Source organism: Pyxicephalus adspersus, chromosome Z (genome assembly GCF_032062135.1).
Source record: "Pyxicephalus adspersus chromosome Z, UCB_Pads_2.0, whole genome shotgun sequence".
NCBI classification, from domain to species: domain Eukaryota; kingdom Metazoa; phylum Chordata; class Amphibia; order Anura; family Pyxicephalidae; genus Pyxicephalus; species Pyxicephalus adspersus.
This window is the reverse complement of record NC_092871.1, coordinates 85642234-85713472: the sequence shown is the minus strand read 5'-3', so window position 1 is coordinate 85713472 and position 71239 is coordinate 85642234. Positions and strand designations below refer to the sequence as shown.

General features: G+C 41.8%; 5 protein-coding genes across 5 annotated transcripts in view; 3 read left to right on the top strand and 2 right to left on the bottom strand.

The window, feature by feature from the left end:
- Positions 1–13976: 13976 nt before the first annotated feature.
- ARHGAP36 (Rho GTPase activating protein 36) lies at positions 13977–38269 on the bottom strand. Its single transcript, XM_072430845.1, has 12 exons — positions 38153–38269; positions 37903–38033; positions 36311–36358; positions 34749–34960; positions 21434–21629; positions 21283–21338; positions 20624–20774; positions 19587–19735; positions 18563–18727; positions 17848–17945; positions 15822–15946; positions 13977–14265 (listed from the first exon to the last, which is right to left on the bottom strand). The coding sequence occupies exons 1-12, from the start codon at positions 38173–38175 to the stop codon at positions 14117–14119; spliced, it is 1503 nt and encodes a 500-aa protein (XP_072286946.1). The 5' UTR covers positions 38176–38269; the 3' UTR covers positions 13977–14116.
- A 3999-nt stretch (positions 38270–42268) lies between these two features.
- RBMX2 (RNA binding motif protein X-linked 2) lies at positions 42269–46061 on the top strand. The gene is made up of 6 exons (XM_072430830.1): positions 42269–42412; positions 42735–42850; positions 43274–43325; positions 43602–43731; positions 44923–45091; positions 45535–46061. The coding sequence occupies exons 1-6, from the start codon at positions 42324–42326 to the stop codon at positions 45837–45839; spliced, it is 861 nt and encodes a 286-aa protein (XP_072286931.1). The 5' UTR covers positions 42269–42323; the 3' UTR covers positions 45840–46061.
- A 2484-nt stretch (positions 46062–48545) lies between these two features.
- Positions 48546–52288, bottom strand: MARS2 (methionyl-tRNA synthetase 2, mitochondrial). The gene is made up of 3 exons (XM_072429621.1): positions 51881–52288; positions 50883–51217; positions 48546–49797 (listed from the first exon to the last, which is right to left on the bottom strand). The coding sequence occupies exons 1-3, from the start codon at positions 52101–52103 to the stop codon at positions 48637–48639; spliced, it is 1719 nt and encodes a 572-aa protein (XP_072285722.1). The 5' UTR covers positions 52104–52288; the 3' UTR covers positions 48546–48636.
- A 3425-nt stretch (positions 52289–55713) lies between these two features.
- Positions 55714–64569, top strand: AIFM1 (apoptosis inducing factor mitochondria associated 1). Its single transcript, XM_072429622.1, has 13 exons — positions 55714–55832; positions 57009–57139; positions 57232–57322; positions 57940–58024; positions 59093–59169; positions 59257–59365; positions 59464–59571; positions 59734–59822; positions 61096–61236; positions 61324–61466; positions 61994–62118; positions 62515–62714; positions 64184–64569. Exons 2-13 carry the CDS (start codon positions 57045–57047, stop codon positions 64253–64255), a joined length of 1335 nt encoding a protein of 444 aa, XP_072285723.1. The 5' UTR covers positions 55714–55832; positions 57009–57044; the 3' UTR covers positions 64256–64569.
- A 2529-nt stretch (positions 64570–67098) lies between these two features.
- The window catches only part of F8 (coagulation factor VIII), a 35480-nt gene continuing 31339 nt past the window's right edge, over positions 67099–71239 (top strand). Inside the window, exon 1 of the mRNA XM_072429908.1 lies at positions 67099–67462. Coding sequence (XP_072286009.1) covers positions 67170–67462 — 293 coding nt within the window. The 5' untranslated portion in view covers positions 67099–67169. The remainder of the gene's footprint in view (positions 67463–71239) is intronic.

Genomic DNA, 71239 nt, shown 5'->3' with positions numbered 1-71239 from the left:
TTAAGTTAAATAAATTAAAACATATATATTTATTTTTTTTATTTAAACTTAATATTATAGTATGAGTATAATAATTTTTAATTTTTTTAAATTAAAAAATAATTTTTAAAAAAATGTATTTTATTTTATTTACCTTGTTAAAAAAAAATGTAAATTTTAAAAAAATTAAAAAAAAAAAAATAAATATTATACTAATACTATTTTATTATACTGTAAAATAAATGTTCATGAAATACAGTGTACTGCTTTTAAAAACATAAATCCAATGCATTGCATTCAATACAGTTATTTTGTATTGAATGCTATACAAATGTATTTCCAATTTCCCACCCATCGGCAACGTACACACGAGCAGAAGACACAGGAGGAAGAGAGAAGAAGACAGGGATCATGGAGATGGACGACGCGGGATGCCGGCAGATCAGGTAAGGCTGTATTTACTATTACTTCCCATAGGTTTACCTACCCCGAGTGTGACTCGGAGTTACCGCTTTCAGCAACTTTTTTATACCGCTAAGAAGGTTAAATAAACCAAAAATAAAGAGAGTGAGCTTTGCTCTAAGAGATCACTTGTATTGATCAGTTACACACAAAAATAACCAAAAAAACATAACACTCCCAGACCAAAAAAATTGACAAATTTAACATGTGGGGGAACTGAAATCTTACACATATGACTGTGGTTTGAAACATGATTATAAACAACTGCACAATATCAAACAAGATATACAATGAAGGTTCATCTTACCAGGAGGAAGACCAGTGTCATCTTCTATATGCGAATTGACATCCTCATTGCTCTGAGCATAGAGGGCAGGAGGGGACTGCTGCATCCCAGGGCGTACTGTTGACAAAAATTATAAATACATACTTTGTTAATGCAAGTCAAAAGAATGCAAACATACTTTCATTGTTGATGCAAGTCAAAAGAATGCAAAAATACACTCAACAGGTCATCTTACCAAAATGATCTTATATTTCACCCCAAACCAAACTAAGTAAAAACACAAGCCAATTTTGGCTCAAATGCTAATTACTAAACTTTTGCAATCCAAAAAAACTAGACAACAAAAAATAAACATTGGTAATTAGGTAATGTAAAAGGATTGAACTTACATGGTTGCCAAGCATCGGAGTCATCTCGGTAGTCCACCCCTACCACCGTTTCTGTCCCAGTGAATGGCAACGCCAATCTTTCGTACTCCCTGAGATGCTGCACAAGGTGTTGAGGATATGTCCCACTCCTTCCAGCCTCTGTGGCCAGGACCCTTTTGATGTGTCTGAAGATGTCACTCACACACTTTTGACACTGGCTGATGGTCCGTTGTGTACTGCCCACTGCATTAATCCTCCCGGCTTTTTCCTCCCAGAGTCTCTGCCTTACAGCATGGCAGGTCTGGGAGTGCAAGTCCCTACAGAGTCGTGGAAAATGTTCAATGTAGGACTCCATAAGGGCTGCATTTTGCTCAGGAGTGAAGATGGTTGCCTTGAAAGTGGAATCCCTGGGCTGGCTCAAACTGGCTGAGGTGCCAGGTTGAGGGCCCAGGGGCCTGCTTCTCTAGTTGCATGGCCTGCTTCTCTAGGCAACTTAGCTTGGCTGAGGGAGCTGCCTGCTGGTCTATGAACTGAAGAATGCTCTGGGGTTGTAGTGCCAGCAGTGGTGCTGGTGGTGGTGGTGGCAGCAATGGTGGTGGTGGTGCCAGCAGTGGTGCTGGTGCTGGTGGTGGCAGCAGTGGTGCTGGTGGTGGCAGCAATGGTGGTGGTGGTGCCAGCAGTGGTGCAGCAGTGGTGGTGGTGGCAGCAATGGTGCTGGTGGTGCCAGCAGTGGTGCTGGTGCTGGTGGTGGCAGCAATGGTGCTGGTGGTGCCAGCAGTGGTGCTGGTGCTGGTGGTGGCAGCAATGGTGCTGGTGGTGCCAGCAGTGGTGCTGGTGCTGGTGGTGGCAGCAGTGGTGCTGGTGGTGGTGACAGCAGTGGTGCTGGTGTTTGGCTTTAGGCCATACATGGTCCTAGAAGGAAAAAAGAAAAACAGTTATGGGACAACACACAAAACAAATTTGGGAGGAATAAAGGAAATGGTGAATTCTTACCTTAAGTATATTTTTTTGGATGTGTTTGACGCAAATCTCTTTTGGAGTTAAACAGCTTAGGAAATGTTGCAAGCAGAAGGGCTAAGACGTTCTGTGAAAATATATAGGCATGCAGTACATGCCCATGTGAACGCGCTGACCTAAATGTTACGCGCAAACAGCAATTTTAAGGGTGCTGTTGTACACGCTTACACGTCAGAAATATGCACCCAGGCAGTCGCAGATTGTGGGTTTGGTGATTATGGAAGACATGGATGAAATTATATTACTGGCTACTGCTGTTGTGGCAACAACTGCAACTATTTTGGTTGCTGCACAAGAGAAACAGCAACAACCTGAAAAGGTGCCTACAACTTTGCTATGGGTCCAGGAGCCACTGGTTTTTAAAGAGCGGAGCACTCTGGATTGCATGTGGGACCAGGATATCAAAAGGCGATTCCGCCTGTCCCATCATGTCATCCAGAACCTGTACAGTCTGCTGGAAAAAAAAATTGCTTCCAAAACAAGGAGAAGCCAGGCTGTGTCAGAAATGACGAGGCTCCTGGCCACTCTGTATTTATTAGGCCGGGGCTCGTTCCAAACAACCTCGGCCTTAATTTGTGGACCGAGCCAGCCTACAGTTTCCAGGGTGTTTATGAAGGACATAAATGTCATTGTGGACCTTGTCCAACTAAATATTCACTTCCCTCAAACAGCTCAGGAGTGGAGGAATGTAAAGATGGATTTCTTCAGGTGAGCGGGATTTCCTAATGTTTTGGGTGCCATCGATTGCACCCATGTGGCAAGTTGGCCCCCTAAATGACAGGAAATCTCATTTCGCAACTGGAAGCAGCATCATTTGCTGAATGTACAAGTAGTCTGTGATGCCAACACGAGAATCATGAGTGCACGCACAGGTTTCCCAGGATCATGCCATGATGCCTATATCCTGCGTCAGACAGCCTCTACCAGAAATTAGACTCTGGACAACTGCCTAAGGGCTAGTTAATAGGTAATGTATAATGTCATTACTATAATACAACTAACAGTAGTTAAATCATAAAGACACCTATTATGTTGCTGAGTAGTTGCAGTCGTACACCTCAAAGTTCCCTTGCATTGTCTGAATGAAAAGCTATTACCTAGATTGTATATAATGTAATAATTTGTGCTAATTTATAATTTAGAAAATTGTTTATAAATATTGTCCAAAATTGTGACCATGGGGAACCCTTGAACTAAGTTTCAGATATTCACGGAAGCCCTACTATGATTACTATGTCCACAGATCACAGTGTCAGTGTGGTAGTCAGTAGTAACAATCGCACCTAACAACCAAAAAGCACTAAACTGACCTGAGAGCACAATCCTTAGGAAACTTTGCAAGATTTTCTAGGGTTACACTGCATCCACAGAACACTTACTATAACAATAAGTAACTTTTTTTTTTTTTTTGCTCTTTTAACAGGTGACAAAGGATACGGGCAGCTTCCATGGCTTATGACACCTGTGCGTCACCCCCGGTCTGAAGCAGAGCATAATTACAACAAGGCTCTGTATAAAAGCCGGGGGATTGTGGAGCAAACCATCAGGTTGCTAAAAGCACGGTTTCTGTGCTTGGCGCAGCCCGGTGGTGAACTCCTCTACGCACCCTGGAAAGCTGCTCGAGTCATCATGACATGCTGTGTCCTCCATAACCTGTGCTTGTACCATGGTGATACCTGGGACATTTCAGAGGAACTCGAGCCAGAGGTGCACCAACATTCTGCCCCCAAACCACAGCGAAGGGACGTCGAGTCAAGGATAAACTGATTGCAAACGTCTTTGTGTGTTATTATTTACATATGTTTAACATGCATGCATTACATATTTCAACACCATGTTTGAATTACAATTAACCTGGGAGTTTAAGCAAGCACACTTTATTCTTTTGGGAAGTGAAACAGCAGGCATATTTGTGTAATAGCTGGACCTTTATGTGAAATTTTACAAAAACATTGCAATTTTGTGCAGATTTGGGCAAGCATTGCTTATGCAGCCGGAAAAGCATGAAAATTACAATCCAGCACCATGTAGTTGCCAAAAAAACATGATTAACCAGGCTGCTTAACACATCCTAATAATGTATTTTTTTTTTTTAACAGGACAATAACATCCCTCTGCTGTGCTGCCAAGTCTCTGGAATGTCACATCACAGACTACTGTACATTTGTGGATGATATTGCTTCTGGTTAAAGGAGAAATCCACTCCCAAGCCGATGTGAAGTGAATATATAGTGGGGCAAGGTCTAAAATGGCATTCAAACCTTCATAACCACCCTGGAAGGCTGTCAAAGCAGTTCAATATGTTTTGCACTAAGTAAATTTGTCCCTGGAAGTTTTCTATACTACTACTATTTGAATCATGTAAACACCTAAAAAAAAGCATACAGTGTGGTATTTAGGCGTGCTTGACCCTGCTTGTGAGCTTGGCAATCAATGTGGTTTAATGGTGTGATTGACAACCAGCCTTCCATTACCATCAGGTGTGTTAGAATGAGTATACAACTCAGCTGGACAACTAATTCACAACCAGTTTGGACAGCAAGTGGAAGTGTGTTTGTATACAATAGTGCTAAGATCAGGCAGCACAGCACAATGACAACAAACCGATAACACAACTACAAATCAACACAGGTGTGTGGGGACAAATCAATGTGAGTGCAAATGTCAGACTATTAAAAAAAACAAACAAAAAAAAGAAACTAAATCATGACAATTTATTCAGAAAAGGAATATGTACATAATACATTCAAATACCAATATGGGACAATGGGACAAAGGTAACGAGGGGGGTCAAGTAGGAGTTTGTGGAAACCATGCAGATATTTGTACTCAATACTTGTGGAAAAATTACAATACATTGCTGAAAAATTGCTAAACTACAGAAACTGGCATTACAAACCATTACACACGCACACACACCAGTTAAAATAGTACTAATGAAAATGCATATGTACTTGTGTACATTTAAATGTATTTTGACATACACACACAAATGAAATCACTAAATGTTCCTTAATACATGTATTATATAAAATATTAGTCAAACTGGAATTAAATTTTTATCAGGTCACAAATGATTGTTCACATATTTTTTTACACTCATACTATTGTGTAATGACATATTAGAAAGTGCCACATAGTATATATCCAGCTTGATAGAAATTAGTTTGCAGTGTTGCAACCAAAAGAAAAAGTAACAAGTGCAACATATGTTAGCAAGTTTGTGATTGAGTAGAATTAGTAGAATTTAACATAAAAAAGTCACACTTACACAAAAAAACCATCAAGCTTTAAAGATTCAAACTAACCTGTAAAATAGACTGGAGATGCGCAGAAAACAGGGCGCAGGTGTGCGCTAATCAATTGCTATGACCTCACCATTGAGGTTAACACCTCCTTCTGTATCATGCAGCTGAAAATTAATCGCCTTAATTGGCGTATTTGAGATCTTTGCAGGAAACCGGCAGGCGAGTTCACTAGAACTCGGGCCCGACTCGCACTAATAGAGGTTGCTGACCTTGCGCGTACGCGCATTTCATTGATGAAGCAGGCCAGTAGTGTTCATCCCCAATTTGTTAGCCCTATTGAATGTCAACATTACACAATCAATCACAAATGTTGATAATCCACACCCTTAATGTTAAGGGTCTTAATAGTCCTAACAAGCGCTTGCAATTTTTTTATATGCTCAACACAAAGTGAGAGTGAATATCATAATTCTACAGGAGGCCCACCAAGATGGGAATCCAACAAGATTCCCTCTCTCCGCAACCGCTATTACTCTACCTGGTGTAACAGCTCTAATCCTGAATCTCAACTAAAGGAGTTTCTATAGCATTCCATAAAACCCTGCCAGTACAGGTAATAGACTCCCGCTCTGAACCTCAGGGCAGATACCTGATTCTCAAAGTCTCTATATGGGACAAGAAATTTACGTTGGCCTCAATTTATGCACCCAATCATCAACCTACAACAGCCACATCCCAATATTTGGAGGTTCTGAAAGGGTTTGCGGAGGGGACTATCATTGTGGGAGGAGACCTGAATTGTGTAATGGACCCCTGCATTGATACCTCATCAGGGAAAACCCCAATCTCATACTCCAAACTAAATTCCCTATGCTCTAAATTGCATGGTCTTAGATTAATAGATATCTGGCGTACCTTTCACCCCACAACCAAAGACTATACTTTTTATTCAAACCCACATAATATGTTCTCTCGCAAAGATTATATCCTAGCGAGTCATTCTCTACTTGATTGGCATCCTGCCACTTCCATAGATCCTTGTCCCTGGTCCGACCATTCCTCAGTCTCCCTTTCACTTCAGATCCCTCAAGTGGGCCCTAGAGAATGGATATGGAAGTGTAATGACTCCCTGTTCAAAGATTCTCTTTGCGCAAAGGCAATTCTTTACACTATTACCAATTTTATTGGGGACCATGTTTCGGACGCCACTTCCCTTTCCTATGCAATGGGAAGCTATGAAAGCGGTTGTTCGGGGGGTCCTAATACAACAGGGAGCCAGGCTTAAAAAGATTAGATCACAAGATATTAAACTCACATCTAATAAAATCCATTCCTTGTAATATTTACATAAACAAAACATGGCCCCTGATGTATTTTTAGAACTGACAGCTACTAGAACCCATCTATTGAAGTTATATGATTTAGCACATCAATGCCACCAGGATCGCTTCCTCAAATTAATATACCAATATGGGGAAAAATGTGGTAGACTTTTGACACGAGGTCTGTACCCGCACACATCGACCACATATATACCTTCTATCCGAACCACTAATGGCGGGATGACATCCAGACCCTGAAGTGATATCGCAATTAGAATCTCCATTTTCTGAAGAAGAGGTCTCTGCTGCCATACTCACCACACGTACTAGGAAAAGTCCTGACCCAGATGGATTTACCCCACAGTTCTATAAATTACATGCCCTTACTCTTGTCCCTTTCCTGACTAAACTTTTTTCCCCCGTATCTATAGACACGCCATTTCCATCACAGAGCCTGGAAGCACATGTTACGATCCTCCCCAAACCAAGCAAAGACCATACAGTATGCTCTAATGACAGACCTATATCATTAATCAATGTGTATGCAAAAATATTCTCTAAGCTGATAGCTAATAGACTGTCCCCACACATGCCCTCGTTGATACATAAGGTTCAAACTGGGTTCATTTATGGAAGGGAAGCTAGAGACAACACCATTAAGACTATCCTGCTAACCCCATTTACCAAATCTACAGACACAATAGACGCCTCCTGTCAACAGACACTAAAAAAGCCTTTGACAGGGTTATCTGGCAGTTTATGTATTTAGCGCTACATCAGGTGTGCCTAGGCCCCAGTATGGTTTCTAGAATTGCAGCATTATCACCCATTGCCCGTGTGCGGTTTAACGGCCCGCTCTCTGATTTGACTCTTTTCAAATCAGGAATGGCATAAGACAGGGATGTCCTCTCTCCCCATTGCTATATGTTCTAATTATGGAACACTTGGCTGTGCCTTTGCGCCACAATCCAGATGTTAAGGGGGTCACGATAGGTGATACACAATCCAAACTCTCATTATATGCCGATGACCTGCTTATGTATATAACATCCCGTCATGTCACTATACCTTCAATACTAATGGAATTTGATGAATTTGGTCTATATAGTATTTCAAGGTAAATTACTTCATATCTAAAATTCTCAATGTTACCTTAGATTCTTCTCAAATGTCAGTCATAAATACTAATACTTCTGTTAGGATTTGCAATAAAGCTATTAAATACCTGGGTATAATGCTTACATCGGATTCTTCTAAATTGTTCACATTTAACTGTTTCCCACTGTATAGCAAACTTCAATTTGATCTTCAGAAATACGATTCTCTGCCTCTTTCCTGGTGTGCACGTATAAACACTCCTAAAATGGACATCCTCCCCAGATTATTATATGTATTTCAATCAGTTCCTATATCCCTGCCGGTTGACTATTTACATAAAATACATAGGTTATTTTGAAAATTTCTATGGCATATGAAGCCCCCCAGACTACCATTCAGGTCTCTGGTCAAGCCTAAACATAGAGGAGGAGCATGGGCCCCAGATATTATATCCTACTATAGGGCATCAGTTTTAGTGCGCCTAATAGACTGGTGTCACGGCCCCTTCCGTGACAGAAGTTTGAGGATCTGTCAGACAAGCTGCATGTGTGATTATCTGTCAGTCTCTTTGTTTTTACTTGTTTCTGTGTTGTTGTTTGTAATGAGCACACCCCGTGTATCAGCTGCAGCTGGTGGTCATTACTGCTCCTCCATTTAGTCTGGCCTCACACTTCATGCTGTGCGGTTGATATTCACTGCTGGGATATGAAGAGCTGGAGTGTTGTCCTATCCAGAGTTCCTGCTTATATATCTGCTATTAAGATAAGTTGAATTACTTTTGGTGTTTTGGTGTTTTGTTGTTCTTTTGTTGTTTACTAGGCCTCAGGGAGACACTGGGTCGTTCATAAGGGAAGGAACCAGTAGTCTCAAGCCAGTCACTACTCTTAGGGCTATGCAGGGCTAGTAGGGCCTAGGTTCCTGTGTATGAGTATTCCCACCATCAGGGGATATTCATATTGTTAGGAGTCAGGGCTAGGTTAGGGTGTCTGCAAGGGGTGATCATTACCTTTTCCCTAGCCATTGGAGGCCTAGTCCTGAGTATAACCTTTCTGTTTCCCTCCCCTCCCTGTTATCCGTGACAACTGGTTTCACAACAGAGAGTTGAAGGAATGGGTACTCTTGGAAGAATTTATTTCACCAATTAGGCTCCCAAAAATATACAGATATTTTATTCTGATAGCACTTGCTATCTATCAAAAAAGTCAGACAAATGTTTGTATTCCTCTAAAAAAAGACAGATATTTTATTGTGATAGCTCTTGCTATCAAAAAAGACAAAGAAATTTCTGTTTTTCACTGAAAAAACAAGGATATTTTGTTCTATTCCCACTTGCTACCAAAAAAGCCAAAAAAGATTCTTTATTTCTGTCAAAAAATACATATATTTTATTCTGATCCCACTTCCAATCAATGAAAAAAGCCAGAAAAATGTTTGTATTTCTCTCAAAAAAAATATTTTATTCTAATCGCACTTGCTATCTTTTAAAAAAGCTAGAAAAATGTCTGTATTTCTCTAAACAAATACAGATATTTTAATCTGATCGCACTTGCTATCTATCAAAAAATGCCAAAATTATTTCTGTATTTCTTTAAAAAAATACACATATTTTATTCTGAACGAGCTTTCTAAAAAAAAGACAGAAAACTTTCTGTAATTCCCCCAAAAAATACAGATATTTTATTCTGATTCCACTTGCTATCAAAAAAGCCGAAATAATTTCTGTATTTCTCTCAAAAAAAATAGCTATTTTATTCTGGTCCTACTTGCTGTCTATCAAAAAGCCAGTAAAATTTCTGTATTTATCTAAAAAAAATACAGATGTTTAATTCTGATTGCACTTGCTATCAAAAAAGCCAGAAAAATTTCTGTCTTTCTCTCAAAAAATACATATTTTTTTCTGGTCCCGCTTGCTATCATTCAAAAAAGCCAGAAATAAATCTGTATTTCTCTCAATAAATACAGATATTTTATTATCATAACTTTTGCTTTCAAAAAGCCAGTAATATTTCTGTATTTCTCTAAAAAAATACAGATATTTATTTCTGATTGCACTTGCTATAAAAAAAAGCCAGAAAAATTTCTGTTTTTCTCTCATAAAATACATATTTTATTTTGGTCCCACTTGCTATCGTTCAAAAAAGCCAGAAATAAATCTGTATTTCTCTCAATAATTACAGATATTTTATTATGGTCCCACTTGCTATCAAAAAAGTCAGAAAAATTTCTGTATTTCTCCTAAAAAAAAATACAGATATTTTAGTGTGCTCCCACTTGCTATCAAAAAAACCCAGAAAAAAGTCTGTATTTCTCTCAAAAATTACAGATAATTTATTCTGATAGCACTTGCTATCAATCATAAAAGCCAGAAAAAAATTCTGTATTTCTCCCAATAAAATACAGATATTTTATTCTGATTCCGCTTGCTATCAAAAAAGCCCCAAAAAATTCTTTATTTCACTCAAAAAAATGTTTTGTTTTTTTTTCTGATTCCACTTGCTATCAAAAAAGTAAACAAAAAGTCTGTATTTCTTTCAAAAAAATATATTTATTCTGGTCCCATTTGCTATCAAAAAAGCCAGAAAAATTTCTGTATTTCTCTGAAAAAAATACAGATATTTTATTCTGATAGCACTTGCTATCTATAAAAAAAAAACAGAAAAATGTTTGTATTTCTCTTAAAAAAATACAGATATTTTATTCTGGTCCCACTTGCTATCAAAAAAGACAGAAAAAATTCTGTATTTCTCCTAAAAAAAATACAGATAATTTATTCTGATAGCACTTCTATCGATCAGAAAAGCCAGAAAAATTTCTGTATTCCTCCCAATAAAATACAGATATTTTATTCTGATTCCACATCAAAAAAGCCAGAAACATGTCTGTATTTCTCCTAAAACAATACAGATATTTCATTCTAACACAACTTGCTATTTACTAAAGAAACCATTTGGTACGGGTGCATTTTTCCAGAATCAGTAAAAGATGTCCGGTAAACGTCAGGGCATGACGTTGGGCAACCTGCCGCCTCTGGCAGAGGGCATACTCCCCGGGAGTCCGCCTCTTAAGGACAACATTAGCAGCAAACCGTTTGAGGCAATAGCACAAGTTGTCAAACAGGTCTGAGATGTGTGCGGAGCACCAGTACGCTAGTAGATTTTTTGAGAGGGCGTACTACAATCATACAGCCACGTCAAGTTGAGAGTATTGTGGACGGGGTCCCAGGGGCCTCAAGTGCAGCAGGCTCTTCTTTTGCAGCAGCAGCAGCAACCAGCACAGCCGTGACAGGGGCAAAGACAGGGGCTAGCGTGGCTAATGTGCCTGTACTTCCCGATGACTCTCTCTTGTTGTTTGACGAACAGCCTGAGGATCTGTCAGTGCAAATTTCAGAGGCTTGAGACCCTTGGAGAGTGTGGTCAGCACTTGCTGGGCAAGGGTTCTGCATCAGTGGCTGCATTTGCAGAGGTTGGCTTAGATCAAAATGAGGATGTTGATGACCGTGATGTTACCTGGGAACCACCGATGCATGTAAGGGCTAGCAGCAGTTCCGAAACAGACGTAGAGGAAAGGCAGCAGCAACAGCAACAACTGACTGGGGATGGAAGGGGCCGCAAATCTGCCTCATGTGAGTCCTAAAGAACGCACAGATGAGTGGGCACAAGCAGGGGAACAGTCAGAGATGATTTGACCATGGGGAAGATGGAGCTGGAGCAGATGCAGGGCACCCAGAAGATGCAGAGGAACGCAATGAAAAGGAGCAGCAGAGTGGTTGCACGCACCTCTGCAATGTGGTCCTTTTTAATGATGAAAGACGATGATGGGTGCGTAGCAATCTGCATCCTGTGCCACAGGCAGATTTACAGAGGACAGGCCGGATTACATTTGGGTACAACATCCCTGCTTTCCCACATGCGCAAGAACCACAAACCAAAGTGGGAGCAGTACTTGCGTTCTCTTGAAGGAGGTGCAACCGCATCATCATCTCTTCTTCCACCTCCACTGACTCCTTCTCCACCTCCAGCTGTCATTACTACTTTTCATTCATTTTCAAAAAGGTGAGGCAATTGACATTTTCCGGAGACAGTCGTGATCGGTTGTCTGTTACCACTCCGCCAGCGGCACTGAAGGATCTTTTAGACAGAACACTGGATGCCAGGCACGAAAGAAGCTTGATGGCATACTGTGCCAACTGCGGGCAGATTTCAAGCCTGGAATACACGGAGGGATTTTATTTCAGTACAAGGTGGTGTCATTGCCAGAACTCACCACCAGATGTCCTCAGAGTACAGTGCTGGGTTACACATTATTTCAGTACAAGGTGGTGTCATTGCCAGAACTCACCACCAGATGTCCTCAGAGTACAGTGCTGGGTTACACAGAGGGATTTTATTTCAGTACAAGGTGGTGTCATTGCCAGAACTTACCACCAGATGTCCTCAGAGTACAGTGCTGGGTTACACAGAGGGATTTTATGTCAGTACAAGGTGGTGTCATTGCCAGAACTCACCACCAGATGTCCTCAGAGTATAGTGCTGAGATAATACACACAATCTGCCAGTTGTGGTATAGGAATACACCAGTAAACTCAATACACTTATTTTGTGTGCAATTAAATCATAAAGACAGGAGAGGAGAAACTGTGCAGGACTGGAGGGCAGGCTGGGGGGCAGATTCAATGAAGAGGGGGGCAGATTAAATGTAGGAAAGGATGAAGGTCAGATTTTTTGTAGAGAAGGCTGGAGGGCAGATTTAATAAAAAGGGAAGCTGGGGGGCAGATTTAATGTAGGGAAGGCTGGAGGGCAGATTTAATGTAGGGAAGGCTGGAGGGCAGATTTAATGTAACATGCAGTAGTTCTCCATGATTTGTGGGGCTTTTTGTTTTGAATTATACCCCAACCCATCACTGACATAGCGCACTCCAATAGACAATTTGCATTAAGCTGCAAAACAATGAATCAGGACACACAGGGTGTTACAGGCCGAATGTTTTCACCTTTCTTGTGAATGATAACTTCGTTTAATTTTAGTTACTCTACAGTCAGACTATCGGGATGTAATTACTAATTTCAACCACTGGATGGAGCCATCTACACAATTTTGTGATTCCTTGCCTATTTATTGTCTTCCCAGCAGGCATTGAAAGAGCACAATGCAGCAACACATCCTCTGCCTAATAAAAAATTACCTTGTAAACCAAAAACTTCCCCTGCCATGGCAAAATGGATACCTGTAGAGCCGATATGAAAATTAGGAATTTAGTGTTTCATAAGAATTTGCCCCAATTTGGTAGGTCAGGTACTGATGGATGAGAAGACCTGGCTTATCATTCCAATTCATCCCAAAGGAGTTCAGTAGGGTCAGGGCTCTGTGCAGGAAACTCGAGTTCCTCCAAACTGGTGACCCCATGTCTTTATGGAGCTGGCTTTGTACCCCCGGGGCACAGTCATGGAGGAACAGAAAAGGGTCTTCACCAAACTGTGACCACAGGGCTGGAAGAGCACAATTGTCTACAATGTCTTTGTATGACACCGGGGTCACCCGAGCTTCATCACTAGGTAGATGTGATGGTCAGGTGTCTACAAACAGGTAGTGTATCTTTCCACATGACACGCCCCAATTATCAATAAAAATGTAGCTTAATTATCATTTATTTAAAAATATACCTTCCTCCTATATATATTCATGGGACATGAGTATGTGGAGAAACACACCTGAATGTCACTATAGAGCACCTCCTCCATCCCCCTTCCCAAAGACAAAACCTTTTGGATCTATATGTATGATAAATCAGAGAGTAATTTATTACATTTCCCTATTCATAGTAAAGATTAAAATTTTATTTATACAATAATACAAAAAACAGCAAAAGAAAAATATAAATGAAAATGCTAAATGGACCTAGATGCTTTATGTATTGCTTTCTTTATTTTGTCACCTGGTGATCCCTTTCTGTGCAAGGTGACAACACTTACTGAATATAATAAATGAAAAACAGTGTTGTCACCCTAGGCCAGGATCACAGACACCCCTTTCTTTTCAGAAACATTTGGGAGGTGTTCTGTAGGGCAAGGGGTTGTTAAAAGATAAATTGATCAAATATATAATTATTCTTTAGGAGACACTGCTCTGCTGATATCCCCAGCCCACCTATACTGGTTATACCCCCCCCCCCCCCCCCCCCCCCCACCCTTCCTCCTTTCTGCCCCCTCCCCATCTTGGGTATGGGGTAAAATGTGACCTCCCCATGTGACCATGCTCAAGCCTAACAATGTAACATGGACAGGTGGGTACCTAGCTTGGGTGGGTCTAGTTTAATGATATGATGCCATGATTGATTTTCATGTGGAAGAAAATGGTGAATCGTGACAAAATATTGGCAAGAATCGGGACGAGGTGCCTCTGTGTGGTGCCATAGTGGGGAAAATCGACAAGTCCTCCTGTGAGCGAGACATCCGCCGCCTTGATAACAAGGAGTTCTCCAAAAATCCTATGAAGAAACAAAGATGGAAGCAAAAAGTTAGCAGGTGGGGGAGAATAGTGGGCAAAGAAAAAATTCTATACCCCATATCCAGGATTTTTCCACCCCCAATATTTCCCCTATCTAGCAGTATTTTTTTTTAGTTTTTGTATACTTAACTCTTCTAGAAATCTTCAGGCTGGAGGAGCTCAGCTATGAGGAGAGATTAGCTAAACTGAATCTATTCTCCCTTGAGAAGAGACGTATAAGGGGGGATATGATCACCCTGTATAAATATATAAATGGTCCATATAGAGAACTCTCTTCCCAATTATTCACTTTGAGATCATTACAAAGCACAAGGGGGCGCTCTTTGTGTCTGGAGGAAAAGAAGTTTAAGCCCCGGATAAGGAAGGGATTCTTCACTGTAAGGTCTGTGAAAATGTGCAATCGGCTCCGTCAGGAAATAGTTTCAGCAACTACTATAGATTGCTTCAATAAAAAGCTGGATGATTTCTAGAAGCACGGAATATAACTGGGGATTAAAGCTTTAAAGTAAAAATAACAGAGACTGTTGATCCAGGGAACATCCGATTGCCTCATGGAATCGGGAAGAAATTATTTCCCCTATTGGAGCAAATTGTACCCGGGGTTTTTTTTGCCTTCCTCTGGACCAACTATGTCTTATAGGGTTTTATATCTGGGATATTTTTATTTCCTTAGTGGTTGAACTTTATGGACTTATATAGTTAGTCAGGTTGAAAAAAGACATAACTATGGTCACACTGGGTTCTTCTCGGGAGTTCGCCAATGATAGGAGGTCCTTAGTGATTCAGAGAGCAGCACTGATATGATGTGGGCCCTGATCATCAATGTATAGAGGTTCAGGATGCCATGGTTATGCCCTCTCAGGGGGCTCATGACTTTACTGCATGTCCTAAATCATGCAGGATGAATGACGCTGGGGTCCATAGACCCAAAATAATGGTAACATCTAATGGCAGAAAAAGATGTGCAGGGGAAGAAAGCAGAATGACAATGTGTGACATATGCAGGAGATAGATAGATAGATAGATAGATAGATAGATAGATAGATAGATAGATAGATAGATAGATGGATAGATAGATAGATAGATATGGGACAGATAGATAGATAGATAGATATTCAACAATAAATGTGTACTGTAGTCTTCTTCATGGAAAAATAAGACATCCCCTGAAAATAAGACCCAGGGCATATTTTGGCATTTCAAAAAATATAAGACAGTGCCTTATAATCGGGGAAACAGGGTAGATAGATATGGGACAGATAGATAGATAAGAGATAGATAGATAGATAGATAGATAGATAGGGGATAAATAGATAGATAGATAGATAGATATGAGACAGACAGACAGTTAGATAGGATTTAACCCTATATTACTATAATACTACTACAAACTATATATATATTTTAATATATATATATATATATATATATATATATATATATATATAAATAAATATTTTAATACCAATTCATATGTTACAGCTGTTTTATATCATACCACCTCATTGTGTTTCTTTACACCTTTGACCATCTCACCTGTTCCTCCTTTGGTCTTTTGCAGCTTCAGAGTTTCCAGCTGTGTGTGCAGAGTGGATGAGACGTGGACTCTGCACTGCTGACTGTCATGTTTTCTCCTCTCATCCTCATCGTCCGCCAACACTCTGCAGAGAAGATATCAGATTAATAAATGACATCAATGTAGAAATATTTCATGATTGTGAGTGTGATCTGCCGTCCACTTGTTTGTACAGCTGAAATTTAATGTTCTAATTGCACCTAATATAAGTGGTCCAGCACCATTATTATTAAACAGTATTCATATAGCACCAACATATTACTCAGCGCTGTACAATAAATAGGTGTTGCAAATGACAGATACAGACAGTGACACAGGAGGAGGGAAGGACCCTGCTCTGAAGAGTTTAGTATTACCTTCCTAGTTGCTGACCGTTTGTGGCAGGGAAAGTGGGCAATGTATCTCATCTGCTGTTAATGATTTTTGGGGGGGTTTGCAGCCTCATATGATGCTTATTGGCACAGCTGAGCACATACAAAATACTAACACACAGCATTGAAAACCTTAACTTTGCACATATTCAGTTGTATATTAAAACCATTCTGGTGCCTTAAATAAACTTAAAATCATCAACTTCAACTGTCCTTATACCTTATGGCCATCACTTGCATATAATTAGGTTGTACATTCCAATTCAACGTTTCAAACCCATGACCATTATTACCGTGGAGTTGCCCTCTCCTCATGGCCATTTTTTTGGAGTGGTCACCCCTATGGCTATTATTATGGCATTCACCTCCCCTTGTGGCTAATAATATGGAGTTACCCTCCTTTGTAAACATGACATCCAACTTTCCATACGATTCTGGATGGTGCCTGTGGGGATTTGCCCCCATTCGTGAGGTCAGGTACTGATATTGGTGGAGAAGACCTGGATCACCATTCCAATTCATCCCAAAGATATTCAGTAGGGTTGAGGTCAGGGCTCGAGTTCCTCCACCCCAAACTTGCCTTGATTCAATAAAGCTCTCCAAGGCTGGAAAGAATACACTTTTATCAGTGAAGCTGGGTGATCTAGCAAACCTGGAATTCGTTTCTTCAAAGTCATTTGTTATTTGCTATGAAATGTTTTGAATCCTGCACCAGATCCATTCCAGGTTTGCTGGATCACCCAGCTTCACTGAAGAAAGTGTATTCTCTCCAGCCTTGGAGAGCTTTAATAAATCAGGGCCCATGTCTCCACCAATTGCTGGTCATCAATTACAATGATATGATCATTTTGCAGCACCCACATGACTGGATGGATCCAGGGCAATGCAAAACATGACTATGTACTATAGGCCCTTGTTCCATCAGGCTACCTTTACATTTTGAATTTTTGTTTTCTTTTTAACCTCCCTAGAGGTAACCCCGAGTGTGACTCGGGGTAGAAAAAAGTTGCTACAAGTGGTAACCCCGAGTCACACTCGGGGTATGTAAACCTATGGGAAGTAATAGTAAATAGAGCGCTTACCTGATCCGCCGGCATCCTTTGCCGCCCAGCGCCGCAATCTCCGTCTTCTTTCTTCTTCCTGCTTCTGCACATGATGAGTCACATGATGAGTTCCCGGTGACGTCGGTGCGTGTGTACGTTGCCGGCAGGGCGGGGCGGGAAATTCAAAATTAATTTGTAATGCATTCAATACAAAATAACTGTATTGAATGCAATACATTGGATTTATGTGTAAAAGCAGTACATTCTTTTCAAGAACATTTATTTTACAGTATGTACAATACTATGAGTTTAATGTGTATTTTTTTTTTTTTTTTAATTTATATATATATTTTTTTTTTTTTTTTTTTAAGTACATAGATTTTTTAATTTATTCAATTTATTGTTTTGACATGATTTTGTGTTTCAAACTTTATTATACTCATACTATTATATTATACTGTAAAATAAATTTTCATGAAAAACAATGTACCGCTTTTAGACATATCAAACCAGAAAGAAATGAACCGCTAGGGAAGTTAATTGTCTCATAAAACCAATATAGGGCCACTTACTGAACATTTGTAGATTTACGCCGTAACAAGTAACCTGCAACGTCTGGATCTGTCTGCAGTATTCGTACCATGATTTCACTATGTGTATGGGGAGGGACCTAAAAACAAAACAAAATAATAATAATTTAAGCATACCTAAACTAAAGAACAAGAATGTCATTTCAGCTTCCCTTCCTTGCATCTGGTAGCTGCATTAGTTTTTTTAAAATGCTTTTTCCTCTATTTTTTACCTGGTGACACTTCTTGTCATAGGGTGGCAATCTTCATTCAGTGTATTATTATTATTATTACACAGTATTTATATAGCACTGACATTTTATGCAGTACTGTACAAAGGTCCATAGTCGTGTGGCAAGCTGGCTCTCAACATTTCTGACAATCTAATGTCCCTACCTCAGTCATATGTCATTATCACAGTCTGCGGGGGAATTTGGGAGAAGCCACACAAACAAGGGGAGAACCTGCAAACTCCATGCAGATAGAGTCCTGGCAATGATTCAAACCTAGGACCTAGTGCTGCAAAGGTGCTAACCACTGAGCCACCATGCTCTATTTGTTGAGGGTAGAGTTGTCACCCTAAAGACAGGAAGTGTGTTACTGGAAATAATTTGTAGTCCACATAAAGTTGTTTAAACACACCCAGGTAAGCGACACTGTTTCCAAATATTGCATTTGTTGGAGTGAGAGATGCATTGGTAAAGACAAGTATACTCACCATGTACAGTGTTTGATAATTCTGTATCATGCTCTGTGTCACTGCTATCTGTGCCGCACTGTCCAGGAAGCTTTGCTTTTCATTCACTAAACCTTTCTCATTCTGTAGTAAATTTGGACCGAAGACTGTAGCCAAATTGGCAGCTGACATTTTATTTCCAGGAATCTGTGTGCAAGAGAAGAGAAACTAAAATCAGTTTACGCTTCAGATGATTTATATGTATACCTTCCATATGCCTCATCTTGTAAAACTTTCCCCACCTCCCCCGTATTTTGATTTTGTGGCTGCAGCAGAGGGTGGGGTATGGTCATATTTAACATTGCAATTGCTGACTGGGCAGTAAAAAGAGGTCTGATTAGGTCATCCTGCTGCTCATTCTGCTTATCGGAATGATCTTTGCTTGTACAGTGCCATGCTGCTCCCTTGGATCCCAGGCTGCTGTACAGGGGCTGCTACCAAGTCACACTCATAACTTTTGCATTCATTAACCACCCGGCCGTTAAACCCGACCTTGGTTGGAGGTAAAAACACTTGCAAAAAGTGTTAAACCCGAACTTTTCTCAGGTGGTTAAAAATATACACAAACGTTATATTGCAATCCGATTGTCATACATTATATGACAATCGGATTACAACTGAAAGAATATACTTACCCGGTCCCCGCAGCTCCTCCGGACACGTCCGTCCTCTTCCTTCTTCTCCCGGCGAGTGCAGTGACAATCTCCGGGGTTTCTTTATTTAATTTTATTAAAAGTAATTTTTTTTTTTTACATGATTGTGTGTTTCAAACATTTTTTATATTCATGATATCTACTAGACCCCTATTGGGACATATTTCTGTAAGTTACAGGTCTACAATTTAAAAAAAAAATTTCATGAAAAACAGTGTAACGCTTTTGGTACAGAAATCTTGACATCAGTGAAATGCCCAGGTGGTTAAAGAAATGTAATGTTGTAATGAATCTGAGATATCTTAATTGGCATCTTTTATATCCATATAGTTTAGCTTTAAAGCCTCACCTACCTGGTCTCCTGTGGGACTGACTGTGTTCTTTTCATAGAGAGATACTTTATGCAGAAGCTTCAAGACACGAAGCAATGTGTCAGAATTGCATGGGGGCAATGCAAAAATGAGGAGCTGAAGAGTGTTTAATCTTTCCTCAGGTGGCAATCCTGCATATACAAGTACATTATAACAAGGTAAGTTACATATGTTAAAGGGGTGGAATTTCTGGTATGATAATCGAAATTTCTAACACATAAAATATAACTGAAACAACACTCATGGCAACCAGGTATGTTACATTATTATTATAATACAGTATTAATATAGCGCCATCATATTACGCAGCGCTGTACAAAGTCCATAGTCATATCACTAGCTGTCCCTGAAAGGAGCTCACAATCTAATGTCCCTACCATAATCATATGTCATTAATGTAGTCTAAGGTCAATTTTAGGAGGAAACCAATTAATCTAATTGCATGTTTTGGGATGTGGGAGGAAACCGGAGTACCCGGAGGAAACCCACGCAGACACGGGGAGAACCTGCAAACTCCATGCAGATAGTGCCCTGGCTGGAATTCGAAAATACATAGGTACAACCTACAACAGAAGCACCGGACCATCACACCTATAGGAGCTTGTTGGACATTTCATTCCAAACCCATAGCCATCAATATGGAGCGTGGAGTCTATCAATTCCCTTCCTCATGGCAGTTGATAAAAAATTCCCTCCACTGTATAACCATCAACATGGAGTTACCCCACATTTGTGGCTATAATATCCTCCACCCTTTTGGAAAGGTTCTCCACAAGCTTTTGGGGATTATTATTAATAAACAGTATTTATACTCTTCCCCCTGTGTCACGGTCTATATCTGTCTGTCATTTGCAACACCTATTTAATGTACAGCGCTATGTGATATGTTGGTGCTATATAAATCCTGTTTAATACTAATTATAAATCACATGGATGTGCACAAATCAAATAGTGCATGGTCATCTTATAAAGGGCCCACCCTGTGTAGGTGCTACCTATGGATGCAACAGTACACTCACCTGCAGCTTGTATAAAGGCTGTATACAATTCTTGTGGTAAGAGAGGCTCCCGAAGGTCCCTCAAAAACCCCTTAAGCACAGCAGATATGTCATGTACACACGTGTCTTCACCAAGGAGCACGTCACCCGAATTTGCAAACTCTTCCCGTAGCTAGAATTCATAACAATACACTTATTTCTTTTAAGTTAAAACAAAATGAGAAATTTAAAAGGTTTCATCCAAACAGTTCATTACCATGTTGATCAAGAGGAGAGGGATTCTAAAGCCATAAAAAGACAGGAAATATTAACTACATTTTTAACCTTTTAATTCTGTGTTTCCAACCGAGAAATACTTTTTACTTCCTGTCCAGGTGACCACACAGAAATGAGGGAAACATTTCTTTAAAATGGACAGTAATTTAAACAAAAGTTTTTAAAGCAGTCCAAACTTTTAAAAATTCCAACTACTACTCTAATTTACTCACCATCTATAAAAAGAATCATTGTTGTCACTCTAGGTTGCACCTATGATTATGACTACAAACATCTCTCTTTTTTTAATCTTCAATAAATGAAGCCGGATTAGTTTGAAACGAATATAACATTTCCCCTCTTATTATTACCATTCCCCCCCTCCTCATTTGTCTCTGTATTCTGGTCACTATTCAGCATCACACCTGTTCCACTCTTTTCTTCGAGCCCGCAATTCGGAAGATTCCCTCGGTCTGAAGTCCTAAATGTAACAGGAAACAATAATTGTCATCAGCATCATTGGTAGGGACTACCTACCAGCACCTGGTTTTGTCTAAAAGCCATAAAAGATCTTACCATACTTCTCTATATAGGAGCAGCATCGCTCTAGAATTCGAGGCACTTGTTTATATATCGGGTTTAGACTTAGACAAAGGGTGCTGCTATCCTTCTGTTGAAAGCTCAATTCTTCGGAATGGGACAACTGAAGGGCTTCAAGAAGACGATCTTCTCCATCGTCCAGCTCCGTTATGGAATCCACAGAAAGTGCCCCCTATACACAACACAGATTCAGAAATCATAAGATTACCTAAAAAAGCCCTATGCAAGTCCATCAAATTTATGGAATTAGTTCAGGATATGTGAATGTGGAAACATGTTTCAGTGATTTCCAAGAAGAAGAATTTCCCAAGCTGGGAAATCCCAGTTTGATTACAGGGCATTGGGTGTCCATAAACTGTATGTAACTAGTTGTAGATATATACATTAGGAAGCATTGCTTTCTAACAAAGATAGTTACCCTAACTGAAAACTTTTTATTTAAAATTCATGAAAAAAAAAGTTTGATTTCCATATCATTGGATGACCACTTTGTTTCCATAAAGTATATGGGCAGCACGGTGGCTCAGGGGTTAGCACTCCGGCCTTTGCAGTGCTGGGTCCTAGGTTCGAGTCCCAGCCAGGACACTATCTGCATGGAGTTTGCAGGTTCTCCCCGTGTCTGGGTGGGTTTCCTCTGGGTACTCCGGTTTCCTCCCACATCCCAAAAAACATGCAGTTAGGTTAAATGGCTTACCCCTAAAATTGACCTTAGACTACATTAATGACATATGACTATAGTAGGGACATTGGATTGTGAGCTCCTTTGAGGGACAGTTAGTGACATGATTAAGGACTTTGTACAGCGCTGTGTAATATGATGGTACTATATAAATACTGTATAATAATAACTACAGTAAACTCATCCAGAACTCAATTAACCAGCACTCTCAAGCAACCGGCATGTAACCCGGAGTTTAAACCCGGCTCACCGTGCCATGAGCAAGCTGACCCTTCACACATTACTCCCACGCTTGGGTTTGGGTTTTCTTTCCCATGTTGTCATCTTTAAAAAGGGAGCAAAGTCATTACCGCGTAATACAGACCGTTTAGTTTAACGTCAATACTTGGAAAGGTCCTAGAGATACATAGTAGGTTAGGTTAAAAAAAAGACATAAGTCCATCAAGTCCAAGCACCAGTGAAATAAACATATCCCATGTCTTTTTTTCAACCTGACCTACTATGTAACTTCATTTTACCATCTTGGGCATTTTGTGTGACATCTCTGATTATCTGATCTCATATCTGATTATACAGTACATGTATATTTATCTAGCTTTAAGTGGATTTGTAACTGGGTCATACTCTGCATCTACTATACTGCATGTCTAATCTTCTATTAAATAGTTACTATTATTTTGATTTAAATGAGTGTATTTCAATATCAAGTTGAAGTCAATACAGATTTTATGGTATGGCATAGTATAATATGGGGTATAGAATGATTTAGGCCTATTACTGTTGGTAACTCTCAAGAAACCTGAAACTGAATTTATCCAGAATTGACTAATCCGCATGTGCCGGATAACAGGGAGTTTACTGTAGTTGCAGAGATGTGAATCAGAAAGCTGTTTCAGCACATTGCAGACCAACAATGGAACTTGTCCTAATTGGGAACTCTCCAGCTTTGACTCAGAAATTTCCTATATTCAGTTTTATATTAGTTCATAAAATTGATTGACCCATACAGTATATGTAACTAGTTCCTACATTGTGCATCAGTCCATAAGGTATATACAGCCAGGTGCAGATTTGTGCATCTGGTAGCTTGTTTCAGTAAATTTTTCCTCGCTGGGAACTTTCTGGCCTTTGTTCAGTAATGAATAATTAGTTTGATTACCAGGACATTAAGTGTCCATATAGTGTTGGGAACCAGTTGCAGATTAATGGGCAGCATCATGGTTCAGGTGGTTGGTAATCTCGGCCAGGGCACTATCTGCATGGAGTTTGTATTTTTTGCCTGTATTTGTGTGGGTTTCCTCCGGGTTCTCCGGTTTCCTCCCACATTGCAAAAAACATGCGGGAAAGGTAACTGGCTTTCCCCAAATTGTCATTAGACTGTAATCAAGACATATAGCTATGTTAGGGACATTAGATTGTGAGCTCCTTTGAGGGACAGTTAGTGATAAGACAATGAACTATGACAAGTCGATTAATTAATGCCGACCTTCATGCAATTAATAGGAAGATAAAAAGTCTGATTAGGCTTGGCAGAGTTTTATCATGTAAATACGATATCTGGTATGATCTGAATGTATCACACGATTACTATTAGACAACGATATCAAACTACAAGGATGAGATAAAACTTTTTAAGATACACCACAGTCGATGATTCAGAAAAGTAGCCATAAACAGATCTTCTCCCAAGCTCTGTGGAAGTCATAGTAATAATTTCCATTGCAAAGTTTATTTTATCTTTGGAGTAATTCTGGTCCCGGGATTTAACTGTCTGAGTCAAGTATAGCAAACATGGAGAATTGCCAACCCGACAGCAGACGGCTTCCAGAACAAGTACCGATGGAGCAAGGCCTGCTGGATCAGGTGGCTGCAGGCATTTGATGGTTATATAGGGGTATAAAGCTGGTCATAGAAATAAATGAGCTGTGTATAGGCTGGTAGGAGCACCAATGTGCACATCAGAATTTGTCAAATGTATTTTGGTCAATGGAAACTGCTAAATACATACCAGGATGAGTTCTTTTAATATTCTGCTCATTAGGTCCTGGCATTTACACTGATTTGATAGGGCAGAAGAACTTTTTGACCCAGGCAGTAATTGGACAGTGAAAATAGTTTTTTTTCTTTTGCTGTATTTAAATCCTAAAGCAAATTAAAAAAAAACTTCCTCCAGGCCCTATACGGACACACTGGGAGAAAAATACACATTGCACAGCCATGGTTGGCTGTCACCACCATTGTGAAGTGCATGTAGACTGGAAGCGCTTTAGCAAACTAAAGGTCATTCAGTTTGGGTTTACAACTACTCTAAGCGATCTGTTTATACGGATCATAAACACACAAAATGCTGTTTACAATGTTCTACCAAAAGGAAATTGTGTCTTTTTGTCATTCTTAAAGCGTGCCTAAACTCACAATTTTCACTTTACATAAAGAGGTAGATAACCCTTTTATGTAAAGTAAAAATTATGTTTGTTTTTTTAACTGCAACACCCTTATTAAAAAAGAATAAAAAAGGGTGCAGCACTGCCCCCCCTATTGAATGGGAATGCAAAGCTTCCCGCAATATCTATGTCATGCATCCCGGGAGGCTCTTAAGTGCTCTTACTGCGCATGCATTGACTGAGCATCTCAGCAGGAGTCTTTTCGTGAAAAGAGAAAAAAAATTGCATGCGCAGTGAGATCCGTAACTATTTTTTCCAACCTACGTCACCCGATCTCGCTCCCGGGTTGGGTGACATAGGAAAAAGAATAAGGAAGAAGAGGCGAAGATGACGGCGCCCGGAGTGCCGGCACGAAAATGGATGCCTGGACAACGTGGGACCCTCCGGACCAATCGACTGCCCTGCGGGATTAAAGTAAGTGAATGTTTTTTGTTTTGGGGGCCTTTTGAGTTTAGTTCCTCTTTAAATGTAGCAAAGAACTTTATAGGCATTTGGTGAGTTTGGTGGGCAGGAAATGGGGTTGCTACGAGAAATTTTTAATACAAGACAGACAAGTATCTGAATTGAGCCACTTGCAGACCTTGCATATTAGACTGAAAGAGGAAGAAGCAGCCCGAAGATAGGGCATGCCGAAAGGAGGACTGAGTGGATATTGAATGAAAAATATTTTCTTGCATGAAAGATGGACAGCTATTTCAGAATAAACTGGCCCATAGCAGACATGTAAACATTTCTCTGACCCATAAGGGGCATAGAGGGATGGAAGCTGAACTGGTTAAAGTGGATCTATTGCTAAAAAAAATTACTTTTTTTATTTTTTTTTTAAAAAGTATTTATATAGCGCCAACATATTACACAGCGCTGTTCATTAAAAAAGGGATGGATATGACAGACCCTGCACAGAAGAGCTTACAATCTAAGAGGTGGGGGAAGTAGCACACAATAGGTCTTTTTTAAATAAAGGGTGAAAAATGCTTTTTTATAAAGTAAAATTTTGCTTTTTTAAAAACAGGGAAGCTCTTTCCCATTCTGTCTTTATTGAAATAGGAGAGCAGAGCCTTCTGAAATGATCACATAGCCCAGGAGGCTTCGGGCTTGTGCCCATGCCTGAGATCCCCAAGGGGCTTTTCCAGACATTGAAAAGTGCAGATTACGCATGAGCAGAGAGATCTGCTCAAGCATGATGATACATCCGCCAATCTCATGCCTTCGCAGTGCAAGATTGAATGATGTAGCCAGAAGACTTAAAAAGATGGGCGTGCCTGGCGGTTCCGGGTACCGGTACAAGTGTAGAATTTAGACAGCGCTGGACCGAATCGAGGGCTCTGTGGAAGTAAAGGTAAGTGGTATTTTTTATTTTTATCAAGGTTACACCTGATGATGAACACTTACAGTATTATCCAATCAATGGTACTCACTGTAGAAGAGTTTTCTATGCAAAGGAAAACTTTCATCAGAACAAGAAACTTGAAGATTGTTCAAGACAGACACAAATCATTATTTCCTGTGCAAACTTGGCTGGACTACAACTGAATCCAGAAACTGAATAATAAATGGAATTTCCAGTTGTAAATAATTCCAAACTACTAAATTGGCTATCAGAATATGCCACAAAAAAAGTGACACTAAGTGGTTTCTACATAAACAAGTTCTCCAACATAATACTCAAGTTTTATTCTCAATACATTAATAATAATTAAAAACACAAGACGGCTGGAAAAAAAACTGCAAAATTATTCTATAAATTTAGATGAGGTCATTAAATAAGGCAACATTAAAAGATATAAAAATATACTTTGGAACGACTCCACTAAATGTTTAAAATTTGATTTTAGATTTATATTTTTTGTAAATTGGGACAGTTTTGTGTTTGGAGTGTGTGGAGTGAAAGCTGGATCATCATTTATTACTGTTGTTGCCAGATGGTTTGGGTTAGTTTCAAATAAATATTCTGTTTTTGGATTTCCAAACAATTCAATTGCGTTTGTTTTGCTATTAGGTGGTACTTAGGAACAGATGTGATTTTAGGTTTTGCTTTGGGCTTTCAATAATGGCTTGGAAACAATTCCTGGGCCCTAAACCTTTCCATATGAGAGTCAGCTTTAGATTATAAGTGCTTCAAAGGTCACTCATTGGAAATGGTTTTATGTTTGTAGACACCTGACCATCACATCTCTATGATCTAGTTGAACATCCAAATCTAAAATCATGGCCATTATTGTGGAGTTGCCCTTTTACTACTTCATGGCCATGGATATGAAGTTGGCCTCCTTTGTGCCTAGAACGTCCTCCACTCTTCTAGTATTTTTTATGAATAAGCTATATAAATGTACAACAAAAGCAACATCTGACCATCACACCTATAGGAGCTGGTTGGACATCCAATTCCAAAACCATGAATGTTAATATGGGGTTCTCCACCACTTTAATGGCTGAAACATCCTCCACTCTTCTGAGGAAAGTTCCAATGATTTTAGAGGGTGCCCATTGGTGAGGTCAGGTGTTGTTGGATGAGAAAACCTGGCTCACCATTCCAATTTATGATAAAGGTGATCAGTAAGGTTGAGGTCAGGGCTCTTTGCAGGATGCTCGAGTTCCTCCTCACCAAACTGGTGACCCCATGTCTTTATGGAGCTGGCTTTGTACCCCAGGGCACAGTCATGGGGGAACAGAAAAGGGTCTTCACCAAACTGTGACCACAAGACTGGTAGAGAACAATTATCTACAACGTCTTTCTATAATGAAGAATTACCATGACCATTCACTAGGTATAACTGAACACCATCATTTAGAAAGGATCCAAATATTCTTGGCCATATAACGCAAGTCAAAGCAGGACAGTACATCACCACACTTGTTTTGGAGTTGAACAGGGGAAATTGTTTCCCGTTGCCGTCTCCTGGCAAAGCACGACTAAACAAATTAAGATTTCTACCAATCCAATAACCCTGTAGGTTAAAGTAAATATGTTCCCAGAAAGTGATCTAAAAGATATTGAAGTCCAAAAACAACAACTTCATCTATTGCAGCTTTCCAGTCTCTAAATGTGGTGGCTGCATTTGCTTCCTTTTTCCCCAGTTTGGATATACCGTGTATACCAAAAAAACCTAACTATCATTCACCAGTCTTACGGGTACAGGGCTCACCTGCCTGGGGAGAGTCCAGAGACCGTGACCTCTCTTAGGTAAGGTGGTCCAGCACTTTTTGAAGGTGTAAGGCTTACCTACTCAATCAACACTATCCAATATGGTTACTGGCCTGGGTATTTCCATCCTAACCTTTATAGGGCCCACATCCTAGACCAAGGGAACAGCATGTGTATTATAGGTCTATGTTTCTCAACCAGGGTTTCTCCAAAGGTCGCTGGGGGTTCCTTGAGCAATGAGTAATTTGCACCTCTCAGGACAGTTTAAGTGACACTAATGACTTTTTTTGGCTATCTGTAAGGGTGACATTCTTTCTAATGGCCAGCAATGTAAGAGACATTCTTCCCACTGCTTGCAAATATACTGTGATCTGTGGATATAGTAATTATAGGAGGGGTTCCCTGAAGACCTGAAAGCTGTTTTAAGGGTTCTCCATGGCTGTTCCAATGGTTCTTATTATTTCTAGTTCACACCAAAGTGCATTAGCTCATTATAGTTAAAGGTTGTGCCAAGGATACTTGTCAATGTTTATAACCCCATATTAAAAAGGCTGCTCTAGTCAGCAGAAGACAATTCACGCTAAATGGTCTCAGGACTCCTTAAATTAAAACTATCTGAGCTCCCAACTATGGGGCATATGCGGCATTAGGCATAGGAGACAGCCCTCTCCTCCTCAGAGGGTATATGAATATACCAGAAGACCAAGATCATCCAAGTCAGCTGAAGACGTCAAGTGTGTGTCCAAAATCCCAAAAAATGGTGGCAGCTCAGATCAATATATTTTATGACCAGTAGAAATAAATAAATTGTGTTTGGGCCATATGTACCAACAAATGATCGCCTATAGATAAACATGAAAGTCCCTTTAAATGTTAAGGGGGACATCTATTCCCAACAGACACTTGCTAAAGTGGCCAATGTCCTAATCAGAGCTAAGTCTCAAGGCAACTTTTCCCTGCTCCTTCTCCTTTCCTCTGACACTGTTATCTCCCCCTTCTAATACAAATCATGGCTCCATTGGTATCAGTGACACTGCTCTCTCTTGGTTTGCTTCTTATCTGTCTGACCCCTCCTTTCATGTTTCTTTCAATGGTAATTCCTCCTCCCCCACTCTCCTCGCTGTTGGTGTTCCCCAAGGGTCAGTACTTGGACCGGTTCTCTTTTCTCTGTACACCTCCTCTCTCTGTAGTCTCATATCCTCCTTTGGCTTACATCTGTATGCTGATGACACTCAGATCTATCTGTCCCCCCCTGACCTGTCTCCCTCAGTCCTGGATAAGGTCTCATGCTGCCTGTCAGCCATCTCATCATGGATGTCTCACCCATTCCTGAAACTCAACCTGGATAAAGGGGAACTCCTCATCCCCCCCTCACATTCCAAATCTCCCCCTGACATATATCTAACTGTTAACAACACTGTTATTCGGCCCTCCCCTCAGGCACGCTGTCTTGGTGTCACCTTTGACTCGGCCCTCTCATTTACCCCCCCATATTCAGAACATTTCCAGGTCCTGTCACTTTCACCTACGCAACATCTCCAAAATCCGCCCCTACCTGTCCCCTGAGACCACCAAACTCCTTGTACACGCTCTTATCATCTCCCGTCTGGACTACTGTAACCTCCTCCTCTCTGGTATTCCACTAACCCGACTCTCTCCTCTACAATCTATTATGAATGCTGCAGCCAGACTCATCCATCCTTCCCTCCGCTCCTCTTCCGCTGCATCTCTTTGTAGTTCTCTCCATTGGCTTCCATTTCACCTTAGAATCAAATTTAAGCTCCTGTGCTTTGCCTTCAAATCCCTACACAGGTATTGTCCCACTTACATCTCTGACATGCTTAAAAAATACTCCCCCTGCCCCTCTCTCCGCTCCTCCAATGACCTACTAATGACTTCCTCACTCATAACCTCATCACACGCACGGATACAAGACTTCTCTAGAGCTGCACCAACTCTCTGGAATGGTCTTCCTCGTCCTATTCGGCTTGCTCCTACTTTCTGCTCATTTAAGAGCGCTCAAAACCCATTTTTTCAAACTTGCCCACCCGTCTTCTTCTGTCAATTGAAACCACCACTACTTCCCACCACTACATATCTCCCATCCTATTGTGTGTGAAATTCCCCACCTACTAGATTGTAAGCTCTTCGGGGCAGGGTCCTCTCTTCCTGTATCACTGTCTGTTTTTGTCTGTCATTTGCAACCCCTATTTAATGTACAGCGCTGCGTAATATGTTGGCGCTATATAAATCCTGTTTATTAATAATAATATTAATAATAATAATAGTGGGTATAAACTGACACTATGGGGTTTTCACCATACGTTTATGTATTGGATATAATTACAAAATGCCTGAATCAACTTTTACTCAGAATTCTAATGGAATGTAAAAACTGTGAACTGTGACTTTTGGGTAGAATTTGAATGCAAATATCCATAAGTAGCCCCCCATGACCTGTCATTAGATACATGTGCACTGTGTATGGGATACATTACTGGTGATTGTTTATTTTTGCAAGTTGTGTTTTACAGTAGCAATGGTATTCAACAGCTGCGCCTGCATTTTTGTCTATGTCAACAACGTGATTCTGGGTGAACTCAGTCACGCAGAGGAAAAAAGTCTCAGTTGGTGACATTTGCTCCCCTAGGGATTGTACACATGGGTAGAATTAGCAATCTGAATAAAACAAAAATGACTGCTTCTAAAGAGAATTCAGAGCAAATTTATACCTGATTGGGCAAATCCAAGAGTAGAATCATGTATTTGTGTTATTGGAATTCCAATTGGATTGGAGGGTTGGGCACAAAATGGCAACAGATCTCGTATGCACCGGACATTAGGGTATTCTATGCTGAGGACACAAAGGGTCCAAACAACCCATGGGCCATATAAAAATAATACAAATTTAGATGACCATTAATGTGCCAGAACTAAAAAAAAAAAAAAACTTTTGGACTTTTGGATGTATAAAATATCGTTTTTATGTCCACTTGGAAAGAAACGTCTTTATTGGAACCAAGACATCCATTAATCAAAGAAACACCTCCAGGAGCATTTTATGTCCTCCCAAATCCAAAAAGAATTCCATCCATTAACAAGATAAAAAAGCTTTAAAAAGGAGGAGAGACAAGAAACCAGCCAAGTGTCAATTGTAAGCTTTTAATGGGCCAAAAAAAAAGCACAGGCCGTGCTTCAATTTCTTCTGGTTTAACAATCTCTTAGTTTAAAGCTGAGCTCCAGGCAAACAGTTACATGAAATACATACATGGGAATGATTATGCCTGCCAAAAGATTTGTATTGCTGTGAATGCACGGCCAGATTTACATTGCACTGCCATACAGCATAGCCAGGTGGATGGCACCAGTGGTGTTCTCTCCATCTTCCTGATATCACCATGTTTCCTTGTATACAGAACACCTGATTGGCTCCTAGTCCTGTTCCTCCCTTTTACCAGTCTGAGTGCTGCTGTCAAGAAGTCAAGAGACTGATACAAAATCATATTCAGAGCAAAATGAAGGCAGTTATGAGGGGTCCTTAAGGACCAACCTGAGCAGATGCATTTGGATCTCCCGGAAACAGCGCTATCAAGGGACCTGGAAGGCGGGTATATCTTCCTTCACATGGTAATTAAAAACAGAAAAACATGCAGAAAGTGTTGGGGGGGGTTAATATTTTTGTGAAGATGGTATTTAATGAACTGAGCCACAAATTGCAAAGTCATTATCTCCATATCACAACTTACCAGCTTCCTCCCATCCTATACTACAAACCAGACACATCAAACCTTCCCTCTGATCTCCGCCAAAGTTACTATAATAACATTCAGTGAAGGACAAAGCTGTAAATTCTGCCACAAAGTGACACATGAAAATTCGACATCATTATATAGTGATTAGTAATAGTAAACTTTTCAGCTGAACACCAGGCAAACAGCTAAATAACAGATTAAATACATAACCCAGAGCTGATTTTGTATTTCCAATCCTTTACCAAATAGCACGCTTGGTTGGATTGCACCGCCTATGGTTTCCTTTAGCCTCAGACTGAAGAGTTCCTCCCTCTGCTAAGCCTGGTCCCCCCATTTTAGCAAAAGTGTTGTCAGCCCATTGTGCACATTTATTCACTCCTATTTGATAGACCTAATGGGCAGCCCAATGGCCAAGATATGGAGTGCTCATGCCAGGATGACAAGGCTATTTATCGGATAGAACTAATCGGCAGCCATATGGACAACTAAAAAAGTGCACATGGCAGCTTGACAAAGTTTCCACTCTGATGGACTTCCTCTTAGGTCTAACAGTCAACTGAAGGAATTTGCAGGGCTGGCTGACATGGCTATTCATCGGATAGACCTAACAGACAGCCCAATGACCAGATGTTGGAGTGTTCATGCCAGAATGACGAGGATACTCATAGGATAGACCTTATGGGCAACCAAATGGTCAAATGGTGGAGTGTTAGGATGCTAGGATGACGAGGCTACTCGTTGGATAAATATATTAGGCAGCTCAATAGCCAGATGATGGAGTGGTCATGCTAGGAGGACATGGCTACTCGTTGGATAAACGTAATGGGTAGCTCAATGGCCAGATGATGGAGTGTTCATGACAGGGTGACAAGGCTACTCATCAAATAGACCTAATGGGAAGCCCAATGGCCAGTTGATGTTGTGCTTATGCCAGTATGACAAGGCTACTCATCAAATAGACCTAATGGGAAGCCCAATGGCCAGATGATGTTGTGCTTATGCCAGTATGACAAGGCTACTCATCCGATAGACCTAATGGGCAGTCTGATGGCCAAATGATGAAATGGTATGCCAGGAAGACATGGCCACTCATCAGATAGATCTAATGGGCAGCCCAGATGGAGTGTTCATGCAAGGGAGACATGGCTACTCGTTAGATAAACATAATGGGAAGATCAATGACCAGATGATGGAGTGTTCATGCCAGAATGACAAGGCTACTCATAGGATAGACCTTATGGGCAACCAAATGGTCAAATGATGGAGTGTTACGATGCTAGGATGACGAGGCTACTCGTTGGATAAATGTAATAGGCAGCTCAATAGCCAGATGATGGATTGCTCATGCTGGGAAGACATGGCTACTCGTTGGATAAACGTAATGGGTAGCTCAATGGCCAGATGATGGAGTGTTCATGCCAGAATGACAAGGCTACTCATAGGATAGAACTAATGGGCAGCCAAGTGGTGGAGTGGTCATGCCAGGATGATAAAGCTACTCACCAGATAGACCTAATGGGCAACCCACTGGGCGAACGTTAGAGTGTTTATGCCAGGATGACATAGCTGCCCCTTTTATTAGGCTACTTATTATTATTACATAGTATTTATATAGCACTGGATAATACTAATGGGCTGCCCAACTGCCAACTTAACACACGGCAGGCTGACAACACTGCTGCCAACTGCAAGATGGTGCCTTAGTGTTGTCAGCCAGCATCAGCAGCAACCGCAGGATCTCAGTAAAAGACAGGATGCAGAACGTACTGAAAAATAGATTCTGGGTTTACACTTTAGATAGAAATATGATTCTGAGCCGCCAAAATCTCCTTCTATTTGACATTTGACGAAGAGTCTCCATTTCAGCAATAGCAACATCTGGAACCTATTTCCTGCCGTGCACCCCCCCCCCCCCCCTGCAACTGTCTTATACAAATAACATTCCAGAAAAGATGGGAGAATCGGGCTACTGCAGCGTGCACAATGGGAGTTTTATGGAGTATGATATGGACATCTATAAACCGGGATATACAGTGGAATACAGGACAGTAAAGCTGAGGAATTAATAAAGGTGAAGCAAAGTTCACAGCACTATAACGTGTGCATGACAAAATGCGAGCATGCCGCTATGCCCGCTATAACTAACACAGCACACAGATATCATATGCCTTCCTAACAAGGTATGGAATGTCACAGAATCCTTAAGGAAGAATCTACGAAGAAGGAAAGTGTAATGTAACCCGCACTTAAAGCTCAACTTCAGACACAGAATAATACAAAACAATAATAAAACAAAAATAATACTGTTTAATATTTATTAACTCATCATTAAAGTTGAACTGAAAAGAACTACAAAAAAGTAGGCCCCCCAATAATATAAAGCAGCCAAGACTTACCTACCTTCAGTCTCCAGCAGTACTTTTGCACCATAGGATGACCTTGTACTTCCAGGCTGACACCCAGATGGTCATGGTCTCCAGGAACCCCCATTGCTGGAGCCTCCAGGATGCCAAAATTGAAACTCAGAGTTGAGCTTTAATTTTTATTTTTTTGCAAGCCCCTGAACCTGACCAGGCAGCAACCCCTTGTAAATGGGTGAGAACCTAAAATGCTTGAAACATGCTAGAAAGGAAAGGTGGTACTATTATAATGTATATTGGAGGCTGGTTCTTTTAGTCACTGTAAATGTTCATGGCCCTGAGGAAGGAGCTTTGTATCCCTGAAACGAGTCGTCAATACATTTCCCAAACTATAAGGACGAGCATCTCAGAATGATGCCATGATGGCTCACTAGAGCCTCCGACTCTCCTCAGCCAACAGTTCTGCACAAGAGCCCACTGTTGGATACATCTGTGTCTTAAACAGGATAAGCAAGTTTTCCTATAGACCTGGGCATTGCAGAATGATTTTTTTTTAATTTGGATCAAAGGAGATTGGCCCATTGTACCCATAGGGCTGTCAAACACGAGCAGAGGACATTCACTCCAGTAAATCCTTCATAAATAAGTCCCTCTGGTCCTGATTTACAGTGCTGTATTTCTCCATGCACATATGAATGCTCTCCATTACTTTGCATTGTGAGCATTGACAGGGACAAGAAACAAGGGACAGCTGAGCTACGAAACGCTTTGCTACTTTCTTAGAATGTTGGGTTAAAAAAGGATTATTTTGGCAAGTGTTCTCTCTTTCCAAAGATTCATTTGAGTGATGAATCTAGAAGGAACAGCAGATGCGTTACTCCACAACTTGACAGTTTCTGAGACGCACTTACCCGTCTGGTCTGCGGAAAGCTATTCCGGAATATGGGTGAAACTGGAAATTCAGCCAATGCCCCTCGTTGCGACTGGGCCCGGAAACTAAGGACGCTGCTCTCTACTTCTGCAAACACCCTGCGGTTGCGACCCAGAATCGTGCGATGGCGTTCCATGAGGTCCTGCGCGATGACATACGATAAAGGCTGTCCAAATACTCCGTGTGGGGGATCTGTGGAACAATGAAAAATATGAGTGTTTAAACATGACCCCCCGCCCTGCGTCATAGCAGAAGTTCCTCAATCAGCAGGGAGCATAAGCTTTGCCAATTGCAGATTTATAGCTCTGACTTAGCAGACCTCTACATAGAGACTACTGCTTCCACACAAAGATGAAGGGTTATTCTATACAGTCTGCAAGCAGGGGGCAGGCTTTTCTATTTCATGGCTGCTTTCCAATGGAAAATTACAACTCGGCACACGTTTGATGATTCTGGAATGTATTTTGCTCAGTTGGGTTTCAACATTCCCATTGTATTTGGCCTCACCCTGAGAAACGTGAACTTTCTTACTGCTGTCAGGAAGCGGTTTGCAGGAGACGTCCAATCAAATGTTTGGAAATTAGCTTATCTTCATTGAGTGTTTATAATTGAAACCCGCTGGAGAAATCATTATTCACACCAGATTTTCTCAACATTCACCCAAATATTTTTTGGGGGGAGATAGGAATTTTCTGAAGCCTTTTCATCCATATTCAGCGTTGCTGCTTAAATATGTAACTAATACCTAATGTTTGTGTTCTCTGGGTGGACGTCATACTATGAGAAAGAACCATATCGCCTGTTTACTCTCAAAGATTACAAAGTAAAAGCCATGAAAATGGTGCTGGCCTTATCATTCCTGAGAAATTGTTACTCTACCCACAGGAAGCTTTAAACAACCAGCCAGGTTAACCATCTTGTGCCCAGAATAAATTAATCAGCATCAGTATGGGTCAGGTAACTTAATTAACTTGGCACATTTGTATATATAATTCATCCTGTAATTGTATCTGACAATTGTTATATGAAGAAGAGACATTCAGCCAGTTTATATAATTATGTAAATGAACTTCCGGCCTTCATGTTATCACTGTGACAGGTAGAGGAGGGCAGCTGCAGGAGAGGGGGGGACAGGAAGACAATTTATGAAGGGAGATAAGAGGTCAGGTATATGGGTGGGGGTGGGTAAAAGGAGAGCCACCAAGGATAAGGAAAAACAAGAGAGTATACACAGTTGCAGGTTTGTAGGGAGGTAGGGACAAGAAAACTGCCACAAGTAAAGGGGTGAGCAGGAAGCCACTCCTAGGTGCAGAGAAAGACAAAACCACAGGTGAAGGGGTGGGGGAGACAGGACACAGGCGGTGGTAAGGAGGGGCAGCAGTACAGTAGTGTTCCAAATCCAATAGAAAGCAAACCTTCACAGTGCCAGGCAGCATAGACACAAAAACAGTTGGACCAGCAGCCCTGCAGTGTTTTAGCGCTATGACAAAAAACTTGGGGGTGACTTCTGGAAATTGGGGACAGAACAGTTTGTATAGATACCTCTTCGGTCCCCCCTGCGTTTCTCCATTTTCCTGGCATTCTGCCAACCTGCAAACACAGACAGCATTAATGAGCGGATATGAAAATTGCCGAATATCAGAAATGATGAAGCAAAACATGTCGAAAAGAAAAAGAATCCAGAGGGAATCCCTAGAATAAACAAATCATTTCCTCCCAGGCTGGGAAAGTGTCCTTTCCCTGTACTGGTCAATCCCCCTGTCACACAGCAACGCGCTGCATGATGGTGATCTGCTGCATGAGAATATATATTTATTTATATATATATGTGTGTGTGTGTGTGTGTGAAATATACAGCAACTGATAAGATTCTATGAACTGCAGACATTGCACTGAATGGTTACAAATGTATCCAATGGAAATTGGTATCAAAGAAGAAAGTGCTTTTAAATCTGGGGGGGGGGGTTCTGCTTGTATTTTCCCTGCCCTGGTTCCTCCTTTCCTTCACCAACATGCCACATTTTTAAATAAAATATTTTCACTTTCATTGCACACTTTATTTTATACCCTGTGGTGTCATCACTTGATCTTTCTGCTTTTGTATGCATTGCAGGTGGATTAGGACTGGTTGGAGAGGCCAGTAGGTGCTGTACATGACTCCCTGAACACATCACAACACCTTGCTGCAATACTGCTCTCAAGACCCCAGTGCAAGAAGTAAGTTGGCTGAAATGAGGACCCACAATTATTTTTTTTGATAAGAGCCAGGGCTAAAGTGAAGGCTCTTAATAAAATATAATATAAAATAGAGTGCATGCACCTTTTTGGCGCATCCTATTCAAATTGACGCAATGTATGTGTCCCATGCTCCTGCACTTTCTACGACGCAGTATTTCTCAGTCACAGGCAAGTGCATTTTCTTTTTCACAGTATACCTGCTTTGCTCTGCCAGTCCAGGCACAATTAGATTCATGAAATGGAGGAACTGTGTGTTCCCATACTCTGGGGCTTGGAGCAATATGACCATTTCACTGCATGCGTGTTTTCGTGGCATTGCAACACGTTTGGTGCCAATAGATGCCGTTAAGAAATAATGCCAAAATGCGGCTTGCATGTTGTTGTGCGATGCAATATTGTGCACAATACAGGGAAAAGGGCACACTGTATGAGTGTAATCTGGTCTTTTTTCTGGATTCACACTGAAGGCTTCACAAACAGAGTAATGTGAATAGATCCTCAGTATGAATGACAACACATCTCAACATTCACCCGCAAGTCAGCATTGCAGCATCAAATCAAAGTAAAAAAAGTTGACAGCACTATACAAAACGTGTGACATGCTGCAACACTCACCTGCAAGCTCAGCATGCATGGGTTAATGTGCGTCGACCCAAAGCAGAAATGTTGCTAGCACCGTACAAAACGTTCAATGCACCGTGACGCTTACCTGCAAGTCAGCGTGCATTGCAGTAAAATGGATCAACCCAAAGCAGAAGGAGTTGATATCACCATAAAAAAAAAAAAAACTTACACTTCTAGCTACAACAGATGAATGGCTTTGGCTAAACAATCACAACTGAGATGCAAAATAAAACCGGTCACAGCACTCGGACGCATCTGTACTCGACACTCACCTGGCTTCAGCGCAGCGCTCAGTCCTCTCTCCCGCAGGGTGCAAAGGGTGATCTCCTGAAGCCGGAATCTCTCCAGCTCAGATAAGCTCTGTAGATGGACAGCTGGCAGACACATGGCTGCCTGCAGCATCCTGTACAAAGGAGATAAAAGAGAGAAGTGAGAGGAGAAGTTAGAACAATGTCAGTGCTGCCTTCCTTACATAGCACATGACCCCATTAAAAGAAGATGCAACACACAGATGTGCCTTACCTTCTCCTCTCACAGTCCTCCATAGCTATCCTCAGCAGGTCTGCAACCAATGGGCAGGAAATGTCCCAGGAGCTGAGGATTATATGACACAGAGGAGTCAGGGGAGGAGGAGTGATGGGGTCGAGGGAGGGGAGTCTTCCAATTCTGGGCAAAAATACTTTCCTGATGGTTCCATGTCAGCACATGACAGGTTAACCTTTCTCCTCCCACTCTCAGGACCTAACTAGATAAATTTAAGGAGGTCCATACACCTAGTGCGGCTGCTTTTCACTCCTGAGCAGTGGTGTGGCCACCTACTTGGGTGTCCAGGTGAAGTCCTCTCTGTGTGCTTGCTTAAAGTGACCTTAGAGGGGCGCACTGCTGCTAGTCCCTTGGGGTATGGTATAATGATGGATAGACTTAAGCCATAAATCACACATTAGAGGTAATCATCTCTCTATATGTTTGGATCATAATGTCAATCCTGCAAATGGGTATTTGGGTGATTTATATTTTTATATATATATATATATACACACACACCTGTATAACAGGATTGCATGGAGTCTGTCTGCTTGTGTGATTGCTGCAAATATCACACCTGATGGATGATCTGAATGCTACAAATAGATCTGTTTATTTTCTCTGCTAAGGGGCCATTGTTTGATATATTGTGTATGCAATGCTGACAGCTAAGAATGCATGCTATGCTAATTACTAGAAATCAAAATGTGATTGACCTGGTGAAAAGGACCAAGCCATATGTGTAAAAAAGACAAAGGAGGTTGTGAGTTTGGACTCCTGATTGTGTTGCCTACATTGAAGCTATTGTCTAGTTTCAGGATGCAATGTGATGGACTCCTATCCTGCTATAGAAATGCAAATTGTATAGTGTGTGTATATATAAACAATGAAGTGACAAAATATGCAGCAAGGAGCCATTTTCTAACAAAGCAGCCTAGTCAGAGAATGTTAGGTGTCATACCAAACTTTTTGGTATGGGTTTTTGCTATGGAGATTTTTTATTTCACAACTTTTATTTGCTATAAAGATTTTTTTTTTATTCCATAACTTTTTTTGCTATGAAGATTTTAAATATTTTAGGTATTTTTGCTATGGAGATTTTTTTTTATTTCATAACTTTGCTATTGAATTTTTTTTATTTTGTCTTTTTTTGCTATAAAGATTTTGTTTGTATTTCATCTCTTTGCTATGAAGATTTTTTTTATTTCATACTTATTTTGCTATGGAGATTTTTTCCACCTCCACATGCTAACCATTGTAACCACTATAACCAAGAACTGCCAGCCATAGGCCTCCCTTTACTACATCTTTTTTTGTGATTATTTTTTTTTTTTTAATTTATAACTTTTGTTTGCTATGGAGGTTTTTTTTCTTTCATAACTTTTTTTGCTATAATTTTTTTCCTTAGCAAAATACCACGTTTCTGACCACTTCAAGCCAGAACTGCCAGTCATAGGCCTCCCTTTACTTCATCTTTTTGTGATGTTTTACAGAGAAGTATAGACATTGATCATCTTAATGCTGGTAAACCTGGCATTGTACAGATTTCACTCTCTGAGCCCTTTAAGTTTGGGCAGAGTATTGATTAGTAAACCTGAGATATAGACTGCAATTAAACACCTGATAATCCACACCCCCCCCCTCCTATTGTGTGATCCTTCCCCACCTCTTAGATTGTAAGCTCTTTGGGGCAGGGTCCTTTCCTCCTGTGTCACTGTCTCATTTGTAACCCCTATTTAATGTACAGCGCTGTGTGATATGTTGGTGCGAAATATATATTTATATATAAATATATATTGTATTTTTAAAAAAAATATTAAAGTACTGCAGTGCACCAGTAAGGTTTATTTGGGGTGCAAGTAACCAGTGCCAGTAATGCACTGGTGGAAACAAACCCTAAAGCACACATACCCATTTATGCTTTTCAAACTCCTCTGTGAACGAACTCCCATGTGCAGGAGTTGCATTGTTTTTTGCCTGGCCAATCAAAATGGTCAAAGATCCCAAACCTGGAATCGGACCGGGTGAAAATGCCAGTTTTTCCTCTTTACCCCTCCCTACTCACAAAAATGAGGAGCAAAACTTTTGGCACTCAGTATATTTTATGGGCTTGGTTCTGCTTTTTCCTCAAACTTAAAAAAAAATGCAGAAATTCTTTGAACTTGTAGAAAATCTTTGGCTCCAATTGGATGATTTCTCGCTGTTATATTTACCAGACCTGTTCTGTGTCCCCATCTGTAAAGGGCTTAGATTGTAAGCTCTTCTGGTCAGGGTCCTCTCCTCCTCCTGTGTCACTGTTTGCATCCGTCTGTCATTTGCAACCCCTATTTAATGTACAGCGCTGCGTAATATGTTGGTGTTATATAAATACTGTTAAATAATAATTGGACACCTACTGTTATCTCCCCTCCTATTGTGTGATACTTCCCCCACCTCCTAGATTGTAAGCTCTTCAGGGTAGGGTCCTCTCCTCCTCCTGTGTCACTGTCTGTATCAGTCTGTCATTTGTAACCCCTATTGTACAGCGCTGCATAATATGTTGCCGCTATATACATACTACATAATATTAATGCCTGGCAGCATTTCTTTTGGCCATGGCAGACAATGCCAAGCAAGGTGCCAAAGCCAGTGTTGCATTGCCATTTTGTACTTTGCCATATAGCGGTTGGCATTTTTGAAGGGGAGCAATAGAAAATGTTAGGGAAGCATCAGACCTGCAGCTTGCTAGTCACTCATACCACTGGTCCTCCAGTAAGCAGCGGCCGTCTGCAGTATCGCTATACAGCTCATTGACGCCCCAATTCATTTTCTATGATGCTGCAGCTGGGAGAAGCCATATGCAGAGTCTATCCTGGTTCCCTGGCAAGCAGTAACAGCACCGCAGCCCCACCACAAATCTGAACAAAGCCAAATTCACCTTCACAAATGGGCAGTGAAGCTGCGGTAAGGTTACTGCTTCCTCCCACCTCTGGCCCACTGTTGCTGCACAAAAATACATCACTGTGGCAGGTGAAACTGTTTGCCCTGCAGCAGGGTGGGGACTCTTTGGCTGATCAAGGAAGGGTCGTTTAAGGAAAGGCTGTGCCTGGCAGGATCTCCAGCAGATTGGCAATGCGCCAATTGAAGTGTACAGGCTTTGTGCACTAGAAGAGGGAATTTTTGGGGGTTCATTTGTGAATTAAACATAGAGGGGCATTAAATGAGAAGAAATGAAATTGATACATTGTATACCTTGTCCATTACATATGGAATTGGATACATTTTGGCTTTTTATTTCTTTGTAGCGTTGGCTCCATGCTGCTCTGATTGGCAGGTTGGATGAAGTGCCCATTCTAGGCATGCCATAGCATCGCCGGCTGGCGCCTCCATTGGGGTTATGAACTTGCCCAGCCCATGCTTATAACATGTCCGGGCAGTGGAGATTAAACACACCACCGGTGCCAACAATGCCACGCAGAATGCCAGGGGTGGGGGTTTATCAGGATCTGAATATTAATAATTATTGTTGTTGCTTTTGGTTGTATCTTAGTGTTGTTGATCTCATGCAGCCTCCTTGCTGCCACTTTGTCTACATGCATCCTTCTTATGGTTAAATTTCCTGATGTGACAACAGGCTATGGCTGCCACTGAAATGGCCCTGGGGTGGCTCTTTTGGGGTGAATAGAGCAATTATTGCCCCCAAACACTCCAACATGGTGGGCCAGCCCTCCCTATACAGGAACATACTTTACAAAAAGATATAAGGTCTCCTTATTGGTAGATGTGGGGATGATGAAATTTTGTAGACAGGTCTTCTTTATTAGTATATGTATGGGGGGGGGGGTTAATTTTTGATAGATTGGGGGGTTGAGTTTCCTGGAGACGGGTCCTCTTTATTGATAGATTGGGGGGTTGAGTTTCAGAGACAGGTCCTCTTTATTCATAGAGAGTTTCTGGAGACAGGTCCTCTTTATTCATAGATTGGGGGGTAGAGTTTCTGGAGACAGGTCCTCTTTATTGATAGATTGAAGGAAGGAGATTTGTGAAAAAAAAAACTAAAGCATGAACATGTGACATTTACTCTTTGCCTCATTGGCCGAAAAAGACTCCTACGGCTCCCTCTTCCGCCCACTTTCCTCACCTTTGGCGTCACACCTTCTTCCGCCCACACTGTAAAAGAACAACACGCATGCGCTGTTACCTCATTACAGCACGTTCTCGTCTGGCGTCATCATTGTGCTTCCACAACACGAAGGAGCCCCGCGGATCTGCCATGAAGTAAGTGCCGAACACTCCGAATTGGTGAAACTTTCTTACCCGAAAAATGTCAAGCTTTGCTGTGTGCTGAGGGGAGCCAGCTGTTATATAATATGCAGGGCTGGCCTAGTAGAAGTCAGCAGGAGATTTCTCTATTTCCCGGTTACCGGGCCCGTGACGGGAGAAATCCCCGGAGTTAGTACGAGTTGTTTGTTGATTCGTGCCGTCTCCCAGCTCCTGAGTGCACAGCGGGTCAAACCTCACCTAACATTTCACCCCTTGACTTTTTTATTGTTTTTCTGAATATAAATTGCATTTTGTAACCCATCTTCCTCTCTCACAGTCCCCTGACCAAGGTGAAGTTGATAAATGAACTGAATGAGCGGGAGGCCAGGCTCGGAGTGAAGGATTCGGTGTCCTGGCATCAAGACTACAAGGACAGCGCCTGGATATTTATGGGTATGTGAGGGTGACTTATTACGGGAGCCATGTCCCCCCTCCTATTGTGTTATACCCCCCCCCCCCTTAGATTGCAAGCTCTTCAGGTCAGGGGCCTCTCCCCCTGTGTCACTGTATCAGTCATTTGTACCCCCTATTTAATGTACAGCGCCGTAATATGTTGGTGCTATATAAATACTGTTTAATAATAATATTGGAGTTTTTATTGGAAGATTGGTTTCTAGTCATGTGACCGTGAGTCTATTGTTCATCGTTAATCAGCGCAGCGGCTCGTAACCGATATGGATTACATCTGTTGGGTGGCTAAGTTTAGTGATTTTTTTTTTTTAAATGAACAAGATGCCAGGGTTCCTTTTTTGTGACGTTGCAATAATATAAAAGTCTTCTGATATTCATTCATCTGACTTACTTTTTTTTCTGTAGGTGGGCTGCCCTATGAGCTGACTGAAGGGGATATCATTTGTGTCTTTTCACAGTAAGTTGTTTTTTTTTTTTTTTTTTTTTTTTTTTTCCATTAATATTTCACAGGTAATAATGAAAATCTGCGGCTGAAAGTTCCCCACACACCAAACGGTGGGATTAGAATCTGGGACCCAGCGCTGCAAAGGTCGCTGTGCTAACCTATGAAAAACTATGCTGCCTACCATGCTGGATTGTTAATAAAACATACTTGTCTGACTATTTGTTTTGTGTTTATGTACAATGGGGGAAATTTTTTTTCTTAATTCTAATGTATTTCGGTCTTTTGCAGATATGGTGAAGTGGTAAACATTAACTTGGTGCGTGACAAGCAATCCGGGCGCTCTCGTGGATTCTGCTTCTTATGTTATGAGGATCAAAGAAGTACAGTGCTGGCTGTGGATAACCTAAACGGCATCAAGGTGAGACACTGACAGATCTGACTGATGTCAGCAGGGAAAAATGATAAAAAGGTGCTAGGTGTAAGTCTAATTTGCTATGTATGTTCTATATAACTTTGAGGGATGTGGCTAAAAATAGGTAATTTGTGAGCCAACTGGAAATATTATATTTTTTACCTAAACAATGGCACTATCCTTCCACAGAAAAAAGCAGATTAAGGAATTGTCAGGGGGAGCTCTGCAATACATTCTTGGAAGTGTTACACTGACACATTATTTCCCCTTATTTGGGAATAAGTACAAATAGGGTGAATATCTTGGAAGGGAAAGGCAGACTGCACAAAAAATGTAAACACTAAAGATAGTGCTGAACGCCCTATGAAAGCAATAAAAACTTGGCAGAAATCCGAACCCTCACATGTTTTATTCATAACTAAAAACAAAAGGAATAGAAAACAGTGCTTAACACAGAATTTTTTTTAGGTCGGGTGGGAAGAAATTGTGGGTGGGTGGAAGCCCATGAATTATTATTATTATTAACAGGATTTATATAGCGCCAACATATTACGCAGTGCTGTACAATAAATAGGGATTGCAAATGACAGACTAATACAGACAGTGATATAGGAGGAGAGGAGAGGAAAGGAGAAGGAGCAGGGAAAAGTTGCCTTGAGACTTAGCTCTGATGAGGACATTGGCCACTTTAGTAAGGGATGTTTCAGTGGAGTGGGCAGCTCACCAGACTGGAGGAGGTCGAGGAGAGATTTAGTGTTCAGGTAATGGGGGAGTCTTTTGTAGACAAGGCGTTCAAGAAGTTTGGAGACATATGGAGGAAGGGGGACAGGACGGTAGTTAGAGGGTAGGGAGGGGTCCATTGAGGGTTTTCTTAGGATAGGGAGAATTATGGCATGTTTAAAAGCTGAGGGGTATTTACCAGTAGAAAGGGAGAGGTTGAATAGTTCGCTTAGGGCAGGGGCCAGGGTGGAGGAATGGGCACGGAGTAGATCAGAGGGGATTGGGTCCAAACTCTTCAGTAACCACCCAAAAACAGCCGGGTGGTTCCTGAAAAGTGCCGGGTGGTGCACCCAGCTAAAATGGGCTGGGGAGAACACTGGAAAACAAAGTGTTCTGTGTGCTGTTTTAGAGGACAGGTGTAAATGTATTGTACTTTCTGTGCCGCAGTTCATTTTAATCTGTTTGCTTTCCTTATAGCTGAAAGGACGTACGATTCGTGTCGACCACGTATCAAATTATCGCCCACCTAAGGATTCTGATGATATCGATGAAGTGACCAAAACACTTAGAGAAAAAGGCTGCGGAGCACAGATTCCCTCTTCATCGTCCGAGGACGAACCAGAGGAAACGCAGAAGGTTAAGAAACGTAAGTGACCAAACTTTATATTTTACCTGTGGTCAGTGGGAAGAAATTTTCTTGCATTCATGATCAGTGGGAGGAATGCTTGTTGCATTGGTAACCGGTGGGAATAGTTCCCCCATTACATTGGCCTTCTGAGAAGGTGAATTCCTCCTTACATTGAAGATCAATGGGGAAAATGCCTCTTCATTTGAGAATGTCACCCTTAGGGCTAGGTGCACACGTCAGATGATTCTCATCCAATAATCACTTCAGGACTGAAATCAGAGGAGGATCTGACGCGTGTACAGCGCTCATCCGTCCTAACCACTGAGCTATTCTGTTCTTTTGATGAGTAGGTTGGAATGGTTTCCACATCATTTGTCCTAGTAATGTTTATATTAGATACCTACAGAGGGGAAAATATGTTAAAGACTTAAACTAATCGTGCAAATTTCTTGTCATTACAGATAAAAAGAAAAAGAGAAAGAATAACAGTCGTGACCATTCCAGTGAAAGAAACATAAGAACAACTGAGACAATTAAACAGGAACGGGTCGACCCAGAGTATGAGAAATATAATACAAAACAACACGGCACGTCCAGGCCAGACAGAGATCAGAGGAAGGTTTTGGAAAAGGACAGCACGTCGGGAAGTGTTGCTAAACCACCCACCTACGACAAATACAAGACGGAAGAAAAACGTCACACGTCAGAGAGCAGATATCGAGACCATGAGGAGAAACGCTCCAAAGAACTGAAGAGAAAAAGATAGCGATGAACCTGCCAGCTTGTGTATGCCTCAGAATACACAACTGCCAGGGATTTAAAGTATTTGTCAAAATAGACTTTTTATTTAAATCTCTGAAGCACATCTACCTATGTTTTGTTATGCTGATCAGAACTCCAGAAATCCATTTTGTTTTAATTTCCCATTTTAGGTGGACAATACTTGCCTTCTTCTTTACTGAACCCCCCAGTGTTGGGGGGGGGGGGGGTGCATTGTACATTGTGTATTATATATTTTAAATAAAACTATTGCTGGTCCATTGTGGTTTTTTTTTGTTTTTCTTTAAAGAATGAGAGAACATGCACCTGGATGTACTGTTTTATTGGGCAGCCAAGTGACAAATTACATTTATTATTGAGAAATCTAAAGTTACACACTTGGGGGTTAACATGCATGCTTCATACTGTCTAGGGTAAATACAATGGGGGGGGTTCTGGTAGATCATAGACTTAATACCAGCATGCAATGCCAAGCTGCAATATCCATATAGAGAACTCTCTTCCTGATTATTAACAATAAGATCATTACAAAGCACAAGAGGGCGCTCTTTGAATCTGGAAGTAAAGACGTTTAAGCTCCGGATAAGGAAGGGATTCTTCACTGTAAGGTCTGTGAAAATGTGGAATCGGCTCCCTCAGGAAGTAGTTTCAGCAACTACTATAGATTGCTTTAAGAAAAAGCTGGATGATTTCTAGAAGCACAGAATATAACTGGGGATTGAGGATTTAAAGTAAAGATAACAGAGACATCCGATCAGGAAATAAATCTAAAGCAAATTGTGACCAAGGTTTTTTTGGCATTACTCTGGATCTGCTATGTCAATAGGGTTTTATACCTGGGATATGTTTTATTTCCCTAGTGGTTGAGCCTGACTTACTATTTAACTTTGTGGTGAAATCTTCACAACCTATATCCAAACTCAAACATTTTTTCCTGTAATATGGGAGGTTCAGGTACTTTTAAGAATTTATTGCTGGTTAAAGACTAAAGTGACCATTCAGAAATGTTTAAAATCACTGGCTTCCTTCCTAAAAGTGTCAAGGGCTATCTTTGTATCCATGCACTGCGTAGGGCCTCATATTTAAAGCAAGGAGTTTTATATTTGTAAACATTCTTGCTCGAAAGCATGAAACAATGGTCATAACCAGAGCAAAAATATGTGCCCTAAAAAAGACAGTAGTTTAAGAACAATATTTTCATATTCAAAGACCAAAACTTCTCCCGTACTAATTGAAAAAACATGGACCATTTTATTCATTACTCCGAATACAGTAAAAAGCACCAATTTACATTAAAATGCCATACAATCACACATATAGCAATATTAAGAATTTGTTTTAGGATGTTTCATATTAGTATAGTATATTGATCCCTTCGCCATATTTTCAATGGGTGATGTGTTTCACAGAAAGACTGCTTCCTCAGAACAATGGAAATACGTACATACTCAATGAGAGTTGGGAGAACAAGCAATGGATCGCCCTCACACTGCTTTCCAAACTTTGTAGGCGGTCTATGGAGATTGGAGGGTTGGTGTATTCCCCAGAACCTTAATGTGTTGTAGGTACCATCAGCGCTCATCTCCCATAGGGAGGGCCATGTCTTGCTTCCAGTTCAGCTATTGCTCACCTTTCATTTTTTTTTAAGCATAACCATTATATATAATCTTAAATGCTGGCAGTTCAAATGCAGATAGAAGCACAATCTCTAGCTTTATTTGATCCTCCAATTACCTACTAATGACTTCCTCACTCATAACCTTATCACACGCACGGCTCCAAGACATTTCTAGAGCTGCCCGACTCTCTGGAATGGTCTTCCTTCTACTTTCTGCTCATTTCAAAGAGCCCTTAATAGCCAACGGTTCAACTATACCTACCCGTCTTTTCCTAAACCCCCACTACTTATCCAAAATTCCATATTCCCCCCTCATTGTGTGATACTTCCCCCACCTCTTAGAGTGTAAGCTCTTCAGGACAGGGTACTCCTGTCATTTGCAGCCCCTATTTAATGTACAGCGCTGCATAATAGGTTGACGCTATATAAATCCTATTAATAATCATCCTGCACCCACCGTCTGCTGCCTATTATACAGATCTGCCTATCCCCTGTGGCGCTGGGTTGCATTGCAATAATTTTAAATAAAAGGTTTAACGTAAATCACTCCAGATGCACCTGGTGAATGCAGCAAGAGGATGCATCAAGGTGCCTTGGCACCATTTGTTAATCCCCCTTGAGTGGAACAATGGTTTGAATGCATTAATGAATGACCTTACTTCTTCCCTGAGAGGCACAAAGGAAGCTACCAAAAATGGTTCTACTGGACAATGTTACGTCTAATCCGTGACACCCATCCTGTGGGCTACAGCAATTCTGCACGATACACCCCTTCTCCTCCTTACTCATTTTCAATTCCCTATCATGCCGAACCCATATCTTCTTGCCCCCCCCTCATCATGTCCCCAATTCTACCCCTCTCTTTATCTTTAAAACAAACATAACAGTTAAATTCAAATTTGAGACGATTTGTGTCCTGCCCTCCCGGACAGCCAACACAGCATGTTCTAGATTCTGTTGTTGTTGGAATTAGGTGGCTCTGTAGTGATATTTGTTTAACTTGTTCATATTACTGTACCATCCTGTATTATTTATATCTCCTGTTGTACTCGCCCAATAAAACTTCAAATTAAATTAAGGTAAAATATTTTATTTTGAAGTATAAATATTACCCAGAAATATTCAATATTTTTACGGTCTACCGTAAAGTATTTTAGCATCATCATTACGTGCTTCTGTTTGCGTGTTGGGTTCCATCTTTGTTAACCTCGTGTTCTTCTTTAGGTAGCAGTCTGTGATAGAGCAGGCCACAGTCCGTGCCTAACTTCTGCCCCTGGAAGAGGCAGTTCTCCCCGCGGGTTGCTGTAAAGAAGCGATTCCCTTGAAGTGTTCTGTAGTCCTTGGCGATTCCGAGCCTGTTAAGGATTGTCTGTGCCAGGCCAGGAACGGCAGGCTGCAGGAGGGTGGCATAGAGCCTCAGGGATTCCAGGGTAAGATATACAACACATTGTCCCCAAACCTTTTCATCTTCTGTCCCCTTAGACAATTTCCACGGAGCTTGACTTTGAAAGAAAGCGTTAGAAGTGCGCACGGCACCATCGATCGCCTCCAAAGCTTTGTGCACTTGGAAGGTGTTCATGTACTGGTCTACTTGCTGTGGAAGTTCTTGTAATGCTCCGAGTAGAGTCCCCAACTGATCCCTGGCAGACGTCGGCACACTGGTGCACTGGTAACGTGGCCAACACTGCCCAGGATTAATATTACTTGCTGTAGTGCGGTTCAAAAGTCCACCCAGAGCATCGGCAAGAGAAGAGTTTAACACATTTCGTGCCGATTCGTGATTAAAATCACAATCCCTTTCAGGGGAGCCATTACGCAGCAAGAAATATCGAAATCCATCTCTGCCGTATAGCTGAATGCATTCAGAGGGGTCGATAACATTCTGGAGGCTCTTTGACATCTTCACACCTTGACATTTCCAATGAGAATGGACAAAAAGTTTAGCAGGAGGGGGCAGGCCGGCAGCTAGCAAAAACGCCGGCCAGTACATGGCGTGAAAGCGCAGAATGTCCTTCCCCAGCAAATGGGTCGACGGGCCCCATGGGGAATAATTCGGATCTGGGTATTTGGCCACTGTTAGGTAATTGATGAGGGCATCTAGCCACACGTAAATAGTATGGGTCGGGTCTGTGGGCACAGGGATACCCCAAGATACACGATTGCTCTGACGGGACACTGAGAGGTCTGGCTGTTCCTCCTCCAGCCACTTTTGCACTATTCGGAGAAATGGGGCCGGGTAAATGGGGTCAGTCTCAAGCCACTTGAGGAGTTTGGGGCGTAGAGAAGACAGGCGGAACATGTAATTCTCTTCACTCATCCAGTGCACCTAGAAAAAAATAAAAATAAAGTACATTTCAATAGATGGGTCATCACTTTGTGCAAATGATAAAATTATGCATTGATCCTGCAAGAAAATTCCTGACAACACAGTTCCCTGGCTGCACCGATATTGTTTAGTACTGTTGTCAAGCTTAAGTCTATTTAAACCCATCAGGACTACAGGACACCTCTTTTCTCTTTCCCCCATGGCAGGGGGGTGGAGCTGTTTTGTAATGCAAAAAAGATCAGAAAAAAAGCTGACAACACTAAGATTTTTGCAGGGCAGTGTTGTCTCCTTGAACCATGGGCAGACAGAAGACAGCGGGCCCCTGTGCAAAAGTGACAAGTGCCCCCCTGGACAAAACCCCCGCCCCAATCTCTAACTGACTCTTCTCCTTTTTGCCATTCTTCTCTCTCTTTTTCTACCCTTCCTCATCTCCCCCTTTTTTCTCTTGCTTCCTCTCTGATATCAAGAGATACCTGCAAGGCTCGGAGGACATGCTGGCATGTTTTCTCAGTTGCCAGCTCGCAGCATGTGCCCATATTGTCTACAGCAGGGCTGGCTTGACCAATGCAGTTGCTACAGGGGCCCTTGCTGGCTGGGGGCTGTCCGGGGCCCTTGTGCAGCTGCAGCACGATATGTCTACTCATGATTTGGACAGTAAGTTGGAAGCTCTTTGATTTTCTTCTTATTTAGGAGGTATGTGGGTAGCATGGTGGCTCAGTGGTTGGAATCTCAGCCAGGACACTATCTGCATGGAGTTTGCAGGTTCTCTCCGTGTCTGTGTGGGTTTCCTCTGGGTACTCTGGTTTCCACCCACATTCCAAAAACATGCAGTTAGGTTAATTGGCTTCCCCCAAAATTGACCTCAGACTGTGGTAATGACATATGACCATGGTAGAGATGTTAGATTGTGAGCTCCTTTGAAGGACAACTAGTCACATGACTATAGACTTTGTACAGCGCTGTGTAATATGTCGGCGCTATATAAATACTGTGTATTATTAATGTTCACACCCTTCTGATCATATGATAGGAGTGATGGTCAGGTGACCACAAATTTTAATCCTATTGTAAAGTCCTTTCCATACCTGATGTCCGCTCTCCACAGACACACGAATTTTGTTGCCATTGGAGTCGACGCTCTCCATCGTCTGCTCCTCACTTAGGAAAGCTTCATCGGATGTGCAGTACCAACCCTGGTAGGTCCCCTTATAAATGTATCCTCGTTCCACCAGCGTCTTCCAGAAATGGCACACCGCCTGGGAGTGACGGGGTTCGGTCGTACGAACAAAATCGGTGTAGGAAATTCCCATCGTATCAAACATTGTGCGGAATTGCTGGGAAACCCTGGAACAGAGGTCCGATGGGGTCGCACCCAATGCAGCTGCAGCTTGCTGTACCTTGATGCCATGTTCATCCGTACCTGAGGGAAAGGAACAACAAACATTAAAAAATTATAGAATGGGGGGCCGCAGAAAAAGTCAGAAGGTCTGGTTAGGTGGGCAGCTAGGGGAATAGTTGGGGTCTAATTGGGAGGGTGGGCAGTGGGGGTTTGGTTGGGGAGGAAAGCAGGGAAGGGGGGGTGAATTTTGTTGGGGAACAGCTGGGGAAGTCTGTTTTTAAAGCAAGGGAGGGTTTTATTAGGGGAATATAATGGGGTTTCTTTTCGGGGAATACAGCGGGGGACGGGGGTTCTGGTTGGGGAACACATTGGGGGTCAGCAGTGAGGTCTGCTTTAGGGAAGGTATGGTTGGGGAAGAAAGCAAGGGAGGGTTCCATTAAGGGAAGATAATGGTGGGGGGGTCTGGTTGGGGAAGATATTGGGGGTCTGGATGGAGGTCAGCTTTAGGGGAGGTATGGCTGGGGAAGATATTGGGGGTCTGCATGGAGGTCTGCTTTGGGGGAGGTATGGTTGGGAGAGAAAGCAAGGGAGGGTTCTAATAAGGGAAGATAATTGGGGAGGGGGGGTCTGGTTGGGGAAGATATTGGGGGTCTGCATGGTCTGCTTTGGGGGGGGGGGGGGGTGAGCAGGACACTGATTGGATCTGATTGGTAGTCGGCAGCGGTCTGTGTACAAGGCTCTCACCGGTGCTCAGTCTGCTCTCCCTCCCGCACAGGCCGCTGTACCGGTGCAGGGTATCCGCCAGCACAGCCGAATAAACGTGCCCCAGGTGCGGGGCGGCGTTCACATAAAAGATCGGGGTGGTAAATAGCTGCGGCCGATCCTGTGTCGCCCCTCTATTGCTGATCTTCCTGCTAAAGCACATAGAACACCACCGCCCGACCTGACGCCCATACAACCACCGCATCTCGCTGTCACCGAACTCCTCTCCTCCGGCTGACCCTCACGACTGACCCACGTGCATCAACACAAACATCACCCCGATAAACCCAGCTCAAAATACATTCTCATTCACACAGTAGTCCCTATATTTTTAATACATCGCACAGCCGTCACTGCTTTCAGACTTTGACATCTATATCCTAGTAAATAGTTCCGGGCAGTTGCCCTCAGTAAAGATGGCGGCCGGTGTTCCTCCCACAGGAAGGTGTATAGAGGAAGGACACCGGCGTTGCGTGTGGCGGGGAGATGGCGCTTTGCAGAGTGGCCCTGGGGCTGCGGACGGCCCGTGGCGGAATTCAGAGCCAATGCAAGCTGAGGGCCCCCAGCAGTGAGTGTCCTGGCTGACCTTATTCCTCCATTATCTCTATTCTGATTCCTTAAAGCTGCGCCCCTATTGGCTGGGCTGTTGTGCTCGGGGTTTACCCTTCAGGCAGGGAGGTCATGTGACCTTTCAAGGTTCCTTTACACTGCAAAGGTGCAATAAAAAGGGTAATAGTCGGCAGGTAAGGGGTAAAGGGGTCTCCAAGATGGTTTGGGGCTTTTTTTTGACCCATGTGGAATATTACCTTTCACTTCCTGTCCTGGAGGTGCAAAAGGAAATAAGGGGTAATTATCACCCCTTTAACTGTCACAGGAACAGATGACCCCTTTATTCTTGTTTTGCTTACTACATTTTGGGTTTTGCCTCAGTTTGGGGACCCTGGAAGGAGGAACAGGAGGGGGTGTAACCCTTTTTATATTATATCCAAAGCTAATATAAAGGTCTGGTCTATAGAAGCTCTACAAACAAACCTCAATGAAAGAAAATGGATGTGATAAATGCATGCAAGTATACGACAGGACCATTAAAGTTAATCATGACACATTTACTAAAAATCTGCTAAGGTCTTTGTCCTGGCTTTGTAAGGTGACAACGCTCTGTCTGTCTCTTTCTGTTCTGTTCTGTGTTGTCACCTTGTCACATGGAGACTACAAGCAACAGGGCCCAATGTGGTCACTGGTCCAGAGCAATCTATGCAGCTGTCAATGGAGGACATGTAGACAGAAGAGGAGGTCTGGTTGGGGAAGGCACTGGGGGGGGGGTCAGCAGAGGGGTCTGGTTGGGGAAGACAGCGAGTGGTCAGCGGGGGGCTCCAGTTGGTCTGGTTAGGGAAAACAGCAAGGAGTCAGCAGGGGGGTCTGGTTGTGGAAAACAGTGGGGCGGTCAGCATGGGTGTCTGGTTAGGGAAGACACTGGGGGGGGGGGAAACAGTGACTGGTCTTTATTACAGGGAGGGGGCGGAGACCAGACCAGTCACCCTGCACAAGGAGAGAGAAACAGTGCCTGGTCTTTATTAAAGGGAGGGGGTGGAGACAAGACCAGTTGCTCTTGGCACAATGAGAGATTAGCAGCTACCGGTCCTTATTACAAGAGGATGCGAAGACCACACCAGACACCCTGTAAAGGAGTGAGCATCAGTGGCCATTTTTTATTAGGGGGAGGGATGGAGACCAGACAGGTCACCCTGCACAAGTAAAGGGAGCAAAAGTGATTGGCCTTTTTTACAGGAGGAGGCGTGGACCAGACTAGTCCCCCTGCACAAAGTAGAGAACATTGGTTGATCCCTTTTACAAGAAGGGGTGGAGACCAGATCACTCATCCTGCACACAAAGAGTGAGCAGCAGTGACTGCTCTTTATTACAGGAGAAGGCGGAGACCAGACCAGTTACCCTGTACAAGTAGAGAGAGCAACAGTGACTGGTCTCTATTACAAGAGGGTGTGGAGTCCAGACCAGTCACTCTACGCAAGTAGAAAACAGCAGTGATTGGTCCCTATTACAGGAGGGGGTGGAGACCAGATCAATCACCCTGCACAAAGAGAGAACAGCAGTGACTGGTCTTCTTTACAGGAAGAGTCACACTAGATTTCACACTCTTTTCCTCCCAGGCTTTCTATGCTTCTGGGAGGCCAGGGAGATGATGCTGACTGTGGCCCCCCATGGAAGAGGAGAATGCACTCTTGTATTGGGCTTGATAACATTTGTGCTGGTGACCTTCCTAAGGAATCTTCTGGTAGTGTCTTGTTCCTGTGTCCCCACTGAATGCTGTGATTTCGCTGCAACACTGCTGTTCCTCTGCAAAACTTTATTAACATAGCAGCCAGTCAGTGGATCCACATCCCTTAGCAGGTGACCAGAAAGGGTTGTCTTGGGCCATCATGAATCTGGAATAGCGTTAGGATGGGCACAGGTGGTGAGACAGGTCAGCGTTCCCTTATCCTTCACAGAGTGCTTTTTATAATAACACTCTCCACCAATCAGCTTGCAGGACAGCACTAGAGAGAGAATGGCTCTGCCCATCCCTTCAGGTGCTTTCCCTAGTTAAGAAGTTCCCAGGTATTTTTTTTTTATATTTTGATGTCAGTCTATGATGAATAAACGCTGTCCATTGTTCTTTGAGTTTTTTGCCTCTCTACATAGCTAAACTCTTATTATTTGTATGTTATTTTTGCTTTCAGGTGTACCGAACGCTGCACAGGGACAGATCACGATTCTATGAGAGGGTCTCCACCATTAAGTCCATAAAGGAGATTAGCGGTAAGTTTTATATTTTGAGGACAATGTAGCCCCCTCCCCCTTTGCCTGTCCCTTCATCCCATGGATCCTCACCATGCAACCCGCACAGATCTGCATGCACTGTTTGTCCTCTGTCCGTGCCATGCATGCCCATAGTACATTCCTCATTAAATTTTAGTGGCGGGTTGTCATTGCTGTGGTGCCCCAGTGGTGGACAGCTTTTCTCTGATAATAAATGGAGATTGTACTGCACAGCTCAACTGGTAAATATGATAAGCAGGCTGTTTGATTTACAGTTATTGTGTTTAAATGAAATCGTATACTAGGCAGTCTGTGCTTCTCTATGCTATGCAGGCTGATCAAAGCTGGTGGGAGGAGTCAGTAGAGTACAGCACCCTGCCTTTAGTATGCCCCCGAAGAGCCCTCTGCTCCAATGCAAGCAGCAGGTTGGCTTTTGGGAGGAGTTATGCAAATGACAAAGCCTTAATGGTTGAATGTCAGTCTGGAAGTATGGCTATTCCTAGCCTGGCTTCATTTGCATGCAGACAGCACTAACTATCAGCCACATGTGATGCTGAGCCTCTATGATTGGAAGAACTGAAATCCAAGGATTGAAATTGGAAGGCCAAGGGACAGTCAGCTTTGGAAGGGAGGGGCTACATAGCACTGGATGTCCTCAAGTCAATTTCATATTCATTAACCTAACTTACAATACCCTAATAAAAACGGTGGCTGATTAAGTTGATTGTTTTACTGATTTGCTTATTATGTCTTTTTATTATAGAGCAAGGTACAGTAAGTAGTACAGGTAAGTCACAATTGAAGAATCAGCATGATCTATAAAATATAATGTAATCTGTAATCATTAATAATTCTTAATTTTATGTCTGTAGCTGACCCCACCAAAGCTGATGTAGATGAACAAGGTAGGACACTGGAGTGTTCTACATTTTTCACTTTATTTTTATTTAGCTGTCTCCATGTTACATTAACTGTTTTTCATTCTCTTTTAGAAACCATTGCAGTGGAAGTTCCACCACTGGTTTTGCCGTCCCATGTGCCCTTCATTCTGATAGGAGGAGGTACAGCGTCATTTGCCGCAGCTCGATCTATCCGTGCTCGGGATCCGGGTGCAAAGGTGACTGAACTGCAGTAGGCAACCATGATATGTGCAGCTCGCTCCCTCCCTCTCTCTCTTTCTCCACTCCACTCCCCTCTCTCTCTCCCTCTCTCTCTCTCTTTCTCCCCTCCCCTCTCTTTCCCTCTCTCCCTCTAGTGCATTGTTAACCCAAAACAAATGTGTGGATAGGGACATGTGACTTTTCCTTTTACTGGCTTCATATTGATCCCACACCAGAAAGTTTGGAAGTATTGAAAGAAATGGAGCAAAATAACAGACAGGAACTCAGCATTATGTGTAAGGTGTCATTCATGACGGCTGTGTTTTTTGCTCACAAATACTGTACGTTTTTATTTTTTAAGTGTCCCTGTCACCAATCCACAGAATAACATTGCCCTTAGAAGTAGCTATTTTCTGGAGGAGATATATTAAGACTTCACTCCTGGTCATACTATCTGATACACCTGGAGGCATTGGATAGCAGCAGCGCCCAGAGCTGTGCTAGTGAGTGGAGATTTATTATGTCTCCCATAGAAAAGGCTAAGTTCTTGGATCCTCCTGACCATCCCAAAGATCACTGCTGTGTCCTGTATGATGAAAGGGTCAGCAGGAGAAATCCTAGCACACAAAAGGCAAAATAAATGTTCTCATCTTGACCGTCAATTCTTCTCAGTAGTACGGGAGATGTCATTGGGCCCTCTAGAAGCTGTGAGCTTGATATGCAAAAATTAGATCTTGCAATGAGCTGTAGTGCTTTGCATAATTCTGTGCAATTACCTAGAATGATAGGACTAACAGGACTGATGTAAGTAGAAAGTATTTTGCAGGACGGGGGGAAGCAGCATGCAACCAGTTTGTTTACCAGTTGTGTTGGGGAAGGGGGGCAGGTGCCGCTATTATGAAAGGTCCTCTTTAAAAGAGTGACAACATCCACACCTGATTCTTTTTCTGGGTTCAAGATCTTCAGCTGATTGTCTTGATAGGCCAAGCCAGAATATTGCAATTCCTTTAGATGTGCACGTGGGTTCATTCATTCCCAGCACAGAGTTATGTCCAGATCATACACTGAGGTGCTCACATGTGTAGTATACCCTGATACTTTACTTACTGCCTTCTGTTACACAGCATTATGTAGTTTTGCCTTTTGATCTTTGCAGCTCTTGTTCCTAAAAAACGTTTATATGATTCTCTCAGGTCCTAATTGTGTCAGACGAAGCAGAGCAGCCATACATGAGACCCCCACTCTCCAAGGAGCTTTGGTTCTCTGATGATGCTAATGTTACCGAGACTCTACGGTTCAAACAATGGAATGGCAAAGAGAGGAGGTAGAAGGAACTTAAACCAATATTAGCTTTTTATTCTGTTTTCATAATTTAGATGATTTAGAGCAGCTCAATTATTCTACTTTTTTGCACAGCATCTTTTTTCAGCCACCGTCCTTTTATGTGTCTCCTGAAGAGCTAATCACTGCAGAAAATGGAGGAGTTTCCGTCCTGACTGGTAGAAAGGTACAACTTTTACTATACTTATATAATATGGGCAGGGCTTTTCTTCCTCATGTCAGAACTGCTACCCAATGACTACAGATCTAGGAGGTGGAGGGTAGCACAGATTTACTTTATGATAAGTACAGAAGCAGGGGGATTCTTGCACTGCAGGCCATCAGGTACAACTTTATCTCCTGGAAGGATGACAGGCAGGAGCACAGATGTGATATCACCAATCTCCTGAGACTAGCAATCAGAGGTATTGGTGCCTTAAATTATTTTCATACTGCAGAAATACGGTGGGTATACATATTAGTAAAGGATTGGAAACAGGAAGTACACTGCTCTATTTCAGGAGCAAATCAAGGTTTTCAAGGTATTGCCTGGGCACAATTTACATTACAACATAGCAAACCTTGAGATTTCCAGTCTAGGTCTACTTTAAAGGGTGGCTTTGTGTAGCTTAAAAAACTTAAAACTTAAAAAAAAAGCCAGTTTTGTATTTCTGCTGACTGCATTTATTTATCATTCATTGTATATAATAAAGTTGAAGTTGGATATGAAGCTGTTGTGTTGTGAGGGACATTCATAGAAGCAGATCACTGACTGATATTAGTGTCTGATGCTTCTTTTATTAGGTAGTACATTTGGATGTTCGGGAGAACAAAGTAAGGCTGGATGATGGAACCCTTATCTCTTATGACAAGTGCTTGATTGCTACAGGTATGACTGAACATTCACAACACTGTTCCAGAATTTCTGAAGCTTAGCAGCCTTTCTGCCCAAACATCTTCCTCCCTGCAGTGACTCAGCAGCTCAGCTCACCTTTTCCCAACCAGCAATGACTTTGCAGCATTTTAGCTCAGCCTAAACCATCTCCCAGCTGTGAAGCAGTGGCTATGCACACCTTTCTCACTGCAGCAACACAGCTGCTCCGCTCACTGTGCTTAATATTTCCCCTTCCTAGCAGCAGCTCAGCTCACCCCTTTTTTCTGCAGTGGCTCAGCTCACCCTTTCCCAATCAGCTCATTCTAAACCACCTCTCAGTGGTGAAGCAGTGGCCATACCTACCTTTCTCTCCCCAGTGAGAAGTAGAGCTTCTCAGCTCACTGTGCTTCCCATTTGCCCCTGACTAACAGCAGCTCAGCTCATCACTTTTTTCAGCTCATTTTAACTTCTTCTTCTCAGTGAATCAGTGGCTCAGCACAACTTTCCCACTTCAGTGACTCGACTGCTCGGGTTGCCCTGTTTCCCGATAACCCCTTCCCAACACTTGTCTGCTTAGCTTACCCTGCTCCCCATTTCCTCCTTCTCAGCAGTAAATTCCCAGTAGTAACATTTCATTCTGTTTCCTGCAGTGATTCAGCAGCTCAGCTCACCCTTTTCCAACCAAAAATGACTTTGCAGCATCTCAGCTCACCCTAAACCAATTCTCAGCAGCTGCAGAGCTCTCTCCTTTTTACAGTGACTCAGCAGCTCAGCTCATCCTAAACCACCTCTCTGCAGTGGATCAGTGGCGTCAACTGCTCAGCTTTCCCTGCGTCTCGATTACCCCTTTCCATTACTGACTCAGCTGCCTAGCTCGTCCTGCTCCCCATTTCCCCTTTCCCAGAAGCAACTCTACACTGCTGCTCATTCATTCTTCTGCGGTGCCTGAGCACCTTAGATTTCCACACTGACAATCACTCCTCAGTTCACACAGTATTGTAGGAGGAATTATGGGATTTCATTTACTATGATGAATGCAATTTCACAAATGTTTTTAAATCCCTTTACATCTTCTTTTCTAAGGTGGCACACCTCGCAATCTCCCCGCCATAGAACGAGCTAGCGAGGAGGTGAAAAAGAGGACAACACTATTTAGAAAGGTATTTTGTGTATTTTAAAAAGAAAAATTTAAATTTTCATGTAATCTGCTGTGTTTTTGCTAAAAATGTTTATTTTTTCTTTTGTAGGTGTCTGACTTCCGTGCTCTAGAAAAGCTTTCTTCTAACATTGGTTCCATCACAATTATTGGTGGAGGCTTTCTGGGCAGTGAGTTGGCCTGTGCTTTGGGACATAGAGGTGAGAAGATGTTGATTGTGAGGTGTTAGTGGCCAGGTGTCATGGAGTGTAAAATAACTGACTGAGCTTTTATTTATATTGAATAAAATCTCCCATAGGACAGAAGTCGGGTCTGGAAGTGATCCAGATGTTCCCTGAAAGCGGAAATATGGGCAAAATTCTGCCAGAGTATCTAAGTCATTGGACTACTGATAAAGTGAAGAGTGGTAAGTAGAGGGAAGATCATGGCAGCAAGTACAGAAATTCCCTAATTATTTTGTAGTTATATAATTTACCTTAAATGGGAGGAGTCTGGATTGGCATTGTGGTCTTTTAGAGAATTTTTGATTGAAATAATCTTATACATTTCTATTTCTTTCATTTAACAGAAGGGGTAAATGTTTTAACCGACGCTGTGGTTAAGTCTGTCCGCTATCAAAATGGCAAGCTTCATATCCAACTCAAAGATGGTCGACAGGTAGGTACAACATTAACAAATACTTGACTCCATCTAGTCTTTAGGACACATTAGTTACAGTCAGTCAGGTTGAAAAAAGACATAAATCCATCAAGTTCAACCACTAGTGAAATAAACATATCCCAGATATCAAACTCTATGGACATATCTGATCCAGAGGAAGGCAAATTAAACCCTAGTACAATTTTCTCCAATAGGGGAAAAAATTTCTTTCTGATTCCATGAGTCAATAGTATGTTCCCTGGATGAACAGTCACTGTTATCTTTACTTTAAAGCTTTATTCCTCATTTATGTTCTGTGCTTCTAGAAATCATCCAGCTTTTTCTTAAATAAATCTATAGTAGTTGCTGAAACTACTTCCTAAGGGAGCCAGTTCCACATTTTCACAGACCTTACAGTGAAGAATCCCTTCCTTATCCAGAGCTTTAAAATTCTTGTACTCCCCCTTGTTCTTTGTAATGACCTTAGCTGAACCCCTCCATTCCTTTTATTGGTTTAGTTTACCTTCTCACACTCTCTCCAATTCCATAATGTCCTTTTTGTGAACTGGTGCCCAAAACTGGACTGCATGTTCCAGATGTGGTCTGACCAATGCTTTGTACAGGGGCAGGATTATGTCTCCATCTCTGCAGTCTATTCCTCTTTTATTACAAGAAAGTACTTTTCTAGCTTTAGATATTGCAGCTTGGCATTGCATGCTATTATTAAGTCTATGATCTACCAGTGGCATAGGAGCTGGCAGATGCAGCCTGGACTGACAGATAACACAGTCACGGAAATCCAGATTTTGTTCACAACACAAATGTCTTAACATAGGTCAGCCCCTGTTGCAGAGTTTTATCTTTTAACATGTTAGAAAGAACAGGAAACTGAGTAAATGCTTCCTCCTGCCTGCAGCAATCTAATGACATCATCTCCGACTCCGATAGAAGCTCAAGCAATTTTTTTGGAGAGTTTTTTTTTTTATATATTTTGTTTTTGTATATTGTAATATTTCTAGAACATATTAAACCAATTACAGTGTTTGCAGGGAGCATCCTTACTGAGCTAGGTGCTGAATAGTGCTTAAAAAAGAATTGTTCATATGAAATTTCATAATAATGTATTGCAAGGTTGACGAAAGTTACCCTTTAAATTGCAACTGTCTTTGTTTAAATGGGGCTTGCGATGAAATCAAAATACATTATAATGTTCTTGTCATAATTGCATATTTTTTAAAAGCACCTGGTGTACCCTCCAGCATACTGACTGTATCACCCCTGTGTAATATAGGTGCAGACTGATCACATTGTTGCAGCTGTTGGATTGGAACCAAATACAGAGTTGGCAAAATCTGCAGGTCTGGAATTAGATGGAGACTTTGGAGGTTATAGGGTTAATGCAGAACTGCAGGCTCGAAACAATGTGTGGGTGGTGAGTTGGCATTTTGTGCAATTTACTTTGCTGTGCTCTGCTGTGTCATGTGTCACCTAGTAACCTTGAAAATTGTTTTTTGATTAGGCAGGGGATGCAGCATGCTTCTATGACATTAAGCTTGGAAGGAGACGTGTTGAACACCATGACCATGCAGTCGTGAGCGGAAGGCTAGCGGGGGAGAATATGACTGGAGCAGCAAAACCATACTGGCATCAGTCCATGTTCTGGTAAAAACAAAGACAAAAAACATTCACGCTTTAGTTTCTCTTCTTTTCTCTCTCTTTTTTTTCCTTCTCTCTCTTCTTTTTTCTCTCTTTTTTTCCTTTTCTCTCTTCTTTTTTCTCTCTCTCTCTCTCTCCTCTATTTTTCCTTCTCTCTCTCTCTCTCTCTCCCATTCTCTCTCTCTTCCTCTCCTCTCCTTCTCTCTCTCCCTCTCTCTCTCTCTCCTCTCTCTCTCTCTCCCATTCTCTCTCTCCTATTCTCTCTCTCCTCTCCTCTATTTCTCTCTCTCTCTCTCTCTCTCCCCTTCTCTTTCTCTCTCTCTCTCCTTCTCTTTCTCTCTCTCCTCTACTTCTCTCTCTCCTCTCTCTCTCTCTCTCCCTCTCCTTCTCTCTCTCTCTCCCTCTCCTTCTCTCTCTCTCCTTCTCTCTCCCTCTCTTTGTCCTTCTCTTTCCTCTCTCTCTTTCTTCTGTCCATGAAATGCAAAAACACTGTCATGCCTAAGACCCTCTTCTTTAATCCCCCTTTTTTTTAGGAGTGACCTTGGTCCTGAGGTTGGATATGAAGCTATTGGAATTGTTGACAGTGCGCTGCCAACAGTTGGGGTGTTTGCCAAGGCAACTGAGAAAGACACTCCAAAGAGAGCATCTGAGGAGACCGGTAAGGGAATTTGGAGATAAAAGCCTTAAACACAATAAATACAGTTATAGTACACTAATCATATAACTTCTCCAGATCCCATCAAACTTGGATCCCATCAAACCATTCCCTTCTCCTCTCCATTCTTCTGATTCAGCTGAGGCCTCCTGCATTGTGTCCAGCATCTGAACAATGCAAAAAGAGATAAAACCAAGGCCTCTTCCCAAGATTGCTAAAATATTCTAATCCAAACCATTCCCTGTTCTTATGCTTATCTACCTCCAGAAGAGTCTGCATTAATAAATCTCGGCCAATAAATATCTAATCCTCAGCAAATCACAATTATAAAATTCTCCATCCGTTTTTTTAAATGTTATTTAGCTTCATATATTTTCTTTTGTGTCGTGTTAACTATAGGAACTGGAATCCGATCTGAACATGATGGTAATGAAATAACAGAATCCCAAAGTCAAGCTCCCGAATCTGCACCATCTGTCCCCGCCCCCGCACAGCAGGGAGAGTCATACGGCAAGGGAGTCGTGTTTTACCTAAGAGACAATGTGGTGGTTGGAATTGTTCTGTGGAATGTCTTCAATCGCATGCCAATTGCACGAAAGGCAAGTATGACGGTGGCGGTCACATGACACGTGACATTTGAAGATATTGATAGATGAAGGCTTTTTACAGCTATGGTCTATGGTGGGTTCGAACATCCCAAGGTAGGTGGAAATAGAGGCAGGGACAATGACCTTGTATGTCAATTTTGGAGTCGGACATTGTGTATGTGCGATGGTCAGGTGTAATAATACTCTTGCCTTTTGCCCGGGGCTTCCACGTTTTACACTCTTGGTCCAAGCCTGTGGACTGAATGGGTCCTTTCTCCTTTATTTGACAGGCGGCAGGCTGCTGAACATTTTTTGGATGCTCCCTGCAGTTTCCAGGGGTGCCCCCCCCCCCATTTACAGCCTCGAAAGATTTGAGTTGAAGCTGCTAGCAAATACTTGTGAAAGTGATTTCCACAAGAGGTTTCAATTTCAATGAATAAAAAAGAAACCACTCGGCTTGGCTTTTGCAAATGCCTAAAAAAGTCCCTGTTACTGCCCTAGTGTTGTTGTTTGACAGGGGGTATCCAGGGCGGCAGTAAATGCCATTGTAAAATACAGCAAGTCTGAGTGTAATTTGTGTCTGAGACTGAGGAAATGTTCTTCCTCCCTGCAGCAGACTGCTGGCATCATCCTAGCCTCGGCCAAGTCCCCCTAAATAGAATGACGCATCAGGAATTTACTCAGGTAGACATTTACCGGGGGAGGTGCGGGCCAATTCAGAAGCTCCTTATTACCCCTGGAGGGGGATTCATCATCCCAGGCCAATTCATGGTTGAATTATATCTGCTTTTCAGACCTTTTTTGCAAGTATTCTCCCTCCTAATATTGCATTCCTGGATTGACAAAACACACAGCCTTGTCACATACTTTAGCCAGGGTGACCCCATTTACACCAATGTCCTCTCGCCACACCTAACCTGCTGACTGGTCATTGAAAAAGCATCAGCAGGCTGATGAGGTCATCCCTCTGCTCACTTTGCTATTACTTGCTTTTAAAACATTCCTTTACCGCACATGATTGGCTCCTATTCCTGCTCTTTTCCCAGGCTAACATATGCCTTACAGGGGTGAACAAGAAGTCTGATGCCAAAAATAAATTAAATTATTTACTCAGAATACATGTAAGACTTTATTAATGAATACAGAGCTCTGATTTTTACATCTGCCTGGAGCTTCAGCTTTAAAGCAAATATTAGCTTCTCCATGCGGTTCAATGTCACAGAGCCTCTGCTATGCTCCCTAACCTCCGAATACTCCCCTTACTTGCGGTCCCTCATTGCTTCCTCCTTCAGGTGTGGCCCTGGGATCAGCCATAATTTCTTTCCCACAGTCATGTGACATTACCTGGGTTAGTGATTAGCTAGGCCTAAAAGCTGTCACGGGTTGATGTCCCTATTGTTTGTTGAGACTCTCACTATATTCCTGCATGGCCAAGGTGACGACTTCTCTTTAACCTCTTATCATTATTATGTTTTTCACAGATAATAAAGGATGGAGAGCAACACGCAGACTTGAACGAGGTAGCCAAGCTCTTCAACATCCATGAAGAATAAACCATTAGCGAATGAAGATTAGTTGTTACCATCGCCCCTTGGCAGGTCATGGTGCTCAGCCCCGCACATGTGGCATTCCGTGCGGCGGCCGGCTGACCCAGTGACTACACAGCGATTTGTGTGCATATCGAAACCACTTTAAAATGAGAAATCCTAGTGCTGCGCTTAAAAAAACAAGGACTGTCCCAATACAAAGCAACCTGTTATATATGTGATTACTAAATTAAGTCCGATGTTTGTTGAAGTCATCAATCTTCACAATGGAAGACGTAAATTATGGTTTGTCTGTTATTAAAGTTGTTTATGAAACAAAAGCAGGGGATATATATTTCTCATATATTTATATTATACATAGTAAGTCAGGATGAAGCAAAAGATATACCGTATTTTTCGCTGTATAAGACGCTCCGGAATATAAGACGCACCCAATTTTAAAGGAGGAAAATCTAGAAAAAAAGATTCTGAAAGATTAGGGAAGAAAAAGTGCGTCTTATATGGCAAAAAATACGGTAAGTCCATCAAGTTCAACCACTAGGGAAATAAACATCCCAGATATAAAACCCTATAAGACATAGTTGATCCAGAGGAAGGCAAAAAATAACCCCGGGTGCAATTTGGGAATGGGAAAAAACTCCTCTCATGAGACAATTGGATGTTCCCTGGATCAACAGTCTTTGTTAGACATTGTGCTTCATCTTGTTCCAATGCAAATGTTCCCAATTGGTGTTTTTCAACCCGGGCTCCTCCAGAGGTTGCTTAGGGGTTCCTTATTATTAATAATAAACAGGATTTATATAACATTATGCAGAGCTGTACATTAAATAGGGTTTGCAAATGACAGTGATACAGGAGGAGGAGAGGACACTGCCCACAAGAGCTTACAATCTAGGAGGTGAGGAAGCAGCACACAATAGGAGGGGGATATGGAATGGGGGGTGAGTAGTGAGGGTTTTAAGAGACAGAAGAAGACGGGTAGGCAAGTTTGAAAAAAATGGGTTTTGAGTGCTCTAATAAATGAGCAGAAAGTAGGAGCAAGCTGAATAGGACGAGGAAGACCATTCCAGAGAGTTGGGGCAGCTCTAGACGTCTTGTATCCGTGCGTGTGATGAGGTTATGAGTGAGGAAGTCATTAGTAGGTCATTGGAGGAGCAAAGCGAGCTTGAGCAATTTGCACCAATCAGGACAGTGTAAGTGACACCAATTATCTTTTTTAGCTTCCCACTTGACTGCAATGTAAGACGAATTCTTCCCACTGACCACCACCTTAATGTACTGTAAGCTATAGTAATAGGATGCACAGCAGAGGTTCCCTAAGACCTGAAAGTCTTTTTAGGGAATCAAAATTTTGATGAAAGGCTGCATTCACATTTTGCATCAGCACCTGGCCCCCTCCTATATTCTCCCTTTTCCCATTTACAAGTGGTGTACTTGCTCCTCACCTCCACTGTGTGGCGCTCCCTACACCAATTAGTTTGTGCCCCACCCACTGACGCCTCCTTACTAATTGGATGTCCCTGTTGGAAATGTTCCCTCTCCTCTTTTGTTGGTGACTTTAATTGAATTTATAAAGTAATTTTGGTCTCAAGCATTGGTCATCAGGACAAATATAGAAGGTGAATCTCACTAGTGGGGACATAAACTAAGCAAATATGGTCTAAATACAACAGCCAGGTGTGTTCTTCCCTGACTCTCAATGTGCTTGATGTATTTGTTACAGATCAGGAACCACTGTCACACTTTGCAGCTTCCTGTAATACAGACCAGTCACTGCTGCTTTCCCTGGTAGACTGGTCTTGTCTCCGCCCCTTCTGTAGTTCTTTCCAGATAGTGGGTGGAGCTTCTGAGCACCTCCCACAACTCACTTTAGGCTGCGTACAAGAACTGGAAAGACCTGTATGTGTTTGATCACTGGTAATAAAAAATAAGAGGTCAAGTCATAGACTGTGCCTGACAACCCCCATATGACAGATGGGGTGCTGATCCTTTTCAGTATTGAGCTGTTGGAAATTCATAAATCTCTTTTCAGTTTTTACAAGGAATAAAAAAAAATGACAACATTCACCCAAGATTCATACATTTATACCCTTTAAATACAATTTAAAAAGTGTAAATGGTGGGTGAAAGCTGTTCGAAAAGTATGCACACCACATGACCTGATGTTAATGCTGCTGAACCACAATGTACGATGGTTACAATGTTGCACTTTGCTTCTTCACTGTCCAATCTCAAGCTGGGGCGGGGCAAGACCTCTAAGGCTGTTCAGACTTGAGGTTCAAATGATTGCAAAAAGCAATGGTTAATTTTGGACTGAATGGGTGCCTTCTCATTTATTTGACAGGCGGCAGGGCTGGTGAACATTTTTTGGATGCCCCATGCAGTTTCTAGGGGTGTCCCCCTGCCCTCCTCCATTACCACCTCCAAAGATTTGAGTTGAAGCTGCGAGCAAATACTTGTGCAAGTGATTTCTTAAAGAGGTTTCAATTTTATTGAAAAAAAAAAAGAACCAATCTGCTGGGCTTTTGCAAATGCCTAAAAAAAACCCTGTTACTGCCTCAAAGTTGTTTGACGGGGTATGTATGTAGGGGGCAGTAAATGCCATTGTAAAATACAGCAAGTCTGAGTGTAACCAAACTTGTGTCTGATCATCAGAGGAGACTGAGGACATGTTCTTCCCCCCTGCAGCAGACTGCTGGCATCATCCCAGCCTCGGCCAAGTCACCCTATATAGAATGACGCATCAGGAATTATTTCAGGTAAACATTTACCGGGGGAGGTGTGGGCCAATTCAGAAGCTCCTTATTACCCCTGGAGGGGGATTCGTCATCCCAGGCCAATCCATGGTTGAATTATTTTATTTGGTTTCCTATTGTTCAGCCCAGACTTGAATAGCTTTGTCACTTTTTGCGTTAAGTCGATGCCAATTTTCCTTATTAGCAGTAGGCATCAAAGTGCAGCCACACCACACCCTCGGCTTCCTGATGTGAAATTTCCTTCCTTTTCAGAAAAGCTGTCAAGAATCGAATCAGCTCAGAACAAGAACATAAGGGGACCCGCGGCATCAAAGGGATCTTCAATGGGGCCCCTGCTCATTTTTCAGCTGATTTTGGTCCTGCGCTCCAGTGATGCCCTCACCAGGACCTTTTATATTGCAGCTGTGGAGCGCTATTGGAATTATAAGGAAGGTGTCATGTTGTCACCAGAGCAAAGGTAAAATTTTAATATAGTAATGATAAGATTTATCCAGGGTCACAGATTTGGTAAATGCCCATGAACACCTTTTTAATAATATTTTCCTAATCACAAGGGGTAAAATTCCACTCTGTGGGCACAATGTCAATTCAAACCCAGATATTAACTTGTAAAAGTAGTGACACCATTATTAGGCTGTGTGAGACCGTGACACTCATGGTGAGGGAGATCAACCACTACCATCCTAATCCAACGTCCAATCCAAAACCAGATTTTAATTTTAGGTAAGCTTTGAAGATGTGATATTTCTTTGCAGATACGTAAATATTTTGATTATATTCTTGGAAAATGGAACAAATACTTATGATCTGAAAAAAATGGCAAACATTTTTAGATTTCACTGTTGTGGTTAAGGATTTATTTCCATTGGTTATAGGATTAATATAATTGGTGAGATGTGGGGTTCATTCTCATTGATGGGTTAAAGGATTCATCTAATTGGTTGGATGTGGGGTTCATTTCCATTGGTGGATTATATAATTCATCTATTTGGTAAAACATGGGGCCGATTCCCATTGGTGGGTTAAAGGATTCATCTAATTGGTTGTATGCGGGGTTCATTCCCATTGGTGGGCTATGAGATTCACACGATACAGGAATAGAAGAGGTAGACAATAACCCTCAATACAGGGGTAGTGTTCCAGCTAGCAAGCCTGGTCACTAAAAAAAATACGTTTGGAATCGGGGAGATTCTTTAAACCAATCCCAGGTGGACCAGATAATTTTAAATTGTTCCAGTCTATCGTCATCCTCCGCAACCAACATCTCCATATGTCGAATTTTTTCATGTTCGGAGACCCAATCAGCTATAGAAGGGGCAGCAGGTTGCTTCCATATTCTCGGAATGGTGGCCCTTGTTGCTATAAGAAAATGATGTAGAACCCCTCCCTTGATATTTTTGAGTGAACCCGGAACCATTGATAAAAGAGCTATTTTGGCAGTATTGGTTATGGTGGACCCAGTGCTGTCATTAAATATCTGAATAATCGTGTCCCAAAAGCAGGATATAATTGGACACTCCCACCATATATGAGGTACATTATTTTAATAAATGCAATTAGGACAGATGTTTGTCCCAACATATTATTAGGCAGCGTGGTGTCAGTTACTATATAAAATCCTCACTGTGAGTTAATCACAAGCAAAGCAAAAAAAAAAAGAACTTTATGGAGCCTAGACATTCATTAACCTCTGGAGCAAGCTGTGCTTTGATATGCAAAAAGAAACAACTGCAGAGTTTGCTTGGTCATTAAAGGGTTACAAGAGGCTGCAGAAAGATCTCACCCCCTAAGATCACCCACAAGCTGTGTTTTACAAAAGATTTCAAAGTCATGCAAACCGCTCCCTTTCACCTTCAAGCCTCTGTTCTGCACACCAGGGAGCAGGGAAGCCCCGTTCGTTCATATCTAGGAGTCGTCCATATGTCGGATGTCTTTAACACAGAGACTACCTGTACCCCATTCTGGGGAATTGTTGATAAACTCCTGACCCGAGTGTGTTCAGTTCCAATTCATAAAGATCCCCTGAAAAATATTTTTTAGGCCTCCCTATTAAAGGTGTATCAAGAATACAAAGTTAAATATTGGCCCATATACTAACCGTGGCCCGGTGCTTAATTGTGCTGCGGCCGAAACTTGATACATAGAGACCAATCATATTCAAATCACAAAGCAAAGGTAAAGTAGCACACAATATGAAATGATTATCATTATGATTAAAAATATTTCAATCATAATGATAATCATTTCATATTGTCTACCACTTTACCTTTGCTTTGTAATTTGAATATGCAGTTTTTCACTTTTTGACAACCTGTATGTACATTTTCAAATATTTTGTTGTATTTTGTCATATAGTTGCTTTGATGGTCTCTATGCATCCTCTGATGAAGCCTACCGGCGAAACGCGTCGGGTTTGAGACATTGAGCTTTTTTATTTCTTACGATCACATTAGGCAACTTTTTGTCTAGTAATAAAGGCAAACCCCCATGAGAACTCACACAGGGGAGCTTTATTTTAAGTTTATCTTCTGATAAAGCCTACCGGCGAAACGCGTCGGGTGTGAGACATTGAGCTTTTTTATTTCTTACCATCTCATTAGACAACTTATTCTTTAGTAACAAAGGCAGACCCCCATGAGAATTCACACAGGGGAGCTTTATTTTAAGTTTATCCTCTGATGAAGCCTACCGGCGAAACCTGTTGGGTTTAAGACATTGAGCTTTTTTATTTCTTACCATCTCATTAGACAACTTATTGTTTAGTAACAAAGGCAGACCCCATGAGAACTCACACAGGGGAGCTTTATTTTAAGTTTATCCTCTGATGAAGCCTACCGGCGAAACGCGTCGGGTTTGAGGCATTAAGCGTTTTTGTTTCTTACCATCTCATTAGACAACTTATTGTTTAGTAACAAAGGCAGACCCCCATGAGAACTTACACAGGGGAGCATTATTTTAAGTGTATTGCCTGTTTGATGCATGATTATTGTACTCATTTTGCTGTTTCATTGCATACCTTTATGCGTGCCAAAAATAAAATGTGATATTTTCCATCTTAAACCCCTTTGTTGCCTTTCATACTATTTTGTAGAGCACCCTCTGTTCTTCCTCTATCCCCCCTCTTCTTTATGTATGTCTCATTCTCTTCTTCTTCAGGTTGATAATACAATTTGTAGTGTTATACAATCTTATTACTTTTGGCTTCACATTCCAGGCATTAAGAGATGTATGACAAAAAACACGTAAGGCACTTTTTGGTTTTGTCATGATAATATGCTGTTCTCTCTTTGGTAATATTGACTTGTTGAGGGCTATTATAGGAAAATAAATAATTATTGCTCTGTTATTGATATATGTAAACATGCTTATGTATAAAATCCTTACACAATTTAACTGTTGTCTAAACCTGAACATTGTACTCCATCAAACTTCTTTTGATACTTGTCATTTGTATTTTCCTTTTATCTTTTATTTGGTATATACTGGTAATTTCAGATTTCAATAAAAATTTACTTAAAAAAAAAGATGATGAATGAAGTAGAGGCTGGAGGGCAGATTTAATGAAAGGGAGGCTGGAGGGCAGATTTAATGAAAGGGAGGCTGGAGGGCAGATTTAATGAAGGAGAGGCTGGAGGGCAGATTTATCGAAGGGGAGGCTGGGGGGCAGATTTAATAAAAGGGAGGCTGGAGGGCAGATTTAGTGAAGGGGAGGCGGGAGGGCAAATTTAATGAAGGCCAGGCTGGAGGGAAGATTGAATAAAGGGGAGGCTGGAGGGCAGATTTAATGAAAGGGAGGCTGGAGGGCAGATTTATCGAAGGAGAGGCTGGAGGGCAAATTTAATGAAGGCCAGGCTGGAAAGAAGATTGAATAAAGGGGAGGCTTGAGGGCAGATTTATTGAAGGGGAGGCTAGGGGGAGATTTAATGATGGGGAGGCTGGATAGCAGATTTAATAAAGGGAATGCTGGGGGCAGATTTACTGAAGGGGAAGCTGGAGGGCAGATTTCGTGAGGGGGAGGCGGGAGGGCAAATTTAATAAAGGGGAGGTTGGGGGGAAGATTTAATGATGGGGAGGCTGGAGGGCAGATTTAATAAAGGGGAGGTTGGGGGCAGATTTAATAAAGGAGAGCTTGGGGGCAGATATAATGATGGGGAGGCTGGAGGGCAGTTATAATACAAGTATAAAACAGTGGAGGACTCATGAATTACACCCAAATGTACTATAGAACCTCCTG

Bases quoted from the DNA above. Each gene is read 5' to 3' on its own strand.
- MARS2 (XM_072429621.1), bottom strand. From the start codon at position 52,103: ATGCGGTGGTTGTATGGGCGTCAGGTCGGGCGGTGGTGTTCTATGTGC. The intron at 51,218-51,880 runs GTGAGAGCCTTG...CCTTTCCCTCAG, and splicing joins GGAGAGCAGACTGAGCACCG to GTACGGATGAACATGGCATC. The intron at 49,798-50,882 runs GTATGGAAAGGA...ATTTTTTTCTAG, and splicing joins CTGTGGAGAGCGGACATCAG to GTGCACTGGATGAGTGAAGA.
- AIFM1 (XM_072429622.1), top strand. From the start codon at position 57,045: ATGAGACCCCCACTCTCCAAGGAGCTTTGGTTCTCTGATGATGCTAAT. The intron at 59,572-59,733 runs GTAAGTAGAGGG...TTCATTTAACAG, and splicing joins TACTGATAAAGTGAAGAGTG to AAGGGGTAAATGTTTTAACC. The intron at 62,119-62,514 runs GTAAGGGAATTT...TGTTAACTATAG, and splicing joins GAGAGCATCTGAGGAGACCG to GAACTGGAATCCGATCTGAA.
- RBMX2 (XM_072430830.1), top strand. From the start codon at position 42,324: ATGCGCTGTTACCTCATTACAGCACGTTCTCGTCTGGCGTCATCATTG. The intron at 42,851-43,273 runs GTATGTGAGGGT...TTTTTTCTGTAG, and splicing joins CAGCGCCTGGATATTTATGG to GTGGGCTGCCCTATGAGCTG. The intron at 45,092-45,534 runs GTAAGTGACCAA...TTGTCATTACAG, and splicing joins AACGCAGAAGGTTAAGAAAC to ATAAAAAGAAAAAGAGAAAG.
- ARHGAP36 (XM_072430845.1), bottom strand. From the start codon at position 38,175: ATGGAGGACTGTGAGAGGAGAAG. The intron at 36,359-37,902 runs GTGAGTGTCGAG...CTGTGTTTGCAG, and splicing joins GAGCGCTGCGCTGAAGCCAG to GTTGGCAGAATGCCAGGAAA. The intron at 21,630-34,748 runs GTAAGTGCGTCT...TGTTGTGTATAG, and splicing joins GCTTTCCGCAGACCAGACGG to GGGGCACTTTCTGTGGATTC.